This window comes from Scyliorhinus torazame, unplaced genomic scaffold, assembly GCF_047496885.1.
Source record: "Scyliorhinus torazame isolate Kashiwa2021f unplaced genomic scaffold, sScyTor2.1 scaffold_517, whole genome shotgun sequence".
In the NCBI taxonomy this organism is placed as follows: domain Eukaryota; kingdom Metazoa; phylum Chordata; class Chondrichthyes; order Carcharhiniformes; family Scyliorhinidae; genus Scyliorhinus; species Scyliorhinus torazame.
This window is the reverse complement of record NW_027308244.1, coordinates 46,948-114,384: the sequence shown is the minus strand read 5'-3', so window position 1 is coordinate 114,384 and position 67,437 is coordinate 46,948. Positions and strand designations below refer to the sequence as shown.

Sequence of the window (67,437 nt, the reverse complement as noted above, 5' to 3'; positions counted from 1 at the left end):
GCTCTCTCTGTGTCCCTCGCTCTCGCTGTGTCCCTCGCTCTCTGTGTCCCTCGCTCTCTGTGTCCCTCGCTCTCGCTGTGTCCCTCGCTCTCGCTGTGTCCCTCGCTCTCGCTGTGTCCCTCGCTCTCGCTGTCCCTCGCTCTCTGTGTCCCTCGCGCTCTCTGTGTCCCTCGCTCTCGCTGTGTTCCTCGCTCTCACTGTGTCCCTCGCTCTCTGTGTCTCTCACTCTCTGTGTCCCTCGATCTCTGTGTCCCTCGATCTCTGTGTCCCTCGCTCTCGCTGTGTCCCTCGCTCTCGCTGTGTCCCTCGCTCTCGCTGTGTCCCTCGCTCTCGCTGTGTCCCTCGCTCTCGCTGTGTCCCTCGCTCTGTGTCCCTCGCTCTGTGTCCCTCGCTCTCTGTGTCCCTCGCTCTCTGTGTCCCTCGCTCTCTGTGTCCCTCGCTCTCTGTGTCCCTCGCTCTCTGTGTCCCTCGCTCTCTGTGTCCCTCGCTCTCTGTGTCGCTCGCTCTCTGTGTTCCTCGCTCTCGCTGTGTCCCTCGCTCTCGCCGTGTCCCTCGATCTCCGTGTCCCTCGCACTCGATGTGTCCCTCGCTCTCGATGTGTCCCTCGCTCTCGCTGTGTCCCTCGCTCTGTGTCCCTCGCTCTGTGTCCCTCGCTCTCTGTGTCCCCCGCTCTCTGTGTCCCCCGCTCTCTGTGTCCCTCGCTCTCTGTGTCCCTCGCTCTCTGTGTCCCTCGCTCTCTGTGTCCCTCGCTCTCTGTGTCCCTCGCTCTCGCTGTGTTGCTTGCTCTCGCTGTGTTCCTCGCTCTCGCTGTGTCCCTCGCTCTCGCTGTGTCCCTCGCTCTCGATGTGTCCCTCGCTCTTGATGTGTCCCTCGCTCTCTGGCTCTTTCGCTGCGTCCCTCTATCTTTCGCTGCGTCCCACTCTCTCTCGCTGCGCCCCTCTCTCGCTGTGTCCCTCTCTCTCTCGCTGCGTCCCTCTCTCTCTCGGTGTCCCTCTCTCTCGCTGTGTCCCTCTCTCTCTCGCTGTGGCCCTCTCTCTCTCGCTGTGGCCCTCTCTCTCGCGCTGTGACCCTCTCTCTCTCGCTGTGTCCCTCTCTCTCTCTCGCTGTGTCCCTCGCTCTCTGTGCGTCCCTCGCTCTCTGTGCGTACCTCGCTCCCTTTGCGTCCCTCGCTTTCTGTGAGTCCCTCGCTCTCTCTGTCCCTTGCGCTCTGTGTCCCTCGCTCTCGCTGTGTCCCTCGCTCTCGCTGTGTCCCTCGCTCTCGCTGTGTCCCTCGCTCTCGCTGTGTCCCTCACTCTCGCTGTGTCCCTCGCTCTCTGTGCGTCCCTCACTCTCTCTGTCCCTCGCGCTCTGTGTCCCTCGCTCTCGCTGTGTCCCTCGCTCTCGCTGTGTCCCTCGCTCTCGCTGTGTCCCTCACTCTCGCTGTGTCCCCCTCTCTCTCGCTGTGTCCCCCTCTCTCTCGCTGTGTCCCCCTCTCTCTCGCTGTGTCCCCCTCTCACTCGTGGTGTCCCGCTCTCTCTCGCTGTGTCCCCCTCTCTCTTGCTGTGTCCCGCTCTCTCTCTCTCGCTGTGTCCCGCTCTCTCTCTCGCTGTGTCCCCCTCTCTCTCGCTGTGTTCCCCTCTCTCTCGCTGTGTCCCATTCTCTCTCGCTGTGTCCCTCGCTCTCGCTGTGTCCCTCGCTCTGTGTGTCCCTCGCTCTGTGTGTCCCTCGCTCTGTGTGTCCCTCGCTCTGTGTGTCCCTCGCTCTGTGTGTCCCTCGCTCTGTGTGTCCCTCGCTCTGTGTGTCCCTCGCTCTGTGTGTCCCTCGTTCGGTGTGTCCCTAGCTGTGTGTCCCTCGCTCTCGCTGTGTCCCTCGCTCTCGCTGTGTCCCTCGCTCTCTCTGTCCCTCTCTCTCTTTGTCCCTCGCTCTCTCTGTGTCCCTGGCTCTCTCTGTGTCCCTCGCTCTCGCTGTGTCCCTCGCTCTCTGTGTCCCTCGCTCTCTGTGTCCCTCGCTCTCGCTGTGTCCCTCGCTCTCGCTGTGTCCCTCGCTCTCGCTGTGTCCCTCGCTCTCGCTGTCCCTCGCTCTCTGTGTCCCTCGCGCTCTCTGTGTCCCTCGCTCTCGCTGTGTTCCTCGCTCTCCCTGTGTCCCTCGCTCTCTGTGTCTCTCACTCTCTGTGTCCCTCGATCTCTGTGTCCCTCGATCTCTGTGTCCCTCGCTCTCGCTGTGTCCCTCGCTCTCGCTGTGTCCCTCGCTCTCGCTGTGTCCCTCGCTCTGTGTCCCTCGCTCTGTGTCCCTCGCTCTGTGTCCCTCGCTCTGTGTCCCTCGCTCTGTGTCCCTCGCTCTGTGTCCCTCGCTCTGTGTCCCTCGCTCTCTGTGTCCCTCGCTCTCTGTGTCCCTCGCTCTCTGTGTCCCTCGCTCTCTGTGTCCCTCGCTCTCTGTGTCCCTCGCTCTCTGTGTCGCTCGCTCTCTGTGTCCCTCGCTCTCGCTGTGTTCCTCGCTCTCGCCGTGTCCCTCGCTCTCGCCGTGTCCCTCGATCTCCGTGTCCCTCGCACTCGATGTGTCCCTCGCTCTCGCTGTGTCCCTCGCTCTCGCTGTGTCCCTCGCTCTGTGTCCCTCGCTCTCTGTGTCCCTCGCTCTCTGTGTCCCCCGCTCTCTGTGTCCCTCGCTCTCTGTGTCCCTCGCTCTCTGTGTCCCTCGCTCTCTGTGTCCCTCGCTCTCTGTGTCCCTCGCTCTCTGTGTCCCTCGCTCTCTGTGTCCCTCGCTCTCGCTGTGTTGCTTGCTCTCGCTGTGTTCCTCGCTCTCGCTGTGTCCCTCGCTCTCGCTGTGTCCCTCGCTCTTGCCGTGTCCCTCGATCTCCGTGTCCATCGCTCTCGATGTGTCCCTCGCTCTCGATGTGTCCCTCGCTCTCGATGTGTCCCTCGCTCTCTGGCTCTTTCGCTGCGTCCCTCTATCTTTCGCTGCGTCCCACTCTCTCTCGCTGCGCCCCACTCTCGCTGTGTCCCTCTCTCTCTCGCTGCGTCCCTCTCTCTCTCGGTGTCCCTCTCTCTCGCTGTGTCCCTCTCTCTCTCGCTGTGACCCTCTCTCTCTCGCTGTGTCCCTCTCTCTCGCGCTGTGACCCTCTCTCTCTCGCTGTGTCCCTCTCTCTCTCTCGCTGTGTCCCTCGCTCTCTCGCTGTGTCCCTCGCTCTCTGTGCGTCCCTCGCTCTCTGTGCGTACCTCGCTCCCTTTGCGTCCCTCGCTCTCTGTGAGTCCCTCGCTCTCTCTGTCCCTTGCGCTCTTTGTCCCTCGCTCTCTCTGTGTCCCTGGCTCTCTCTGTGTCCCTCGCTCTCGCTGTGTCCCTCGCTCTCTGTGTCCCTCGCTCTCTGTGTCCCTCGCTCTCGCTGTGTCCCTCGCTCTCGCTGTGTCCCTCGCTCTCGCTGTGTCCCTCGCTCTCGCTGTGTCCCTCGCTCTCTGTGTCCCTCGCGCTCTCTGTGTCCCTCGCTCTCGCTGTGTTCCTCGCTCTCACTGTGTCCCTCGCTCTCTGTGTCTCTCACTCTCTGTGTCCCTCGATCTCTGTGTCCCTCGCTCTCTGTGTCCCTCGCTCTCTGTGTCCCTCGCTCTCTGTGTCCCTCGCTCTCTGTGTCGCTCGCTCTCTGTGTCCCTCGCTCTCGCTGTGTTCCTCGCTCTCGCTGTGTCCCTCGCTCTCGCCGTGTCCCTCGATCTCCGTGTCCCTCGCACTCGATGTGTCCCTCGCTCTCGATGTGTCCCTCGCTTTCGCTGTGTCCCTCGCTCTGTGTCCCTCGCTCTGTGTCCCTCGCTCTCTGTGTCCCTCGCTCTCTGTGTCCCTCGCTCTCTGTGTCCCCCGCTCTCTGTGTCCCTCGCTCTCTGTGTCCCTCGCTCTCTGTGTCCCTCGCTCTCTGTGTCCCTCGCTCTCTGTGTCCCTCGCTCTCTGTGTCCCTCGCTCTCGCTGTGTTGCTTGCTCTCGCTGTGTTCCTCGCTCTCGCTGTGTCCCTCGCTCTCGCTGTGTCCCTCGCTCTCGCCGTGTCCCTCGATCTCCGTGTCCCTCGCTCTCGATGTGTCCCTCGCTCTCGATGTGTCCCTCGCTCTCGATGTGTCCCTCGCTCTCTGGCTCTTTCGCTGCGTCCCTCTATCTTTCGCTGCGTCCCTCTCTCTCTCGCTGCGTCCCTCTATCTTTCGCTGCGTCCCACTCTCTCTCGCTGCGCCCCTCTCTCGCTGTGTCCCTCTCTCTCTCGCTGCGTCCCTCTCTCTCTCGGTGTCCCTCTCTCTCGCTGTGTCCCTCTCTCTCTCGCTGTGACCCTCTCTCTCTCGCTGTGTCCCTCTCTCTCGCGCTGTGACCCTCTCTCTCTCGCTGTGTCCCTCTCTCTCGCTGTGTCCCTCGCTCTCTCGCTGTGTCCCTCGCTCTCTGTGCGTCCCTCGCTCTCTGTGCGTACCTCGCTCCCTTTGCGTCCCTCGCTCTCTGTGAGTCCCTCGCTCTCTCTGTCCCTTGCGCTCTGTGTCCCTCGCTCTCGCTGTGTCCCTCGCTCTCGCTGTGTCCCTCGCTCTCGCTGTGTCCCTCGCTCTCTGTGTCCCTCGCTCTCTGTGTCGCTCGCTCTCTGTGTCCCTCGCTCTCGCTGTGTTCCTCGCTCTCGCTGTGTCCCTCGCTCTCGCCGTGTCCCTCGATCTCCGTGTCCCTCGCACTCGATGTGTCCCTCGCTCTCGATGTGTCCCTCGCTCTCGCTGTGTCCCTCGCTCTGTGTCCCTCGCTCTGTGTCCCTCGCTCTCTGTGTCCCCCGCTCTCTGTGTCCCTCGCTCTCTGTGTCCCTCGCTCTCTGTGTCCCTCGCTCTCTGTGTCCCTCGCTCTCTGTGTCCCTCGCTCTCTGTGTCCCTCGCTCTCTGTGTTCCTCGCTCTCGCTGTGTTGCTTGCTCTCGCTGTGTTCCTCGCTCTCGCTGTGTCCCTCGCTCTCGCTGTGTCCCTCGCTCTCGCCGTGTCCCTCGCTCTCGCCGTGTCCCTCGATCTCCATGTCCCTCGCTCTCGATGTGTCCCTCGCTCTCGATGTGTCCCTCGCTCTCTGGCTCTTTCGCTGCGTCCCTCTATCTTTCGCTGCGTCCCACTCTCTCTCGCTGCGCCCCTCTCTCGCTGTGTCCCTCTCTCTCTCGCTGTGTCCCTCTCTCGCTGTGTCCCTCTCTCTCTCGCTGTGTCCCTCTCTCTCTCGCTGTGTCCCTCTCTCTCTCGCTGTGTCCCTCTCTCTCTCGCTGTGTCCCTCTCTCTCTCGCTGTGTCCCTCTCTCTCTCGGTGTCCCTCTCTCTCGCTGTGTCCCTCTCACTCTCGCTGTGACCCTCTCTCTCTCGCTGTGTCCCTCTCTCTCGCGCTGTGACCCTCTCTCTCTCGCTGTGTCCCTCTGTCTCTCTCGCTGTGTCCCTCTCTCTCTCTCGCTGTGTCCCTCGCTCTCTCGCTGTGTCCCTCGCTCTCTGTGCGTCCCTCGCTCTCTGTGTGTACCTCGCTCCCTTTGCGTCCCTCGCTCTCTGTGAGTCCCTCGCTCTCTCTGTCCCTTGCGCTCTGTGTCCCTCGCTCTCGCTGTGTCCCTCGCTCTCGCTGTGTCCCTCGCTCTCGCTGTGTCCCTCGCTCTCGCTGTGTCCCTCGCTCTCGCTGTGTCCCTCGCTCTCGCTGTGTCCCTTGCTCTCGCTGTGTCCCTCGCTCTCGCTGTGTCCCTCGCTCTGTGTGCGTCCCTCGCTCTCACTGTCCCTCGCGCTCTGTGTCCCTCGCTCCCACTGTGTCCCTCGCTCCCGCTGTGTCCCTCGCTCCCGCTCTGTCCCTCGCTCTCGCTGTGTCCCTCGCTCTCGCTGTGTCCCTCGCTCTCGCTGTGTCCCTCGCTCTCTGTGCGTCCCTCTCTCTGTGTCGCTCTCTCTGTGTCGCTCTCTCTGTGTCGCTCTCTCTGTGTCGCTCTCTCTGTGTCGCTCTCTGTGTCCCTCGCTCTCTGTGTCCCTCGCTCTCTGTGTCCCTCGCTCTCTGTGTCCCTCGCTCTCTGTGCCCCTCACTCTCTGTGTCCCTCTCTCTGTGTCGCTCTCTCTGTGTCGCTCTCTCTGTGTCGCTCTCTGTGTCCCTCGCTCTCTGTGTCCCTCGCTCTCTGTGTCCCTCGCTCTCTGTGTCCCTCGCTCTCTGTGCCCCTCGCTCTCTGTGCCCCTCGCTCTGTGTGTCCCTCGCTCTCTGTGTCCTTCGCTCTCTGTGTCCCTCGCTCTCTGTGTCCCTCGCTCTCTGTGTCCCTCTCTCTCTGTGTCCCTCTCTCTCTGTGTCCCTCTCTCTCTGTGTCCCTCGCTCTGTGTCCCTCGCTCTGTGTCCCTCGCTCTGTGTCCCTCGCTCTGTGTCCCTCGCTCTGTGTCCCTCTCTCTGTGTCCCTCTCTCTGTGTCGCTCTCTCTGTGTCGCTCTCTCAGTGTCGCTCTCTCTGTGTCGCTCTCTCTGTGTCGCTCTCTGTGTCCCTCGCTCTCTGTGTCCCTCGCTCTCTGTGTCCCTCGTTCTGTGTGTCCCTCGCTGTGTGTCCCTCGCTCTCGCTGTGTCCCTCGCTCTCTCTGTCCCTCTCTCTCTTTGTCCCTCGCTCTCTCTGTGTCCCTGGCTCTCTCTGTGTCCCTCGCTCTCGCTGTGTCCCTCGCTCTCTGTGTCCCTCGCTCTCTGTGTCCCTCGCTCTCGCTGTGTCCCTCGCTCTCGCTGTGTCCCTCGCTCTCGCTGTCCCTCGCTCTCTCTGTGTCCCTCGCGCTCTCTGTGTCCCTCGCACTCGCTGTGTTCCTCGCTCTCACTGTGTCCCTCGCTCTCTGTGTCTCTCACTCTCTGTGTCCCTCGATCTCTGTGTCCCTCGATCTCTGTGTCCCTCGCTCTCGCTGTGTCCCTCGCTCTCGCTGTGTCCCTCGCTCTCGCTGTGTCCCTCGCTCTGTGTCCTTCGCTCTGTGTCCCTCGCTCTCTGTGTCCCTCGCTCTCTGTGTCCCTCGCTCTCTGTGTCCCTCGCTCTCTGTGTCCCTCGCTCTCTGTGTCCCTCGCTCTCTGTGTCCCTCGCTCTCTGTGTCCCTCGCTCTCTGTGTCCCTCGCTCTCTGTGTCGCTCGCTCTCTGTGTTCCTCGCTCTCGCCGTGTCCCTCGCTCTCGCCGTGTCCCTCGATCTCCGTGTCCCTCGCACTCGATGTGTCCCTCGCTCTCGCTGTGGCCCTCTCTCTCTCGCTGTGTCCCTCTCTCTCGCGCTGTGACCCTCTCTCTCTCGCTGTGTCCCTCTCTCTCTCTCGCTGTGTCCCTCGCTCTCTGTGCGTCCCTCGCTCTCTGTGCGTACCTCGCTCCCTTTGCGTCCCTCGCTCTCTGTGAGTCCCTCGCTCTCTCTGTCCCTTGCGCTCTGTGTCCCTCGCTCTCGCTGTGTCCCTCGCTCTCGCTGTGTCCCTCGCTCTCTGTGCGTCCCTCACTCTCTCTGTCCCTCGCGCTCTGTGTCCCTCGCTCTCGCTGTGTCCCTCGCTCTCGCTGTGTCCCTCGCTCTCGCTGTGTCCCTCGCTCTCGCTGTGTCCCTCGCTCTCGCTGTGTCCCCCTCTCTCTCGCTGTGTCCCCCTCTCTCTCGCTGTGTCCCCCTCTCTCTCGCTGTGTCCCCCTCTCACTCGTGGTGTCCCGCTCTCTCTCGCTGTGTCCCCCTCTCTCTCGCTGTGTCCCGCTCTCTCTCTCTCGCTGTGTCCCGCTCTCTCTCTCGCTGTGTCCCCCTCTCTCTCGCTGTGTTCCCCTCTCTCTCGCTGTGTCCCATTCTCTCTCGCTGTGTCCCTCGCTCTCGCTGTGTCCTTCGCTCTGTGTCCCTCGCTCTGTGTGTCCCTCGCTCTGTGTGTCCCTCGCTCTGTGTGTCCCTCGCTCTGTGTGTCCCTCGCTCTGTGTGTCCCTCGCTCTGTGTGTCCCTCGCTCTGTGTGTCCCTCGCTCTGTGTGTCCCTCGCTCTGTGTGTCCCTCGCTCTGTGTGTCCCTCGCTCTGTGTGTCCCTCGTTCGGTGTGTCCCTAGCTGTGTGTCCCTCGCTCTCGCTGTGTCCCTCTCTCTAGCGCTGTGTCCCTCTCTCTAGCGCTGTGTCCCTCTCTCTTGCGCTGTGTCCCTCTCTCTTGCGCTGTGTCCCTCTCTCTCGCGCTGTGTCCCTCTCTCTCGCGCTGTGTCCCTCTCTTCGCGCTGTGTCCCTCTCATCGCGCTGTGTCCCTCTCTTCGCGCTGTGTCCCTCTCTCTAGCGCTGTGTCCCTCTCTCTAGCGCTGTGTCACTCTCGAGCTGTGTCCCTCTCTCTCGCGCTGTGTCCCTCTCTCTCGCGCTGTGTCCCCCTCTCTCTCGCTGTGTCCCCCTCTCTCTCGCTGTGTCCCCCTCTCTCTCGCTGTGTCCCCCTCTATCTCGCTGTGTCCCCCTCTCTCGCTGTGTCCCCCTCTCTCTCGCTGTGTCCCCCTCTCTCTCGCTGTGTCCCCTATATCTCGCTGTGTCCCCCTCTCTCTCGCTGTGTCCCCCTCTCACTCGCGGTGTCCCGCTCTCTCTCGCTGTGTCCCCCTCTCTCTCGCTGTGTCCCGCTCTCTCTCTCTCGCTGTGTCCCGCTCTGTCTCTCGCTGTGTCCCCCTCTCTCTCGCTGTGTTCCCCTCTCTCTCGCTGTGTCCCATTCTCTCTCGCTGTGTCCCTCGCTCTCGCTGTGTCCTTCGCTCTGTGTCCCTCGCTCTGTGTGTCCCTCGCTCTGTGTGTCCCTCGCTCTGTGTGTCCCTCGCTCTGTGTGTCCCTCGCTCTGTGTGTCCCTCGTTCTGTGTGTCCCTCGCTGTGTGTCCCTCGCTCTCGCTGTGTCCCTCGCTCTCTCTGTCCCTCTCTCTCTTTGTCCCTCGCTCTCTCTGTGTCCCTGGCTCTCTCTGTGTCCCTCGCTCTCGCTGTGTCCCTCGCTCTCTGTGTCCCTCGCTCTCTGTGTCCCTCGCTCTCGCTGTGTCCCTCGCTCTCGCTGTGTCCCTCGCTCTCGCTGTGTCCCTCGCTCTCGCTGTCCCTCGCTCTCTGTGTCCCTCGCGCTCTCTGTGTCCCTCGCTCTCGCTGTGTTCCTCGCTCTCACTGTGTCCCTCGCTCTCTGTGTCTCTCACTCTCTGTGTCCCTCGATCTCTGTGTCCCTCGATCTCTGTGTCCCTCGCTCTCGCTGTGTCCCTCGCTCTCGCTGTGTCCCTCGCTCTCGCTGTGTCCCTCGCTCTCGCTGTGTCCCTCGCTCTGTGTCCCTCGCTCTGTGTCCCTCGCTCTCTGTGTCCCTCGCTCTCTGTGTCCCTCGCTCTCTGTGTCCCTCGCTCTCTGTGTCCCTCGCTCTCTGTGTCCCTCGCTCTCTGTGTCCCTCGCTCTCTGTGTCCCTCGCTCTCTGTGTCGCTCGCTCTCTGTGTTCCTCGCTCTCGCTGTGTCCCTCGCTCTCGCCGTGTCCCTCGATCTCCGTGTCCCTCGCACTCGATGTGTCCCTCGCTCTCGATGTGTCCCTCGCTCTCGCTGTGTCCCTCGCTCTGTGTCCCTCGCTCTGTGTCCCTCGCTCTCTGTGTCCCCCGCTCTCTGTGTCCCCCGCTCTCTGTGTCCCTCGCTCTCTGTGTCCCTCGCTCTCTGTGTCCCTCGCTCTCTGTGTCCCTCGCTCTCTGTGTCCCTCGCTCTCGCTGTGTTGCTTGCTCTCGCTGTGTTCCTCGCTCTCGCTGTGTCCCTCGCTCTCGCTGTGTCCCTCGCTCTCGATGTGTCCCTCGCTCTCGATGTGTCCCTCGCTCTCTGGCTCTTTCGCTGCGTCCCTCTATCTTTCGCTGCGTCCCACTCTCTCTCGCTGCGCCCCTCTCTCGCTGTGTCCCTCTCTCTCTCGCTGCGTCCCTCTCTCTCTCGGTGTCCCTCTCTCTCGCTGTGTCCCTCTCTCTCTCGCTGTGGCCCTCTCTCTCTCGCTGTGGCCCTCTCTCTCGCGCTGTGACCCTCTCTCTCTCGCTGTGTCCCTCTCTCTCTCTCGCTGTGTCCCTCGCTCTCTGTGCGTCCCTCGCTCTCTGTGCGTACCTCGCTCCCTTTGCGTCCCTCGCTTTCTGTGAGTCCCTCGCTCTCTCTGTCCCTTGCGCTCTGTGTCCCTCGCTCTCGCTGTGTCCCTCGCTCTCGCTGTGTCCCTCGCTCTCGCTGTGTCCCTCGCTCTCGCTGTGTCCCTCACTCTCGCTGTGTCCCTCGCTCTCTGTGCGTCCCTCACTCTCTCTGTCCCTCGCGCTCTGTGTCCCTCGCTCTCGCTGTGTCCCTCGCTCTCGCTGTGTCCCTCGCTCTCGCTGTGTCCCTCACTCTCGCTGTGTCCCCCTCTCTCTCGCTGTGTCCCCCTCTCTCTCGCTGTGTCCCCCTCTCTCTCGCTGTGTCCCCCTCTCACTCGTGGTGTCCCCCTCTCTCTCGCTGTGTCCCGCTCTCTCTCTCTCGCTGTGTCCCGCTCTCTCTCTCGCTGTGTCCCCCTCTCTCTCGCTGTGTTCCCCTCTCTCTCGCTGTGTCCCATTCTCTCTCGCTGTGTCCCTCGCTCTCGCTGTGTCCCTCGCTCTGTGTGTCCCTCGCTCTGTGTGTCCCTCGCTCTGTGTGTCCCTCGCTCTGTGTGTCCCTCGCTCTGTGTGTCCCTCGCTCTGTGTGTCCCTCGCTCTGTGTGTCCCTCGTTCGGTGTGTCCCTAGCTGTGTGTCCCTCGCTCTCGCTGTGTCCCTCGCTCTCGCTGTGTCCCTCGCTCTCTCTGTCCCTCTCTCTCTTTGTCCCTCGCTCTCTCTGTGTCCCTGGCTCTCTCTGTGTCCCTCGCTCTCGCTGTGTCCCTCGCTCTCTGTGTCCCTCGCTCTCTGTGTCCCTCGCTCTCGCTGTGTCCCTCGCTCTCGCTGTGTCCCTCGCTCTCGCTGTGTCCCTCGCTCTCGCTGTCCCTCGCTCTCTGTGTCCCTCGCGCTCTCTGTGTCCCTCGCTCTCGCTGTGTTCCTCGCTCTCCCTGTGTCCCTCGCTCTCTGTGTCTCTCACTCTCTGTGTCCCTCGATCTCTGTGTCCCTCGATCTCTGTGTCCCTCGCTCTCGCTGTGTCCCTCGCTCTCGCTGTGTCCCTCGCTCTCGCTGTGTCCCTCGCTCTGTGTCCCTCGCTCTGTGTCCCTCGCTCTGTGTCCCTCGCTCTCTGTGTCCCTCGCGCTCTCTGTGTCCCTCGCTCTCGCTGTGTTCCTCGCTCTCACTGTGTCCCTCGCTCTCTGTGTCTCTCACTCTCTGTGTCCCTCGATCTCTGTGTCCCTCGATCTCTGTGTCCCTCGCTCTCGCTGTGTCCCTCGCTCTCACTGTGTCCCTCGCTCTCGCTGTGTCCCTCGCTCTCGCTGTGTCCCTCGCTCTCGCTGTGTCCCTCGCTCTGTGTCCCTCGCTCTGTGTCCCTCGCTCTCTGTGTCCCTCGCTCTCTGTGTCCCTCGCTCTCTGTGTCCCTCGCTCTCTGTGTCCCTCGCTCTCTGTGTCCCTCGCTCTCTGTGTCCCTCGCTCTCTGTGTCCCTCGCTCTCTGTGTCGCTCGCTCTCTGTGTTCCTCGCTCTCGCTGTGTCCCTCGCTCTCGCCGTGTCCCTCGATCTCCGTGTCCCTCGCACTCGATGTGTCCCTCGCTCTCGATGTGTCCCTCGCTCTCGCTGTGTCCCTCGCTCTGTGTCCCTCGCTCTGTGTCCCTCGCTCTCTGTGTCCCCCGCTCTCTGTGTCCCCCGCTCTCTGTGTCCCTCGCTCTCTGTGTCCCTCGCTCTCTGTGTCCCTCGCTCTCTGTGTCCCTCGCTCTCTGTGTCCCTCGCTCTCTGTGTCCCTCGCTCTCGCTGTGTTGCTTGCTCTCGCTGTGTTCCTCGCTCTCGCTGTGTCCCTCGCTCTCGCTGTGTCCCTCGCTCTCGATGTGTCCCTCGCTCTCGATGTGTCCCTCGCTCTCTGGCTCTTTCGCTGCGTCCCTCTATCTTTCGCTGCGTCCCACTCTCTCTCGCTGCGCCCCTCTCTCGCTGTGTCCCTCTCTCTCTCGCTGCGTCCCTCTCTCTCTCGGTGTCCCTCTCTCTCGCTGTGTCCCTCTCTCTCTCGCTGTGGCCCTCTCTCTCTCGCTGTGGCCCTCTCTCTCGCGCTGTGACCCTCTCTCTCTCGCTGTGTCCCTCTCTCTCTCTCGCTGTGTCCCTCGCTCTCTGTGCGTCCCTCGCTCTCTGTGCGTACCTCGCTCCCTTTGCGTCCCTCGCTTTCTGTGAGTCCCTCGCTCTCTCTGTCCCTTGCGCTCTGTGTCCCTCGCTCTCGCTGTGTCCCTCGCTCTCGCTGTGTCCCTCGCTCTCGCTGTGTCCCTCGCTCTCGCTGTGTCCCTCACTCTCGCTGTGTCCCACGCTCTCTGTGCGTCCCTCACTCTCTCTGTCCCTCGCGCTCTGTGTCCCTCGCTCTCGCTGTGTCCCTCGCTCTCGCTGTGTCCCTCGCTCTCGCTGTGTCCCTCGCTCTCGCTGTGTCCCTCACTCTCGCTGTGTCCCCCTCTCTCTCGCTGTGTCCCCCTCTCTCTCGCTGTGTCCCCCTCTCTCTCGCTGTGTCCCCCTCTCACTCGTGGTGTCCCGCTCTCTCTCGCTGTGTCCCCCTCTCTCTCGCTGTGTCCCGCTCTCTCTCTCTCGCTGTGTCCCGCTCTCTCTCTCGCTGTGTCCCCCTCTCTCTCGCTGTGTTCCCCTCTCTCTCGCTGTGTCCCATTCTCTCTCGCTGTGTCCCTCGCTCTCGCTGTGTCCCTCGCTCTGTGTGTCCCTCGCTCTGTGTGTCCCTCGCTCTGTGTGTCCCTCGCTCTGTGTGTCCCTCGCTCTGTGTGTCCCTCGCTCTGTGTGTCCCTCGCTCTGTGTGTCCCTCGCTCTGTGTGTCCCTCGTTCGGTGTGTCCCTAGCTGTGTGTCCCTCGCTCTCGCTGTGTCCCTCGCTCTCGCTGTGTCCCTCGCTCTCTCTGTCCCTCTCTCTTTGTCCCTCGCTCTCTCTGTGTCCCTGGCTCTCTCTGTGTCCCTCGCTCTCGCTGTGTCCCTCGCTCTCTGTGTCCCTCGCTCTCTGTGTCCCTCGCTCTCGCTGTGTCCCTCGCTCTCGCTGTGTCCCTCGCTCTCGCTGTGTCCCTCGCTCTCGCTGTCCCTCGCTCTCTGTGTCCCTCGCGCTCTCTGTGTCCCTCGCTCTCGCTGTGTTCCTCGCTCTCCCTGTGTCCCTCGCTCTCTGTGTCTCTCACTCTCTGTGTCCCTCGATCTCTGTGTCCCTCGATCTCTGTGTCCCTCGCTCTCGCTGTGTCCCTCGCTCTCGCTGTGTCCCTCGCTCTCGCTGTGTCCCTCGCTCTGTGTCCCTCGCTCTGTGTCCCTCGCTCTGTGTCCCTCGCTCTGTGTCCCTCGCTCTGTGTCCCTCGCTCTGTGTCCCTCGCTCTGTGTCCCTCGCTCTGTGTCCCTCGCTCTCTGTGTCCCTCGCTCTCTGTGTCCCTCGCTCTCTGTGTCCCTCGCTCTCTGTGTCCCTCGCTCTCTGTGTCCCTCGCTCTCTGTGTCCCTCGCTCTCTGTGTCGCTCGCTCTCTGTGTCCCTCGCTCTCGCTGTGTTCCTCGCTCTCGCTGTGTCCCTCGCTCTCGCCGTGTCCCTCGATCTCCGTGTCCCTCGCACTCGATGTGTCCCTCGCTCTCGCTGTGTCCCTCGCTCTCGCTGTCCCTCGCTCTCTGTGTCCCTCGCGCTCTCTGTGTCCCTCGCTCTCGCTGTGTTCCTCGCTCTCACTGTGTCCCTCGCTCTCTGTGTCTCTCACTCTCTGTGTCCCTCGATCTCTGTGTCCCTCGATCTCTGTGTCCCTCGCTCTCGCTGTGTCCCTCGCTCTCGCTGTGTCCCTCGCTCTCGCTGTGTCCCTCGCTCTCGCTGTGTCCCTCGCTCTGTGTCCCTCGCTCTGTGTCCCTCGCTCTCTGTGTCCCTCGCTCTCTGTGTCCCTCGCTCTCTGTGTCCCTCGCTCTCTGTGTCCCTCGCTCTCTGTGTCCCTCGCTCTCTGTGTCCCTCGCTCTCTGTGTCCCTCGCTCTCTGTGTCGCTCGCTCTCTGTGTTCCTCGCTCTCGCTGTGTCCCTCGCTCTCGCCGTGTCCCTCGATCTCCGTGTCCCTCGCACTCGATGTGTCCCTCGCTCTCGATGTGTCCCTCGCTCTCGCTGTGTCCCTCGCTCTGTGTCCCTCGCTCTGTGTCCCTCGCTCTCTGTGTCCCCCGCTCTCTGTGTCCCCCGCTCTCTGTGTCCCTCGCTCTCTGTGTCCCTCGCTCTCTGTGTCCCTCGCTCTCTGTGTCCCTCGCTCTCTGTGTCCCTCGCTCTCGCTGTGTTGCTTGCTCTCGCTGTGTTCCTCGCTCTCGCTGTGTCCCTCGCTCTCGCTGTGTCCCTCGCTCTCGATGTGTCCCTCGCTCTCGATGTGTCCCTCGCTCTCTGGCTCTTTCGCTGCGTCCCTCTATCTTTCGCTGCGTCCCACTCTCTCTCGCTGCGCCCCTCTCTCGCTGTGTCCCTCTCTCTCTCGCTGCGTCCCTCTCTCTCTCGGTGTCCCTCTCTCTCGCTGTGTCCCTCTCTCTCTCGCTGTGGCCCTCTCTCTCTCGCTGTGGCCCTCTCTCTCGCGCTGTGACCCTCTCTCTCTCGCTGTGTCCCTCTCTCTCTCTCGCTGTGTCCCTCGCTCTCTGTGCGTCCCTCGCTCTCTGTGCGTACCTCGCTCCCTTTGCGTCCCTCGCTTTCTGTGAGTCCCTCGCTCTCTCTGTCCCTTGCGCTCTGTGTCCCTCGCTCTCGCTGTGTCCCTCGCTCTCGCTGTGTCCCTCGCTCTCGCTGTGTCCCTCGCTCTCGCTGTGTCCCTCACTCTCGCTGTGTCCCTCGCTCTCTGTGCGTCCCTCACTCTCTCTGTCCCTCGCGCTCTGTGTCCCTCGCTCTCGCTGTGTCCCTCGCTCTCGCTGTGTCCCTCGCTCTCGCTGTGTCCCTCACTCTCGCTGTGTCCCCCTCTCTCTCGCTGTGTCCCCCTCTCTCTCGCTGTGTCCCCCTCTCTCTCGCTGTGTCCCCCTCTCACTCGTGGTGTCCCCCTCTCTCTCGCTGTGTCCCGCTCTCTCTCTCTCGCTGTGTCCCGCTCTCTCTCTCGCTGTGTCCCCCTCTCTCTCGCTGTGTTCCCCTCTCTCTCGCTGTGTCCCATTCTCTCTCGCTGTGTCCCTCGCTCTCGCTGTGTCCCTCGCTCTGTGTGTCCCTCGCTCTGTGTGTCCCTCGCTCTGTGTGTCCCTCGCTCTGTGTGTCCCTCGCTCTGTGTGTCCCTCGCTCTGTGTGTCCCTCGCTCTGTGTGTCCCTCGTTCGGTGTGTCCCTAGCTGTGTGTCCCTCGCTCTCGCTGTGTCCCTCGCTCTCGCTGTGTCCCTCGCTCTCTCTGTCCCTCTCTCTCTTTGTCCCTCGCTCTCTCTGTGTCCCTGGCTCTCTCTGTGTCCCTCGCTCTCGCTGTGTCCCTCGCTCTCTGTGTCCCTCGCTCTCTGTGTCCCTCGCTCTCGCTGTGTCCCTCGCTCTCGCTGTGTCCCTCGCTCTCGCTGTGTCCCTCGCTCTCGCTGTCCCTCGCTCTCTGTGTCCCTCGCGCTCTCTGTGTCCCTCGCTCTCGCTGTGTTCCTCGCTCTCCCTGTGTCCCTCGCTCTCTGTGTCTCTCACTCTCTGTGTCCCTCGATCTCTGTGTCCCTCGATCTCTGTGTCCCTCGCTCTCGCTGTGTCCCTCGCTCTCGCTGTGTCCCTCGCTCTCGCTGTGTCCCTCGCTCTGTGTCCCTCGCTCTGTGTCCCTCGCTCTGTGTCCCTCGCTCTCTGTGTCCCTCGCGCTCTCTGTGTCCCTCGCTCTCGCTGTGTTCCTCGCTCTCACTGTGTCCCTCGCTCTCTGTGTCTCTCACTCTCTGTGTCCCTCGATCTCTGTGTCCCTCGATCTCTGTGTCCCTCGCTCTCGCTGTGTCCCTCGCTCTCACTGTGTCCCTCGCTCTCGCTGTGTCCCTCGCTCTCGCTGTGTCCCTCGCTCTCGCTGTGTCCCTCGCTCTGTGTCCCTCGCTCTGTGTCCCTCGCTCTCTGTGTCCCTCGCTCTCTGTGTCCCTCGCTCTCTGTGTCCCTCGCTCTCTGTGTCCCTCGCTCTCTGTGTCCCTCGCTCTCTGTGTCCCTCGCTCTCTGTGTCCCTCGCTCTCTGTGTCGCTCGCTCTCTGTGTTCCTCGCTCTCGCTGTGTCCCTCGCTCTCGCCGTGTCCCTCGATCTCCGTGTCCCTCGCACTCGATGTGTCCCTCGCTCTCGATGTGTCCCTCGCTCTCGCTGTGTCCCTCGCTCTGTGTCCCTCGCTCTGTGTCCCTCGCTCTCTGTGTCCCCCGCTCTCTGTGTCCCCCGCTCTCTGTGTCCCTCGCTCTCTGTGTCCCTCGCTCTCTGTGTCCCTCGCTCTCTGTGTCCCTCGCTCTCTGTGTCCCTCGCTCTCTGTGTCCCTCGCTCTCGCTGTGTTGCTTGCTCTCGCTGTGTTCCTCGCTCTCGCTGTGTCCCTCGCTCTCGCTGTGTCCCTCGCTCTCGATGTGTCCCTCGCTCTCGATGTGTCCCTCGCTCTCTGGCTCTTTCGCTGCGTCCCTCTATCTTTCGCTGCGTCCCACTCTCTCTCGCTGCGCCCCTCTCTCGCTGTGTCCCTCTCTCTCTCGCTGCGTCCCTCTCTCTCTCGGTGTCCCTCTCTCTCGCTGTGTCCCTCTCTCTCTCGCTGTGGCCCTCTCTCTCTCGCTGTGGCCCTCTCTCTCGCGCTGTGACCCTCTCTCTCTCGCTGTGTCCCTCTCTCTCTCTCGCTGTGTCCCTCGCTCTCTGTGCGTCCCTCGCTCTCTGTGCGTACCTCGCTCCCTTTGCGTCCCTCGCTTTCTGTGAGTCCCTCGCTCTCTCTGTCCCTTGCGCTCTGTGTCCCTCGCTCTCGCTGTGTCCCTCGCTCTCGCTGTGTCCCTCGCTCTCGCTGTGTCCCTCGCTCTCGCTGTGTCCCTCACTCTCGCTGTGTCCCACGCTCTCTGTGCGTCCCTCACTCTCTCTGTCCCTCGCGCTCTGTGTCCCTCGCTCTCGCTGTGTCCCTCGCTCTCGCTGTGTCCCTCGCTCTCGCTGTGTCCCTCGCTCTCGCTGTGTCCCTCACTCTCGCTGTGTCCCCCTCTCTCTCGCTGTGTCCCCCTCTCTCTCGCTGTGTCCCCCTCTCTCTCGCTGTGTCCCCCTCTCACTCGTGGTGTCCCGCTCTCTCTCGCTGTGTCCCCCTCTCTCTCGCTGTGTCCCGCTCTCTCTCTCTCGCTGTGTCCCGCTCTCTCTCTCGCTGTGTCCCCCTCTCTCTCGCTGTGTTCCCCTCTCTCTCGCTGTGTCCCATTCTCTCTCGCTGTGTCCCTCGCTCTCGCTGTGTCCCTCGCTCTGTGTGTCCCTCGCTCTGTGTGTCCCTCGCTCTGTGTGTCCCTCGCTCTGTGTGTCCCTCGCTCTGTGTGTCCCTCGCTCTGTGTGTCCCTCGCTCTGTGTGTCCCTCGCTCTGTGTGTCCCTCGTTCGGTGTGTCCCTAGCTGTGTGTCCCTCGCTCTCGCTGTGTCCCTCGCTCTCGCTGTGTCCCTCGCTCTCTCTGTCCCTCTCTCTTTGTCCCTCGCTCTCTCTGTGTCCCTGGCTCTCTCTGTGTCCCTCGCTCTCGCTGTGTCCCTCGCTCTCTGTGTCCCTCGCTCTCTGTGTCCCTCGCTCTCGCTGTGTCCCTCGCTCTCGCTGTGTCCCTCGCTCTCGCTGTGTCCCTCGCTCTCGCTGTCCCTCGCTCTCTGTGTCCCTCGCGCTCTCTGTGTCCCTCGCTCTCGCTGTGTTCCTCGCTCTCCCTGTGTCCCTCGCTCTCTGTGTCTCTCACTCTCTGTGTCCCTCGATCTCTGTGTCCCTCGATCTCTGTGTCCCTCGCTCTCGCTGTGTCCCTCGCTCTCGCTGTGTCCCTCGCTCTCGCTGTGTCCCTCGCTCTGTGTCCCTCGCTCTGTGTCCCTCGCTCTGTGTCCCTCGCTCTGTGTCCCTCGCTCTGTGTCCCTCGCTCTGTGTCCCTCGCTCTGTGTCCCTCGCTCTGTGTCCCTCGCTCTCTGTGTCCCTCGCTCTCTGTGTCCCTCGCTCTCTGTGTCCCTCGCTCTCTGTGTCCCTCGCTCTCTGTGTCCCTCGCTCTCTGTGTCCCTCGCTCTCTGTGTCGCTCGCTCTCTGTGTCCCTCGCTCTCGCTGTGTTCCTCGCTCTCGCTGTGTCCCTCGCTCTCGCCGTGTCCCTCGATCTCCGTGTCCCTCGCACTCGATGTGTCCCTCGCTCTCGCTGTGTCCCTCGCTCTCGCTGTGTCCCTCGCTCTGTGTCCCTCGCTCTCTGTGTCCCTCGCTCTCTGTGTCCCCCGCTCTCTGTGTCCCTCGCTCTCTGTGTCCCTCGCTCTCTGTGTCCCTCGCTCTCTGTGTCCCTCGCTCTCTGTGTCCCTCGCTCTCTGTGTCCCTCGCTCTCTGTGTCCCTCGCTCTCGCTGTGTTGCTTGCTCTCGCTGTGTTCCTCGCTCTCGCTGTGTCCCTCGCTCTCGCTGTGTCCCTCGCTCTTGCCGTGTCCCTCGATCTCCGTGTCCATCGCTCTCGATGTGTCCCTCGCTCTCGATGTGTCCCTCGCTCTCGATGTGTCCCTCGCTCTCTGGCTCTTTCGCTGCGTCCCTCTATCTTTCGCTGCGTCCCACTCTCTCTCGCTGCGCCCCTCTCTCGCTGTGTCCCTCTCTCTCTCGCTGCGTCCCTCTCTCTCTCGGTGTCCCTCTCTCTCGCTGTGTCCCTCTCTCTCTCGCTGTGACCCTCTCTCTCTCGCTGTGTCCCTCTCTCTCGCGCTGTGACCCTCTCTCTCTCGCTGTGTCCCTCTCTCTCTCTCGCTGTGTCCCTCGCTCTCTCGCTGTGTCCCTCGCTCTCTGTGCGTCCCTCGCTCTCTGTGCGTACCTCGCTCCCTTTGCGTCCCTCGCTCTCTGTGAGTCCCTCGCTCTCTCTGTCCCTTGCGCTCTTTGTCCCTCGCTCTCTCTGTGTCCCTGGCTCTCTCTGTGTCCCTCGCTCTCGCTGTGTCCCTCGCTCTCTGTGTCCCTCGCTCTCGCTGTGTCCCTCGCTCTCGCTGTGTCCCTCGCTCTCGCTGTGTCCCTCGCTCTCTGTGTCCCTCGCGCTCTCTGTGTCCCTCGCTCTCGCTGTGTTCCTCGCTCTCACTGTGTCCCTCGCTCTCTGTGTCTCTCACTCTCTGTGTCCCTCGATCTCTGTGTCCCTCGCTCTCTGTGTCCCTCGCTCTCTGTGTCCCTCGCTCTCTGTGTCCCTCGCTCTCTGTGTCGCTCGCTCTCTGTGTCCCTCGCTCTCGCTGTGTTCCTCGCTCTCGCTGTGTCCCTCGCTCTCGCCGTGTCCCTCGATCTCCGTGTCCCTCGCACTCGATGTGTCCCTCGCTCTCGATGTGTCCCTCGCTTTCGCTGTGTCCCTCGCTCTGTGTCCCTCGCTCTGTGTCCCTCGCTCTCTGTGTCCCTCGCTCTCTGTGTCCCTCGCTCTCTGTGTCCCCCGCTCTCTGTGTCCCTCGCTCTCTGTGTCCCTCGCTCTCTGTGTCCCTCGCTCTCTGTGTCCCTCGCTCTCTGTGTCCCTCGCTCTCTGTGTCCCTCGCTCTCGCTGTGTTGCTTGCTCTCGCTGTGTTCCTCGCTCTCGCTGTGTCCCTCGCTCTCGCTGTGTCCCTCGCTCTCGCCGTGTCCCTCGATCTCCGTGTCCCTCGCTCTCGATGTGTCCCTCGCTCTCGATGTGTCCCTCGCTCTCGATGTGTCCCTCGCTCTCTGGCTCTTTCGCTGCGTCCCTCTATCTTTCGCTGCGTCCCTCTCTCTCTCGCTGCGTCCCTCTATCTTTCGCTGCGTCCCACTCTCTCTCGCTGCGCCCCTCTCTCGCTGTGTCCCTCTCTCTCTCGCTGCGTCCCTCTCTCTCTCGGTGTCCCTCTCTCTCGCTGTGTCCCTCTCTCTCTCGCTGTGACCCTCTCTCTCTCGCTGTGTCCCTCTCTCTCGCGCTGTGACCCTCTCTCTCTCGCTGTGTCCCTCTCTCTCGCTGTGTCCCTCGCTCTCTCGCTGTGTCCCTCGCTCTCTGTGCGTCCCTCGCTCTCTGTGCGTACCTCGCTCCCTTTGCGTCCCTCGCTCTCTGTGAGTCCCTCGCTCTCTCTGTCCCTTGCGCTCTGTGTCCCTCGCTCTCGCTGTGTCCCTCGCTCTCGCTGTGTCCCTCGCTCTCGCTGTGTCCCTCGCTCTCTGTGTCCCTCGCTCTCTGTGTCGCTCGCTCTCTGTGTCCCTCGCTCTCGCTGTGTTCCTCGCTCTCGCTGTGTCCCTCGCTCTCGCCGTGTCCCTCGATCTCCGTGTCCCTCGCACTCGATGTGTCCCTCGCTCTCGATGTGTCCCTCGCTCTCGCTGTGTCCCTCGCTCTGTGTCCCTCGCTCTGTGTCCCTCGCTCTCTGTGTCCCCCGCTCTCTGTGTCCCTCGCTCTCTGTGTCCCTCGCTCTCTGTGTCCCTCGCTCTCTGTGTCCCTCGCTCTCTGTGTCCCTCGCTCTCTGTGTCCCTCGCTCTCTGTGTTCCTCGCTCTCGCTGTGTTGCTTGCTCTCGCTGTGTTCCTCGCTCTCGCTGTGTCCCTCGCTCTCGCTGTGTCCCTCGCTCTCGCCGTGTCCCTCGCTCTCGCCGTGTCCCTCGATCTCCATGTCCCTCGCTCTCGATGTGTCCCTCGCTCTCGATGTGTCCCTCGCTCTCTGGCTCTTTCGCTGCGTCCCTCTATCTTTCGCTGCGTCCCACTCTCTCTCGCTGCGCCCCTCTCTCGCTGTGTCCCTCTCTCTCTCGCTGTGTCCCTCTCTCGCTGTGTCCCTCTCTCTCTCGCTGTGTCCCTCTCTCTCTCGCTGTGTCCCTCTCTCTCTCGCTGTGTCCCTCTCTCTCTCGCTGTGTCCCTCTCTCTCTCGCTGTGTCCCTCTCTCTCTCGGTGTCCCTCTCTCTCGCTGTGTCCCTCTCACTCTCGCTGTGACCCTCTCTCTCTCGCTGTGTCCCTCTCTCTCGCGCTGTGACCCTCTCTCTCTCGCTGTGTCCCTCTGTCTCTCTCGCTGTGTCCCTCTCTCTCTCTCGCTGTGTCCCTCGCTCTCTCGCTGTGTCCCTCGCTCTCTGTGCGTCCCTCGCTCTCTGTGTGTACCTCGCTCCCTTTGCGTCCCTCGCTCTCTGTGAGTCCCTCGCTCTCTCTGTCCCTTGCGCTCTGTGTCCCTCGCTCTCGCTGTGTCCCTCGCTCTCGCTGTGTCCCTCGCTCTCGCTGTGTCCCTCGCTCTCGCTGTGTCCCTCGCTCTCGCTGTGTCCCTCGCTCTCGCTGTGTCCCTTGCTCTCGCTGTGTCCCTCGCTCTCGCTGTGTCCCTCGCTCTGTGTGCGTCCCTCGCTCTCACTGTCCCTCGCGCTCTGTGTCCCTCGCTCCCACTGTGTCCCTCGCTCCCGCTGTGTCCCTCGCTCCCGCTCTGTCCCTCGCTCTCGCTGTGTCCCTCGCTCTCGCTGTGTCCCTCGCTCTCGCTGTGTCCCTCGCTCTCTGTGCGTCCCTCTCTCTGTGTCGCTCTCTCTGTGTCGCTCTCTCTGTGTCGCTCTCTCTGTGTCGCTCTCTCTGTGTCGCTCTCTGTGTCCCTCGCTCTCTGTGTCCCTCGCTCTCTGTGTCCCTCGCTCTCTGTGTCCCTCGCTCTCTGTGCCCCTCACTCTCTGTGTCCCTCTCTCTGTGTCGCTCTCTCTGTGTCGCTCTCTCTGTGTCGCTCTCTGTGTCCCTCGCTCTCTGTGTCCCTCGCTCTCTGTGTCCCTCGCTCTCTGTGTCCCTCGCTCTCTGTGCCCCTCGCTCTCTGTGCCCCTCGCTCTCTGTGTCCCTCGCTCTCTGTGTCCTTCGCTCTCTGTGTCCCTCGCTCTCTGTGTCCCTCGCTCTCTGTGTCCCTCTCTCTCTGTGTCCCTCTCTCTCTGTGTCCCTCTCTCTCTGTGTCCCTCGCTCTGTGTCCCTCGCTCTGTGTCCCTCGCTCTGTGTCCCTCGCTCTGTGTCCCTCTCTCTGTGTCCCTCTCTCTGTGTCGCTCTCTCTGTGTCGCTCTCTCAGTGTCGCTCTCTCTGTGTCGCTCTCTCTGTGTCGCTCTCTGTGTCCCTCGCTCTCTGTGTCCCTCGCTCTCTGTGTCCCTCGTTCTGTGTGTCCCTCGCTGTGTGTCCCTCGCTCTCGCTGTGTCCCTCGCTCTCTCTGTCCCTCTCTCTCTTTGTCCCTCGCTCTCTCTGTGTCCCTGGCTCTCTCTGTGTCCCTCGCTCTCGCTGTGTCCCTCGCTCTCTGTGTCCCTCGCTCTCTGTGTCCCTCGCTCTCGCTGTGTCCCTCGCTCTCGCTGTGTCCCTCGCTCTCGCTGTCCCTCGCTCTCTCTGTGTCCCTCGCGCTCTCTGTGTCCCTCGCACTCGCTGTGTTCCTCGCTCTCACTGTGTCCCTCGCTCTCTGTGTCTCTCACTCTCTGTGTCCCTCGATCTCTGTGTCCCTCGATCTCTGTGTCCCTCGCTCTCGCTGTGTCCCTCGCTCTCGCTGTGTCCCTCGCTCTCGCTGTGTCCCTCGCTCTCGCTGTGTCCCTCGCTCTGTGTCCTTCGCTCTGTGTCCCTCGCTCTCTGTGTCCCTCGCTCTCTGTGTCCCTCGCTCTCTGTGTCCCTCGCTCTCTGTGTCCCTCGCTCTCTGTGTCCCTCGCTCTCTGTGTCCCTCGCTCTCTGTGTCCCTCGCTCTCTGTGTCGCTCGCTCTCTGTGTTCCTCGCTCTCGCCGTGTCCCTCGCTCTCGCCGTGTCCCTCGATCTCCGTGTCCCTCGCACTCGATGTGTCCCTCGCTCTCGATGTGTCCCTCGCTCTCGCTGTGTCCCTCGCTCTGTGTCCCTCGCTCTGTGTCCCTCGCTCTCTGTGTCCCCCGCTCTCTGTGTCCCCCGCTCTCTGTGTCCCCCGCTCTCTGTGTCCCTCGCTCTCTGTGTCCCTCGCTCTCTGTGTCCCTCGCTCTCTGTGTCCCTCGCTCTCTGTGTCCCTCGCTCTCGCTGTGTTGCTTGCTCTCGCTGTGTTCCTCGCTCTCGCTGTGTCCCTCGCTCTCGCTGTGTCCCTCGCTCTCGATGTGTCCCTCGCTCTCGATGTGTCCCTCGCTCTCTGGCTCTTTCGCTGCGTCCCTCTATCTTTCGCTGCGTCCCACTCTCTCTCGCTGCGCCCCTCTCTCGCTGTGTCCCTCTCTCTCTCGCTGCGTCCCTCTCTCTCGGTGTCCCTCTCTCTCGCTGTGTCCCTCTCTCTCTCGCTGTGGCCCTCTCTCTCTCGCTGTGTCCCTCTCTCTCGCGCTGTGACCCTCTCTCTCTCGCTGTGTCCCTCTCTCTCTCTCGCTGTGTCCCTCGCTCTCTGTGCGTCCCTCGCTCTCTGTGCGTACCTCGCTCCCTTTGCGTCCCTCGCTCTCTGTGAGTCCCTCGCTCTCTCTGTCCCTTGCGCTCTGTGTCCCTCGCTCTCGCTGTGTCCCTCGCTCTCGCTGTGTCCCTCGCTCTCTGTGCGTCCCTCACTCTCTCTGTCCCTCGCGCTCTGTGTCCCTCGCTCTCGCTGTGTCCCTCGCTCTCGCTGTGTCCCTCGCTCTCGCTGTGTCCCTCGCTCTCGCTGTGTCCCTCGCTCTCGCTGTGTCCCTCGCTCTCGCTGTGTCCCCCTCTCTCTCGCTGTGTCCCCCTCTCTCTCGCTGTGTCCCCCTCTCTCTCGCTGTGTCCCCCTCTCACTCGTGGTGTCCCGCTCTCTCTCGCTGTGTCCCCCTCTCTCTCGCTGTGTCCCGCTCTCTCTCTCTCGCTGTGTCCCGCTCTCTCTCTCGCTGTGTCCCCCTCTCTCTCGCTGTGTTCCCCTCTCTCTCGCTGTGTCCCATTCTCTCTCGCTGTGTCCCTCGCTCTCGCTGTGTCCTTCGCTCTGTGTCCCTCGCTCTGTGTGTCCCTCGCTCTGTGTGTCCCTCGCTCTGTGTGTCCCTCGCTCTGTGTGTCCCTCGCTCTGTGTGTCCCTCGCTCTGTGTGTCCCTCGCTCTGTGTGTCCCTCGCTCTGTGTGTCCCTCGCTCTGTGTGTCCCTCGCTCTGTGTGTCCCTCGTTCGGTGTGTCCCTAGCTGTGTGTCCCTCGCTCTCGCTGTGTCCCTCTCTCTAGCGCTGTGTCCCTCTCTCTAGCGCTGTGTCCCTCTCTCTTGCGCTGTGTCCCTCTCTCTTGCGCTGTGTCCCTCTCTCTCGCGCTGTGTCCCTCTCTCTCGCGCTGTGTCCCTCTCTTCGCGCTGTGTCCCTCTCTTCGCGCTGTGTCCCTCTCTTCGCGCTGTGTCCCTCTCTCTAGCGCTGTGTCCCTCTCTCTAGCGCTGTGTCACTCTCGAGCTGTGTCCCTCACTCTCGAGCTGTGTCCCTCTCTCTCGCGCTGTGTCCCCCTCTCTCTCGCTGTGTCCCCCTCTCTCTCGCTGTGTCCCCCTCTCTCTCGCTGTGTCCCCCTCTATCTCGCTGTGTCCCCCTCTCTCGCTGTGTCCCCCTCTCTCTCGCTGTGTCCCCCTCTCTCTCGCTGTGTCCCCTATATCTCGCTGTGTCCCCCTCTCTCTCGCTGTGTCCCCCTCTCACTCGCGGTGTCCCGCTCTCTCTCGCTGTGTCCCCCTCTCTCTCGCTGTGTCCCGCTCTCTCTCTCTCGCTGTGTCCCGCTCTGTCTCTCGCTGTGTCCCCCTCTCTCTCGCTGTGTCCCCCTCTCTCTCGCTGTGTTCCCCTCTCTCTCGCTGTGTCCCATTCTCTCTCGCTGTGTCCCTCGCTCTCGCTGTGTCCTTCGCTCTGTGTCCCTCGCTCTGTGTGTCCCTCGCTCTGTGTGTCCCTCGCTCTGTGTGTCCCTCGCTCTGTGTGTCCCTCGCTCTGTGTGTCCCTCGCTCTGTGTGTCCCTCGCTCTGTGTGTCCCTCGTTCTGTGTGTCCCTCGCTGTGTGTCCCTCGCTCTCGCTGTGTCCCTCGCTCTCTCTGTCCCTCTCTCTCTTTGTCCCTCGCTCTCTCTGTGTCCCTGGCTCTCTCTGTGTCCCTCGCTCTCGCTGTGTCCCTCGCTCTCTGTGTCCCTCGCTCTCTGTGTCCCTCGCTCTCGCTGTGTCCCTCGCTCTCGCTGTGTCCCTCGCTCTCGCTGTGTCCCTCGCTCTCGCTGTGTCCCTCGCTCTCGCTGTGTCCCTCGCTCTCGCTGTGTCCCTCGCTCTCGCTGTCCCTCGCTCTCTGTGTCCCTCGCGCTCTGTGTCCCTCGCTCTCTGTGTCCCTCGCTCTCTGTGTCCCTCGCTCTCTGTGTCCCTCGCTCTCTGTGTCCCTCGCTCTCTGTGTCCCTCGCTCTCTGTGTCCCTCGCTCTCTGTGTCGCTCGCTCTCTGTGTTCCTCGCTCTCGCTGTGTCCCTCGCTCTCGCCGTGTCCCTCGATCTCCGTGTCCCTCGCACTCGATGTGTCCCTCGCTCTCGATGTGTCCCTCGCTCTCGCTGTGTCCCTCGCTCTGTGTCCCTCGCTCTGTGTCCCTCGCTCTCTGTGTCCCCCGCTCTCTGTGTCCCCCGCTCTCTGTGTCCCCCGCTCTCTGTGTCCCTCGCTCTCTGTGTCCCTCGCTCTCTGTGTCCCTCGCTCTCTGTGTCCCTCGCTCTCTGTGTCCCTCGCTCTCTGTGTCCCTCGCTCTCTGTGTCCCTCGCTCTCGCTGTGTTGCTTGCTCTCGCTGTGTTCCTCGCTCTCGCTGTGTCCCTCGCTCTCGCTGTGTCCCTCGCTCTCGATGTGTCCCTCGCTCTCGATGTGTCCCTCGCTCTCTGGCTCTTTCGCTGCGTCCCTCTATCTTTCGCTGCGTCCCACTCTCTCTCGCTGCGCCCCTCTCTCGCTGTGTCCCTCTCTCTCTCGCTGCGTCCCTCTCTCTCTCGGTGTCCCTCTCTCTCGCTGTGTCCCTCTCTCTCTCGCTGTGGCCCTCTCTCTCTCGCTGTGTCCCTCTCTCTCGCGCTGTGACCCTCTCTCTCTCGCTGTGTCCCTCTCTCTCTCTCGCTGTGTCCCTCGCTCTCTGTGCGTTCCTCGCTCTCTGTGCGTACCTCGCTCCCTTTGCGTCCCTCGCTCTCTGTGAGTCCCTCGCTCTCTCTGTCCCTTGCGCTCTGTGTCCCTCGCTCTCGCTGTGTCCCTCGCTCTCGCTGTGTCCCTCGCTCTCTGTGCGTCCCTCACTCTCTCTGTCCCTCGCGCTCTGTGTCCCTCGCTCTCGCTGTGTCCCTCGCTCTCGCTGTGTCCCTCGCTCTCGCTGTGTCCCTCGCTCTCGCTGTGTCCCTCGCTCTCGCTGTGTCCCCCTCTCTCTCGCTGTGTCCCCCTCTCTCTCGCTGTGTCCCCCTCTCTCTCGCTGTGTCCCCCTCTCACTCGTGGTGTCCCGCTCTCTCTCGCTGTGTCCCCCTCTCTCTCGCTGTGTCCCGCTCTCTCTCTCTCGCTGTGTCCCGCTCTCTCTCTCGCTGTGTCCCCCTCTCTCTCGCTGTGTTCCCCTCTCTCTCGCTGTGTCCCATTCTCTCTCGCTGTGTCCCTCGCTCTCGCTGTGTCCTTCGCTCTGTGTCCCTCGCTCTGTGTGTCCCTCGCTCTGTGTGTCCCTCGCTCTGTGTGTCCCTCGCTCTGTGTGTCCCTCGCTCTGTGTGTCCCTCGCTCTGTGTGTCCCTCGCTCTGTGTGTCCCTCGCTCTGTGTGTCCCTCGTTCGGTGTGTCCCTAGCTGTGTGTCCCTCGCTCTCGCTGTGTCCCTCTCTCTAGCGCTGTGTCCCTCTCTCTAGCGCTGTGTCCCTCTCTCTTGCGCTGTGTCCCTCTCTCTTGCGCTGTGTCCCTCTCTCTCGCGCTGTGTCCCTCTCTCTCGCGCTGTGTCCCTCTCTTCGCGCTGTGTCCCTCTCTTCGCGCTGTGTCCCTCTCTTCGCGCTGTGTCCCTCTCTCTAGCGCTGTGTCCCTCTCTCTAGCGCTGTGTCACTCTCGAGCTGTGTCCCTCACTCTCGAGCTGTGTCCCTCTCTCTCGCGCTGTGTCCCCCTCTCTCTCGCTGTGTCCCCCTCTCTCTCGCTGTGTCCCCCTCTCTCTCGCTGTGTCCCCCTCTATCTCGCTGTGTCCCCCTCTCTCGCTGTGTCCCCCTCTCTCTCGCTGTGTCCCCCTCTCTCTCGCTGTGTCCCCTATATCTCGCTGTGTCCCCCTCTCTCTCGCTGTGTCCCCCTCTCACTCGCGGTGTCCCGCTCTCTCTCGCTGTGTCCCCCTCTCTCTCGCTGTGTCCCGCTCTCTCTCTCTCGCTGTGTCCCGCTCTGTCTCTCGCTGTGTCCCCCTCTCTCTCGCTGTGTTCCCCTCTCTCTCGCTGTGTCCCATTCTCTCTCGCTGTGTCCCTCGCTCTCGCTGTGTCCTTCGCTCTGTGTCCCTCGCTCTGTGTGTCCCTCGCTCTGTGTGTCCCTCGCTCTGTGTGTCCCTCGCTCTGTGTGTCCCTCGCTCTGTGTGTCCCTCGCTCTGTGTGTCCCTCGCTCTGTGTGTCCCTCGCTCTGTGTGTCCCTCGTTCTGTGTGTCCCTCGCTGTGTGTCCCTCGCTCTCGCTGTGTCCCTCGCTCTCTCTGTCCCTCTCTCTCTTTGTCCCTCGCTCTCTCTGTGTCCCTGGCTCTCTCTGTGTCCCTCGCTCTCGCTGTGTCCCTCGCTCTCTGTGTCCCTCGCTCTCTGTGTCCCTCGCTCTCGCTGTGTCCCTCGCTCTCGCTGTGTCCCTCGCTCTCGCTGTGTCCCTCGCTCTCGCTGTGTCCCTCGCTCTCGCTGTGTCCCTCGCTCTCGCTGTCCCTCGCTCTCTGTGTCCCTCGCGCTCTGTGTCCCTCGCTCTCTGTGTCCCTCGCTCTCTGTGTCCCTCGCTCTCTGTGTCCCTCGCTCTCTGTGTCCCTCGCTCTCTGTGTCCCTCGCTCTCTGTGTCCCTCGCTCTCTGTGTCGCTCGCTCTCTGTGTTCCTCGCTCTCGCTGTGTCCCTCGCTCTCGCCGTGTCCCTCGATCTCCGTGTCCCTCGCACTCGATGTGTCCCTCGCTCTCGATGTGTCCCTCGCTCTCGCTGTGTCCCTCGCTCTGTGTCCCTCGCTCTGTGTCCCTCGCTCTCTGTGTCCCCCGCTCTCTGTGTCCCCCGCTCTCTGTGTCCCCCGCTCTCTGTGTCCCTCGCTCTCTGTGTCCCTCGCTCTCTGTGTCCCTCGCTCTCTGTGTCCCTCGCTCTCTGTGTCCCTCGCTCTCTGTGTCCCTCGCTCTCTGTGTCCCTCGCTCTCGCTGTGTTGCTTGCTCTCGCTGTGTTCCTCGCTCTCGCTGTGTCCCTCGCTCTCGCTGTGTCCCTCGCTCTCGATGTGTCCCTCGCTCTCGATGTGTCCCTCGCTCTCGATGTGTCCCTCGCTCTCTGGCTCTTTCGCTGCGTCCCTCTATCTTTCGCTGCGTCCCACTCTCTCTCGCTGCGCCCCTCTCTCGCTGTGTCCCTCTCTCTCTCGCTGCGTCCCTCTCTCTCTCGGTGTCCCTCTCTCTCGCTGTGTCCCTCTCTCTCTCGCTGTGGCCCTCTCTCTCTCGCTGTGTCCCTCTCTCTCGCGCTGTGACCCTCTCTCTCTCGCTGTGTCCCTCTCTCTCTCTCGCTGTGTCCCTCGCTCTCTGTGCGTCCCTCGCTCTCTGTGCGTACCTCGCTCCCTTTGCGTCCCTCGCTTTCTGTGAGTCCCTCGCTCTCTCTGTCCCTTGCGCTCTGTGTCCCTCGCTCTCGCTGTGTCCCTCGCTCTCGCTGTGTCCCTCGCTCTCGCTGTGTCCCTCGCTCTCGCTGTGTCCCTCGCTCTCGCTGTGTCCCTCGCTCTCTGTGCGTCCCTCACTCTCTCTGTCCCTCGCGCTCTGTGTCCCTCGCTCTCGCTGTGTCCCTCGCTCTCGCTGTGTCCCTCGCTCTCGCTGTGTCCCTCGCTCTCGCTGTGTCCCCCTCTCTCTCGCTGTGTCCCCCTCTCTCTCGCTGTGTCCCCCTCTCTCTCGCTGTGTCCCCCTCTCACTCGTGGTGTCCCGCTCTCTCTCGCTGTGTCCCCCTCTCTCTCGCTGTGTCCCGCTCTCTCTCTCTCGCTGTGTCCCGCTCTCTCTCTCGCTGTGTCCCCCTCTCGCTGTGTTCCCCTCTCTCTCGCTGTGTCCCATTCTCTCTCGCTGTGTCCCTCGCTCTCGCTGTGTCCTTCGCTCTGTGTCCCTCGCTCTGTGTGTCCCTCGCTCTGTGTGTCCCTCGCTCTGTGTGTCCCTCGCTCTGTGTGTCCCTCGCTCTGTGTGTCCCTCGCTCTGTGTGTCCATCGTTCGGTGTGTCCCTAGCTGTGTGTCCCTCGCTCTCTCTGTCCCTCTCTCTCTTTGACCCTCGCTCTCTCTGTGTCCCTGGCTCTCTCTGTGTCCCTCGCTCTCGCTGTGTCCCTCGCTCTCTGTGTCCCTCGCTCTCTGTGTCCCTCGCTCTCGCTGTGTCCCTCGCTCTCGCTGTGTCCCTCGCTCTCGCTGTGTCCCTCGCTCTCGCTGTCCCTCGCTCTCTGTGTCCCTCGCGCTCTCTGTGTCCCTCGCTCTCGCTGTGTTCCTCGCTCTCCCTGTGTCCCTCGCTCTCTGTGTCTCTCACTCTCTGTGTCCCTCGATCTCTGTGTCCCTCGATCTCTGTGTCCCTCGCTCTCGCTGTGTCCCTCGCTCTCGCTGTGTCCCTCGCTCTGTGTCCCTCGCTCTGTGTCCCTCGCTCTGTGTCCCTCGCTCTGTGTCCCTCGCTCTGTGTCCCTCGCTCTCTGTGTCCCTCGCTCTCTGTGTCCCTCGCTCTCTGTGTCCCTCGCTCTCTGTGTCCCTCGCTCTCTGTGTCCCTCGCTCTCTGTGTCCCTCGCTCTGTGTCCCTCGCTCTCTGTGTCCCTCGCTCTCTGTGTCCCTCGCTCTCTGTGTCCCTCGCTCTCTGTGTCCCTCGCTCTCTGTGTCCCTCGCTCTCTGTGTCGCTCGCTCTCTGTGTCGCTCGCTCTCGCTGTGTTCCTCGCTCTCGCTGTGTCCCTCGCTCTCGCCGTGTCCCTCGATCTCCGTGTCCCTCGCACTCGATGTGTCCCTCGCTCTCGATGTGTCCCTCGCTCTCGCTGTGTCCCTCGCTCTGTGTCCCTCGCTCTCTGTGTCCCTCGCTCTCTGTGTCCCCCGCTCTCTGTGTCCCTCGCTCTCTGTGTCCCTCGCTCTCTGTGTCCCTCGCTCTCTGTGTCCCTCGCTCTCTGTGTCCCTCGCTCTCTGTGTCCCTCGCTCTCTGTGTCCCTCGCTCTCTGTGTCCCTCGCTCTCGCTGTGTTGCTTGCTCTCGCTGTGTTCCTCGCTCTCGCTGTGTCCCTCGCTCTCGCTGTGTCCCTCGCTCTCGCCGTGTCCCTCGATCTCCGTGTCCCTCGCTCTCGATGTGTCCCTCGCTCTCGATGTGTCCCTCGCTCTCGATGTGTCCCTCGCTCTCTGGCTCTTTCGCTGCGTCCCTCTATCTTTCGCTGCGTCCCACTCTCTCTCGCTGCGCCCCTCTCTCGCTGTGTCCCTCTCTCTCTCGCTGCGTCCCTCTCTCTCTCGGTGTCCCTCTCTCTCGCTGTGTCCCTCTCTCTCTCGCTGTGACCCTCTCTCTCTCGCTGTGTCCCTCTCTCTCGCGCTGTGACCCTCTCTCTCTCGCTGTGTCCCTCTCTCTCTCTCGCTGTGTCCCTCGCTCTCTCGCTGTGTCCCTCGCTCTCTGTGCGTCCCTCGCTCTCTGTGCGTACCTCGCTCCCTTTGCGTCCCTCGCTCTCTGTGAGTCCCTCGCTCTCTCTGTCCCTTGCGCTCTTTGTCCCTCGCTCTCTCTGTGTCCCTGGCTCTCTCTGTGTCCCTCGCTCTCGCTGTGTCCCTCGCTCTCTGTGTCCCTCGCTCTCTGTGTCCCTCGCTCTCGCTGTGTCCCTCGCTCTCGCTGTGTCCCTCGCTCTCGCTGTGTCCCTCGCTCTCGCTGTGTCCCTCGCTCTCTGTGTCCCTCGCGCTCTCTGTGTCCCTCGCTCTCGCTGTGTTCCTCGCTCTCACTGTGTCCCTCGCTCTCTGTGTCTCTCACTCTCTGTGTCCCTCGATCTCTGTGTCCCTCGCTGTCTGTGTCCCTCGCTCTCTGTGTCTCTCGCTCTCTGTGTCCCTCGCTCTCTGTGTCGCTCGCTCTCTGTGTCCCTCGCTCTCGCTGTGTTCCTCGCTCTCGCTGTGTCCCTCGCTCTCGCCGTGTCCCTCGATCTCCGTGTCCCTCGCACTCGATGTGTCCCTCGCTCTCGATGTGTCCCTCGCTCTCGCTGTGTCCCTCGCTCTGTGTCCCTCGCTCTGTGTCCCTCGCTCTGTGTCCCTCGCTCTCTGTGTCCCTCGCTCTCTGTGTCCCTCGCTCTCTGTGTCCCTCGCTCTCTGTGTCCCCCGCTCTCTGTGTCCCTCGCTCTCTGTGTCCCTCGCTCTCTGTGTCCCTCGCTCTCTGTGTCCCTCGCTCTCTGTGTCCCTCGCTCTCTGTGTCCCTCGCTCTCTGTGTCCCTCGCTCTCTGTGTCCCTCGCTCTCGCTGTGTTCCTTGCTCTCGCTGTGTTCCTCGCTCTCGCTGTGTCCCTCGCTCTCGCTGTGTCCCTCGCTCTCGCCGTGTCCCTCGATCTCCGTGTCCCTCGCTCTCGATGTGTCCCTCGCTCTCGCCGTGTCCCTCGCTCTCGATGTGTCCCTCGCTCTCGATGTGTCCCTCGCTCTCGATGTGTCCCTCGCTCTCTGGCTCTTTCGCTGCGTCCCTCTATCTTTCGCTGCGTCCCACTCTCTCTCGCTGCGCCCCTCTCTCGCTGTGTCCCTCTCTCTCGCTGTGTCCCTCTCTCTCTCGGTGTGTCCCTCTCTCTCTCGCTGTGTCCCTCTCTCTCGCTGCGCCCCTCTCTCGCTGTGTCCCTCTCTCTCTCGCTGCGTCCCTCTCTCTCTCGGTGTCCCTCTCTCTCGCTGTGTCCCTCTCTCTCTCGCTGTGACCCTCTCTCTCTCGCTGTGTCCCTCTCTCTCGCGCTGTGACCCTCTCTCTCTCGCTGTGTCCCTCTCTCTCTCTCGCTGTGTCCCTCGCTCTCTCGCTGTGTCCCTCGCTCTCTGTGCGTACCTCGCTCTCTGTGCGTACCTCGCTCCCTTTGCGTCCCTCGCTCTCTGTGAGTCCCTCGCTCTCTCTGTCCCTTGCGCTCTGTGTCCCTCGCTCTCGCTGTGTCCCTCGCTCTCGCTGTGTCCCTCGCTCTCGCTGTGTCCCTCGCTCTCGCTGTGTCCCTCGCTCTCGCTGTGTCCCTCGCTCTCTGTGTCCCTCGCTCTCTGTGTCGCTCGCTCTCTGTGTCCCTCGCTCTCGCTGTGTTCCTCGCTCTCGCTGTGTCCCTCGCTCTCGCCGTGTCCCTCGATCTCCGTGTCCCTCGCACTCGATGTGTCCCTCGCTCTCGATGTGTCCCTCGCTCTCGCTGTGTCCCTCGCTCTGTGTCCCTCGCTCTGTGTCCCTCGCTCTCTGTGTCCCCCGCTCTCTGTGTCCCTCGCTCTCTGTGTCCCTCACTCTCTGTGTCCCTCGCTCTCTGTGTCCCTCGCTCTCTGTGTCCCTCGCTCTCTGTGTTCCTCGCTCTCGCTGTGTTGCTTGCTCTCGCTGTGTTCCTCGCTCTCGCTGTGTCCCTCGCTCTCGCTGTGTCCCTCGCTCTCGCCGTGTCCCTCGCTCTCGCCGTGTCCCTCGATCTCCATGTCCCTCGCTCTCGATGTGTCCCTCGCTCTCGATGTGTCCCTCGCTCTCTGGCTCTTTCGCTGCGTCCCTCTATCTTTCGCTGCGTCCCACTCTCTCTCGCTGCGCCCCTCTCTCGCTGTGTCCCTCTCTCTCTCGCTGTGTCCCTCTCTCTCTCGGTGTCCCTCTCTCTCGCTGTGTCCCTCTCTCTCTCGCTGTGACCCTCTCTCTCTCGCTGTGTCCCTCTCTCTCGCGCTGTGACCCTCTCTCTCTCGCTGTGTCCCTCTCTCTCTCTCGCTGTGTCCCTCTCTCTCTCTCGCTGTGTCCCTCGCTCTCTCGCTGTGTCCCTCGCTCTCTGTGCGTCCCTCGCTCTCTGTGTGTACCTCGCTCCCTTTGCGTCCCTCGCTCTCTGTGAGTCCCTCGCTCTCTCTGTCCCTTGCGCTCTGTGTCCCTCGCTCTCGCTGTGTCCCTCGCTCTCGCTGTGTCCCTCGCTCTCGCTGTGTCCCTCGCTCTCGCTGTGTCCCTCGCTCTCGCTGTGTCCCTCGCTCTGTGTGCGTCCCTCGCTCTCACTGTCCCTCGCGCTCTGTGTCCCTCGCTCCCACTGTGTCCCTCGCTCCCGCTGTGTCCCTCGCTCCCGCTCTGTCCCTCGCTCTCGCTGTGTCCCTCGCTCTCGCTGTGTCCCTCGCTATCGCTGTGTCCCTCGCTCTCTGTGCGTCCCTCTCTCTGTGTCGCTCTCTCTGTGTCGCTCTCTCTGTGTCGCTCTCTGTGTCCCTCGCTCTCTGTGTCCCTCGCTCTCTGTGTCCCTCGCTCTCTGTGCCCCTCACTCTCTGTGTCCTTCTCTCTGTGTCGCTCTCTCTGTGTCGCTCTCTCTGTGTCGCTCTCTGTGTCCCTCGCTCTCTGTGTCCCTCGCTCTCTGTGTCCCTCGCTCTCTGTGCCCCTCGCTCTCTGTGTCCCTCGCTCTCTGTGTCCCTCGCTCTCTGTGTCCTTCGCTCTCTGTGTCCCTCGCTCTCTGTGTCCCTCGCTCTCTGTGTCCCTCTCTCTCTGTGTCCCTCTCTCTCTGTGTCCCTCTCTCTCTGTGTCCCTCGCTCTGTGTCCCTCGCTCTGTGTCCCTCGCTCTGTGTCCCTCGCTCTGTGTCCCTCTCTCTGTGTCCCTCTCTCTGTGTCGCTCTCTCTGTGTCGCTCTCTCAGTGTCGCTCTCTCTGTGTCGCTCTCTCTGTGTCGCTCTCTGTGTCCCTCGCTCTCTGTGTCCCTCGCTCTCTGTGTCCCTCGCTCCCTCTGTGTCCCTCGCTCCCTCTGTGTCCCTCGCTCCCTCTGTGTCCCTCGCTCCCTCTGTGTCCCTCGCTCCCTCTGTGTCCCTCGCTCCCTCTGTGTCCCTCGCTCCCTCTGTGTCCCTCGCTCCCTCTGTGTCCCTCGCTCCCTCTGTGTCCCTCGCTCCCTCTGTGTCCCTCGCTCCCGCTGTGTCCCTCGCTCCCGCTGTGTCCCTCGCTCTCGCTGTGTCCCTTGCTCTCGCTGTGTCCCTCGCTCTCGCTGTGTCCCTCGCTCTCGCTGTGTCCCTCGCTCTCGCTGTGTCCCTCGCTCTCGCTGTGACCCTCGCTCTCGCTGTGTCCCTCGCTCTCGCTGTCTCCCTCGCTCTGTGTGTCCCTCTCTCTGTGTGTCCCTCGCTCTGTGTTTCCCTCGCTCTGTGTGTCCCTCGCTCTGTGTGTCCCTCGCTCTGTGTGTCCCTCGCTCTGTGTGTCCCTCGCTCTGTGTGTCCCTCGCTCTGTGTGTCCCTCGCTCTGTGTGTCCCTCGCTCTCGCCCTGTCCCTCGCTCTCGCCCTGTCCCTCGCTCTCGCCCTGTCCCTCGCTCTCGCCCTGTCCCTCGCTCTCGCCCTGTCCCTCGCTCTCGCCCTGTCCCTCGCTCTCGCCCTGTCCCTCGCTCTCGCCCTGTCCCTCGCTCTCGCCCTGTCCCTCGCTCTCGCCCTGTCCCTCGCTCTCGCCCTGTCCCTCGCTCTCGCCCTGTCCCTCGCTCTCGCCCTGTCCCTCGCTCTCGCCCTGTCCCTCGCTCTCGCCCTGTCCCTCGCTCTCGCCCTGTCCCTCGCTCTCGCCCTGTCCCTCGCTCTCGCCCTGTCCCTCGCTCTCGCCCTGTCCCTCGCTCTCGCCCTGTCCCTCGCTCTCGCCCTGTCCCTCGCTCTCGCCCTGTCCCTCGCTCTGTGTGTCCCTCGCTCTCGCCCTGTCCCTCGCTCTCGCCCTGTCCCTCGCTTTGTGTGTCCCTCGCTCTCGCCCTGTCCCTCGCTCTCGCCGTGTCCCTCGATCTCCGTGTCCCTCGCTCTCGATGTGTCCCTCGCTCTCTGGCTCTCTCGCTGCGTCCCTCGCTCTGCACGCCTCCCTCGCTCTGTGCACCTCCCTCACTCTGTGAGTGAATGTGTAAAGCAGTGAATGAGTGTGTCATAGAGTAAGTGTAAGAGTGAGAACGAGTGTGTGTGAGTGTAAGAGTGAGAGTGAGTGAGTACGAGTGAGTGTGTGAACAGTGTGTTTGTATAAGAGTGACTGAGTGTGTAAGACTGAGCGTGTGAGTGAATGTGAATGAGTGTGAGTCTGTGGGAGTGAGTGTGGGAGTGTGTATGTGAGTGTGAGTGATTGCAAGTGTGGGTGAGTGTGCAACAGTGAGTGAGTTAATGTGTAAAAGTGAGTGAGTGTGTGTGTAAGAGTGTGTGCGTATGTAAGAATGTGTGAGTAATAGTGAGTGTGAGTGAGGGTGTGAGTATGTAAGTGTGAGTGTGTCAGATCATGTGTGTGAGTCAGTGTGTAAGAATGAGTGAGTGTTTGTGTAAGTGTGAGTGTAAGAGGAGTGTGTAAGCGTGAGTGAGTGAGTAATTGTGTGTAAATGAGTGTGAATGATTGTGTCTGTCTGAGAGAGAGTGATTGAGCATGTAAGAGTGAGTTAGCGTGTGAATGTGTAAGAGTGAGTGAGCGTGTGAGTGTGTGAGTGAGGAAGTGAGTGTCTGAGTATGTGTGAGTGAGTGTGAGTGAGAGAGTGTGTAAGAGTGAGTGAGTGTGAGTGAGAGAGTGTGTAAGAGTGAGTGAGTAATTGTGTGTAAGTTAGTGTGTAAGAGTGAGTGTGTGTGAATGTGTAAGAGTGAGTGTGTGTGAATGTGTAAGAGTGAGTGAGCGTGTGAGTGTATGAGTGAGGATGTGAGTGTCTGAGTATGTGTGAGTGAGAGAGTGTGTAAGAGTGAGTGAGTGTGAGTGAGAGAGTGTGTAAGAGTGAGTGAGTAATTGTGTGTAAGTGAGTGTGAATGAGTGAGTCAGTCTGTGTGTGAGTGAGAGTGAGTGAATTCAAACTGAATTCAAATGACCTCCTGCGAATTTAATTTCACCCTCCATATTTATGTCTTGGCCTAAAACACAGGCTTCATTCCAGAATTAAACCCGCTTCAAGTTAAGGGACTTTAATTCTGGGCAATCGAGATTACTTTACAGTCAATGGATTCATTTTAAAAGTGACCACACTATCGTTATTTCGTGAATTCTGCATTGAGTGTGTAAGAATGAGTTAAATCTAACCCCTCGATAAGATTGCACATTGTATCGCACTGCAGTGTATCTGTAAACGGCGAGTGTGTGTAAGGGTGAGTGTGTCTAAGAGTGAGCGAGTCAGTGTGTGAGTATGTCAATGTGAGTGACTGTGTAAGTGAGTTTGAGTGTGTGAGCGAGTTAGTGTGTAAGAATGAGTGAGTAGGTGAGTGAGTGTGCAAGTGTGTGTGCAAGAGTGGGTGTGAGTGATTTTGTAAGAGTGAGTGAGTGTGTGAGTGTGTGAGGGAGTGTGAGTGCGAGTGTAGGAGTGTGTGTGAGTGAATGTATAAGAATAAGTGTGCACGTGAGTGAGTGTGTAAGAGGGCGAGTGTGTGTGTGATTGAATGTGTAAGAGTGAGTGCAGGAGTGTGAGTGAGTGTGCGAGTGATGTTTAAGTGTGAGAGTGAGTGTTTAATAATGAGTGAGTGTGTAGGAATAAGTGAGTTTCAGTGTGTAAATGAGTGTGTATGAGTGAGTAACTGTATAATAGTGAGCGAGTGTGAGTCAGGGTCAGTTAGTTAGTAAGTGAGTGAGAGTGTGTTAGTGAGTGATTGTGTAAGAGTGTGAATGAGTGATTAAGTCTGTGTGAGTGTAAGAGTGTGTGTGGAAGAGTAAGTGATTTAGTGTGTGGTTGAGTATGTGAGTGGGTAAGAGAGTGAGTTTGTAAGAGGGAGACGGTGTGCATGAATGAGTGTGTGCCATTGAGTGTGTGATTGAGTGAGCATGAGGTAGTGAGTGTTCGAGTTAGTGCATGAGTGTGAGTGAATGAGTTAGTGAGTGTGTGTAAGGATGTGTGTGACAGAGTCAGTGTGTAATTGAGTGAGTGTAAGAGTGAGATTTAGTGAGTACGAGTGTGCGAGTGAGTATGTGTGTCCAAAAGTGAGAGTAGGTGAGTGTAAGAGTGAGAGTGAATGTGTGAAAATGTGTGCGTAAGAGTGAGTATAAGAGTGACTGAGTGTGGAAGTGTGTAAGTGTGAGTGTGAATTATAGTGAGTATGTGTTAGTGTGAGTGTGTGTGGAAGAGTGAGTTTGAATCAGTGAGTGAGCCTGAGTGAGTGTGTAAGAGTGAGCGAGTTAGTGTGTGAGTGGGCATGTAAGTGTGAGTAACTGAATGTGTAAGTGAGTGAGTGAATATCTGAGAGTGAGTGTGTGTTAGCGTATGGGAGTGAGTGTATCAGAGTGAGTGAATGAGTGTGTGAGTGACAGTGCATGTGAGTGAGTGTGAAGGTGAGTAAGAGTATGTAAGAGTGAGTGTGTGTGAGCGAATGTGTAAGAGTGAGTGTTTAAGTGTGAGTGAGTGTGGAAGAGTGTGAGTGAGTGGGAGACTGAGGGAGTGTAGGAATGAGTGAGTGCCTGTGTACGAGTGAGTTTCTGTGTACAGGTGAGTGTGTAAGAGTGAATGAGGGTGTGTAAGTGTGAGTGAGTGTGTGTGAGTGAGTGATTGTGTAAGAGTGAGTGAGTGCGTAAGAGTATATTTGTAAGAGTGTGAGTGAGTGTGTATGAGTGAGTTAAATCTAACCCCTCGATTAGATTCCAGTCTGTAACTCACTCCCGGGTATCTGTTATTCTATATATAAACCATCCTGAACCCCTCGATTAGATTCCAGTCTGTAACTCACTCCCGGGTATCTGTTATTCTATATATAAACCATCCTGAACACCTCGATTAGATTCCAGTCTGTAACTCACTCCCGGGTATCTGTTATTCTATATATAAACCATCCTGAACCCCTCGATTAGATTCCAGTCTGTAACTCACTCCCGGGTATCTGTTATTCTATATATAAACCATCCTGAACCCCTCAATTAGATTCCAGTCTGTTACTCACTCCCGGGTATCTGTTATTCTATATATAAACCATCCTGAACCCCTCGATTAGATTCCAGTCTGTAACTCACTCCCGGGTATCTGTTATTCTATATATAAACTATCCTGAACCCCTCGATTAGATTCCAGTCTGTAACTCACTCCCGGGTATCTGTTATTCTATATATAAACTATCCTGAATCCCTCGATTAGATTCCAGTCTGTAACTCACTCTTGGGTATCTGTTACTCTGTATATAATCTATCCCGAAGCCCTCCATTAGATTCCAGTCTGTAACTCACTCCCGGGTATCTGTTATTCTATATATAAACCATCCTGAACCCCTCGATTAGATTCCAGTCTGTAACTCACTCCCGGGTATCTGTTATTCTATATATAAACTATCCTGAACCCCTCGATTAGATTCCAGTCTGTAACTCACTCCTGGGTATCTGTTATTCTATATATAAACCATCCTGAACCCCTCGATTAGATTCCAGTCTGTAACTCACTCCCGGGTATCTGTTATTCTATATATAAACTATCCTGAACCCCTCGATTAGATTCCAGTCTGTAACTCACTCCTGGGTATCTGTTATTCTATATATAAACCATCCTGAACCCCTCGATTAGATTCCAGTCTGTAACTCACTCCCGGGTATCTGTTATTCTATATATAAACTATCCTGAACCCCTCGATTAGATTCCAGTCTGTAACTCACTCCTGGGTATCTGTTATTCTATATATAAACTATCCTGAACCCCTCGATTAGATTGCAATCTGTAACTCACTCCTGGGTATCTCTTATTCTGTATATAATCTATCCCGAAGCCCTCCATTAGATTGCAGTCTGTAATTCATTCCCAGATATAATTTAATCTGTGTATTCACCAACGATATGCCGGACTGAGATGAGGAGGAATTTTGTCACTCAGATGGTGGTGAATCCTGGGAATTCTCTATCCCAGAGGGATGTGGAGACTCCGTCATTGAACCGGCTCTAGACTGCGATTGATGGGTCAGTAAGAGGCACGGGGATAGGGCAGGAACACGGTGTTGAAATGGAAGAAGCTCCATGATCATATTGACTGGTGGAGCGAGCTGGAAGGGCTGAATGGTTCAGGCCTGCTCCTCTTCCTTGTGGTCTGTTATTGCTAATTATTTCTATGTTTATCTATTTAAGATTATCCGGAAAAGTGGGATGCGAATGAATTCTGCATCGTTTTTGATTTGGATATTGGAATAATCATCATTTGGGGTAAGTTCTGTTATGTTGATAATTCCCTATCTTCTTTAAAAATAAAACCCTTCCTTTGGAAACATTGCCTCATTCCCTCTACTTGCTGTAAATATCCTGGCAGCTTCTGTTGTGGAAATTGTAGAGGAACATTTATTCCATTTGTAACCCCACGCTGTACCTGTCCTGGGAGTGTTTGATAGGGACAGTGTAGAGGGAGCTTTACTCTGTATCTAACCCCGTGCTGTACCTGTCCTGGGAGTGTTTGATGGGGACAGTGTAGAGGGAGCTTTACTCTGTATCTCGCCCCGTGCTGTACCTGTCCTGGGAGTGTTTGATGGGGACAGTGTAGAGGGAGCTTTACTCTGTATCTAACTCCTTATTCATGGGTCACTAAACGCTAGCGTGTGGGTCCATTAAGCAATCAGGAAGGCCAATGGTACGTTAACTTTCATCGCTCGGGGTTATTAGTACAGGGTTTAAGATGACTTGCTGCAATTGTACAGAGCCTTGGTCACAACACACCTGGACCATTGTGTAGAGTTTTGTTCTCCATATCTAAGGAAGGATATACTTGCTGTAGAAGGAGTGTAACGGAGATTCACCAGACGAATCCCTGGGATGGTGAAGTTGTCTGATGAGGAGAGATTGAGGAAAATGTACCTGTGTTCCCGAGAGTGCCGAAAAATGAGAGGTGATCTTGAAACATACACAATTCACACGGGGCATCACAAGATAGATGTCGGTTGGATGATCTCCGACTGGTGAGATTAGAACCAGGGGGAGGGGGCACAGTCTCAAACCATAAGACCATAAACATAGAAGCAGAATTAGGCCACTCGGCCCATCGAGTCTGCTCCGCCATTCAATCATGGCTGATATGCCAGAATTAGGGCAGCACGGTAGCCTTGTGGATAGCACAAATGCTTCACAGCTCCAGGGTCCCAGGTTCGATTCCGGCTTGGGTCACTGTCTGTGCGGAGTCTGCACATCCTCCCGTGTGTGCGTGGGTTTCCTCCGGGTGCTCCGGTTTCCTCCCACAGTCCAAAGATGTGCAGGTTAGGTGGATTGACCATGATAAATTGCCCTTAGTGTTCAAAATTGCCCTTAGTGTTGGGTGGGGTTACTGGGTTATGGGGATAGGGTGGAGGTGTTGACCTTGGGTGTGGTGCTCTTTCCAGGAGCTGGTGCAGACTCGATGGGCCGGGTGGCCTCCTTCTGCACTGTAAATTCTATGAAATATTTTTCTAATTCCCATTCTCCTGTCTTCTCTCCATAACCCCATATCCCCTTATTGATCAAGAACCTATCTATCTCTGTCTTTGAGATACTCAGTGATTTGGCCTCCACACCCTTCTGCGGCAAAGAGTTCCACAGATTCACCATCCTCTGGCTGAAGAAATTCCTCCTCATCTCTGTTTTAAAGGATCGTCCCTTTACTCTGAGATGGTGTCCTCTGCTTCTAGTTTTTCCTACTAGTGGAAACATCCTCTCCATGTCCACTCTATCCAGGCCTTGCAGTATCCTGTAAGTTTCAATAAGATCCCCCCTCATCCTTCTTAACTCCAACGAGTACAGACCCAGTGTCCTCAACCATTCCTCATACGACAAGTTCTTCATTCCAGGGATCATTCTTGTGAACCTCCTCTGGACCCTTTCCAAGGCCAGCACATCCTTCCTTAGATACCGGGCCCAAAACTGCTCACAATACTCCAAATGGGGTCTGACCAGAGCCTTATACAGCCTCAGAAGTACATCCCCGGTCTTGTATTGTCACCCTCTTGACGCGAATGCTCAGAATCAGGAGTGGACCATTGCAGACTGAGATGAGGGGGAATTTCTTAATTCAGAGGGTGGAGAATCTTTGGAATTCTCTGATCCAGAGGGTTGTGGAAGCTCAATCGTTGAGCATGTTCCAGACACAACTCGACTGTGTATAATAAAATAGGAATGTGTGTGTGAGTGTGCGTGCGTCTGTGCGTGCCAGGATCTGTTTGAATGGTGGAGCAGACTCGATGGGCCAAATCGCCTACACCTGCTCATATTTTCCTTTGAGACTTAAATGCGTACACAGACACAAGTTCACAGATACACACACACATGCGCGTGCACACACTGACTGATACATACACGGCAACAGATACATACACACACACACACACATGCGTGCATAGACACATATATATTAGCCATTTAAGACAATTTGATAGAATGCTACACATCCTAGTTTGCCGATGACACCAAACATTAGACAGCGTTGTAAACAGCACAGCTGGAAACATCAAATTGCAGGGAAATATTATCGTTTTGGCAGTTGACTGAACTGTGGACGTGTTTCTGTGTCGGGAAATGTAAGATGATGTATTTTAGACTTAAAAAGAATAGAACCGTGATCTTTATAAATGATGAGAAGACAGAAACAGTGGAAGTTTAAACTGGACAGATATTTCACAGCTGGATTCACACAATACAGACAGCAATGTGTCGTAGATTTTGGAAGTGCCACAAATGTTGTCCAGTGCAGTGCAAGGCGTACCTCAATGTTTCAGTCTTACTGAGAAACTGTCAGCCCACAGGACAACATTTCTGTATAATAGGATTGAAGCATAAGTTCAAATAGTTTTGTTTCAAAGTTTAAAATAACCTGTCATTTTTCTGTGCAGCTTTTGGAATCTGTCAGTGGAATTTAGGTTATACAGGCAAGTGTTAACAAGAGTATTGGGAACTGATTAGAAGTTTTGATGGAGATAATCCTGCATTATGGAAATGTGTGAGGTCTATTTAGGGTTGGGGAATGGATTGATGATCAAAGCATGTCGTTTTTTGTTATCTTCATCAGACTGACAGCCTTGAAGATTCACAACTTCCATGTGCTGAGAAAAAGGATTGATTAACCAAGGCCTATTATTCAAATACTTCAGTCAAGTAACAAAACAACAGTAACAGAGAATATACAAACAGAGACAAGCAGACACCTGTAATCGGAGCTTAAACTTCATGTTTAAATGTGAAGGGCTGAAATAAACATGAGTCCACCCTGGGATTCGGTGCAATTTGAGTTCTGTTTTTCCAAAAAATAAAAATAACTATCTGCAATGAAAAATTCCTTGGACAGGACAGAGGGATTTTGACTCTGTATTTAAGCCCAGACAGTATTTGGGTTGTGAGTGTTTGATGGACAGTATAGAAGAAGCTTCACTCTGAAACACTGGAATTTAGTTTAAGGGGTGATTTAATCACATGCTTCAGAACAATAATTGATATTGTACGTCTCGTGTGTGTCTCAGTGTCAGCTGTGAAACATGCACAGCACAATCTCATCCTGTTTCTGTGTGTCTCTCTCTCTCTGAAATTAGCTGGTCCATTTCCTAAATAACCACTGACTAGATTTCAAAAGGGTTCCATTGCCTGTGTAGCAGTTTGTGATACCCAAAGGTTATGAAAAGTGCTTTAGAAAAGTCTGTCCGCAAGCTGTTGTGAGGATGTTCAGAGTCAGCGTGTGACTTGGGTCACACACAGGCCAGATACACCTCTCCAAGTTAAAGGTGGAGAATGGATCTCGCTCCATTTCATAGATCATCATCGAATTTGAAAAATGAAAATGAAAAAATGAAATGAAAATCACTTATTGTCACAAGTAGGCTTCAAATGAAGTTACTGTGAAAAGCCCCTAGTCGCCACATTCCGGCGCCTGTTCGGGGAGGCTGTTACCGTGCAGAAGGAGGCCATTCGGCCCATTAAGTTGCACCGGCTCTTGGAAAGAGCACCCTACCCAAGGTCAACACCTCCACCCTATCCCCATAACCCAGTAACCCCACCCAACACCAAGGGCAATTTTGAACACTAAGGGCAATTTATCATGGCCAATCCACCTAACCCGCACATCTTTGGACTGTGGGACGAAACCGGAGCACCCAGAGGAAACCCATGCAGACACGGGGAGGATGTGCAGACTCCGCACAGACAGTGACCCAAGCCGGAATCGAACCTGGGACCCTGGAGCTGTGAAGCAATTGTGCTATCCACAATGCTACCGTGCTGCCCTGAAAGATGTATTTGAAAGATGTATTGACCCAGCCTGTCTGAGTTTGTGTCTGTGTGTGAGTTTGTGTTTGTCTGTATACGTGTTTGTGTGTCTGGGGTGGGGGGGGGGTTGTTTGTGTGACTCTTTGTGCGGCACGATAGCACAGTGGGTAGCACTGTGGCTTCGCAGCTCCAGGGTCCCGGGTTCGATTCCTGGCACGTTCTCCCTGTGTCTGCGTGGGTTTCCTCCGGGAGCTCCGGTTTGCTCCCACAAGTCTGAACGACGTGCTGTTGGGTAATTTGGGCATTCTGAATTCTCCCTCCGTGTACCCGAACAGGCGGCGGAATGTGGCGACTAGGGGCTTTTCACAGTAACCTCATTGCAGTGTTAATGTAAGCCTACTTGTGACAATAAAGCTTATTATACATGGTAGTCCCACAGGCTCTTACCCTGGCTACATGGTAGTCAGCTCTCCAAAAGGGTTAATTGTAGTGTCCACAGCAGTATGGTGTAATGTAGTATTAACTGGGACAAGAGCTTATAGTATAAACAGTGACTGGGTTAACTGCAGTGATCACTGGGAAAGGAGCTAATGTGTTTAAATAGAGATGAGAACGGTTATATATTACAAGATAATATTCACAATGACATTCTCTAATGCAATAATATTTCAGACATAGTGTAGAGCAGCATTTACAGCAACTGATGCTGCCAGGAAATAAATTGATCCAGGGCTTTGTATCGGATTATTAAAATAGGTTATTGATTAAGGTGGTCTAGTCGCTAAGGCAGGCTCGATCAGCTGAATGGCCCATTACTGTTCCTATGTACCTCTCCTGGGAGTGGTTGATGGGGCAGTGTAGAGGGAGCTTTACTCTGTATCTAACCCCGTGCTGTACCTGTCCTGGGAGTGTTTGATGGGGAGAGTATACAGGGAGCTTTACTCTGTATCTAACCCTGTGCTGTACCTGTCCTGGGAGTGTTTGCCAGGGACAGTGTAGAGGAATCTGTGTCTAACCCCATGATGTACCTTTGCTGGTCGTGTTTGACGGAATTTCAAAATCTCAAATAAATGTCTTCTATTAGTTTCTCCATCTCTCTGTTTCTGCTTCTCTCTCTGTCTGCCTGGGAATATTGTCAAAACAAAATCCACGATCAGCAGTCAGCCATTTTAAGTTACTTAATGGTGGCCATTTTAGGTGAGCACAGCACAGTCATTTCTGACATTTGTACACATTGGTATAACAAAATACTGATGGAAAGTGTCTGATTTAAACAGTGATTTGTTGGGGAATGTGGATATAGAAAGGGAGCTGGTTGTCCTTGTACACCAGTCACTGAAAGTGGAGAGGGGGGTGCAGCAAGCAGTTAAGAAGGCCAATGATATGTTGGCCTTCATTGAAAGAGGGATTTGAGTTCATAAGTGGAGATGTCTTACTGCAGTTACACAAGGCCTTGGTGAGAGCATACCTGGAGTATTGCGTACAGTTTCGGTCGCCCTAACTAAGAAAGGATATAGTTGCCAGAGAGGGAGTGCAGCGGAGGGTCAATCGGCTGATAGGGAGGTTGCCGGACTGTCCTACAAGGAGAGATTGGTTTGACTGTGGCACAGTGGTTAGCACTGCTGCCTCACAGTGACCCGGGTTAAATTCCGGCCTTGTGTGACTGATTATGTGGAGTTGGCAGTTTCTCCCCGTGTGTGCGTGGGTTTCCTCCGGGTGCTCCGGTTTCCTTCCACAGTCCAAAGATGTGCAGGCCAGGTGGAATGGTCCTGCTAAATTACCCCTTAGTGTCCAAGAAAGATTGTTTAGATTAGGTTAAGGAGTTATTGGGATAGGGCGGGTGACTGAGTTTACATAGAATGCTGTGTCAGAGGGTTGGTGTAGATTCGATGGGCAGAATGGCCTCCCTCTGCATTGTAGGGATTCTATGATTGTGCCTGTATTCACTAGAGCCGAGAAGGATGAGAGGAGATGTTGGCCGTGCTAAATTGCCCCTTAGTGACCCAAAGGTTAGGTGGTGTTACTGGGGTTATTTGGAGAGGCTGGAGGCGTGGGCTTGGGTAGGGTGCTCTCTCCGAGGGCCAGTGCAGACTCGATGGGCCAAATGGCCTACTCCTGCAATGTATATTCTATGATTCTGTGAGCTCTGATTGAAATGTATTACATTCCGACAGCGCTGTTCAGACTATACACAGGGATGGTGATTTCCACGTTGTACTGCCTCTGCCATGTCTTGGGAGTGATCATGGAGACAGTGTAGAGGAAACTTTACCCAGTATCTAACCCCGTGTTGTACCTGTACTGGGAGTGTTTGATGGGGACAGTGTAGAGGGAGCTTTACTCTGTATACATCATCGTACTGTAGCTGCCCTGGGAATGGGGACAGTGTAGAGGGATGTGTAATCTGTATCTAACCCCATGATGTACTTTTGCTAACAGTGTTTGATGGAGATTCTGAATCTTGAATTAATGTATTCTGTATTCTCCCCATCTTCTCTGTCTCTGCATCTCTCTATCTCTCTCTCTGGGAATCTGTCTAAACAAATCCACGATCAGCAGTCAGCCATTTTAAGTTACTTAATGGTGGCCATTTTATGTGAGCACAACACTGAGACAATTCGGACAGTTGTCCAAGTTAGTGTCAAACAAAAACTGAAGGAAAGAGTCAAATTTAAATGGTGATATGTTGGGCAATGTGGATGTACAAAGGGAGCTTGTACACCAGTCACTGAAAGTGGAGAGGGGGGTGCAGCGGAGGGTCAATTGGCTGATAGTGAGATTGCCGGACTGTCCTAGGAGGAGATATTGGTTCAATAGGGCCTGAACGAGCCCTGTTTCTCCAACCTAACCCTGGAGATCAAATCCCACATTCCTGGTGATTTCTCCACTCTCAAAGATGGAAAGATATTGACCAAGTTTAAAGCAGAGATTGACTGATTTCTAAATCCCAAGACATAAAGGGACATGGGGATAGTGTTGGGGAAAAGACATTGAAGTGAAGATATTTCACAGCTGGATTCACAGAATAGAGACAGCAAAGTATCTTAAATGTTGGAAGAGCCACAAATGTCAAACGTTTGGGAAATGATTGGAAACAGTTTGGACTGAGATCTCCTCAGTGACCTGTGTGCAGACCCTACCCCCGACTTTCTGTCAGGAATGTCCCCCTCGGTGTGGTTCCTGTGTCTGCTAAGGAAGACACTTGTCCTGTCTATGGTTATGTTAATTCAGCAGTCAACAAGAGATTCAGCAATGTCCTGTCATTATTTCTGTCTTTGTTTGACAGATGTTTCCCTCTGAGTTTCTGACATGTTTGGAATGACCATTCGTCTGTCGCCTTAGGAAGGCTTTCCATAGAATGAGTAAAAACCAGCAAGAAATCACAGAATGTGAGTTAAACACAACTTCATTTCTGCCTCCATTTTACGAGAAGATTCCTTTTAAAAAAAAATACATTTTACTAAAGTTTTTCGATCAAAAAGAATTTTCCATTTTTACAACTTAGTAACAAAATGTACATTGACCGTTATTTAAACAATATATTAAACTAACAACAAGTGCAGAAAAAGAACAAGAAAAAAGCAATAATAATACTGAAAAAATAAATATAAACAACTAGCATAGAAAGAAAAAAACAAAAAACCCCAAATACAGAATACACCCCCCCCCCCTCCACCCTGGGTTGCTGCTGCTGTCTTTCCTGTTTTCCCTTATCGCATTGCGAGATAGTCAAGGAACGGTTGCCACCGCCTGGTGAACCCCTGAGCCGAACCTCTTGGTGCGTATTTGATTCGCTCCAATTTTATAAACCCTGCTATGTCGTTTATCCAGGCCTCCACGCCCGGGGGTTTAGCTTCTTTCCACATAAGTAGAATCCTTCGCCGGACTACTCGGGACGCAAAGGCCAAAACATCGGCCTCTCTCGCCTCCTGCACTCCCGGCTCTTCTGCAACCCCAAATATAGCTAACCCCCAGCTTGGTTCGACCCGGACCCCCACCACCTTTGAGATCACTCTTGCCACACCCACCCAGAACCCATGCAATACCGGGCATGACCAAAACATGTGGGTGTGGTTCGCCGGGCTTCCCGCGCACCTATCCTCCACTCCAAAAAATCTACTCAGCCTTGCTCCCGTCATATGCGCCCTGTGTAGAACCTTGAATTGGATCAGGCTAAGCCTGGCACACGAGGACGAGGAATTTACCCTGCTTAGGGCATCTGCCCACAGCCCCTCCTCAATCTCTTCCCCCAGCTCTTCCTCCCATTTACCCTTCAGCTCCTCTACCATCGTCTCCCCCTCGTCTCTCATTTCCCTGTATATATCGGTGCCTTTACCTTCACCGACCCATGCTCCCGAAATCACTCTGGCCTTGGTCCCTTCCGCCGGGAGCTGCGGAAATTCCCTCACCTGTTGCCTCGCAAATGCCCTCACTTGCATATATCGGAAGGCATTCCCAGGTGGCAACTCGTATTTTTCTACCAATGCTCCCAGACTCGCGAATGTCCCGTCTAAGAACAAGTCCTTCAACTTCCCAATTCCTGCTCGCTGCCAAGATTGAAATCCCCCATTTTTCCTCCCCGGGACGAACCTGTGATTGTTCCTTATCGGGGACCACACCGAGGCACCCGTCACTCCCCTATGTCGTCTCCACTGCCCCCAAATCTTCAAAGTCGCCACCACCAATGGGTTTGTGGTGTATTTTTTCGGGGAGAACGGTAACGGCGCCGTCGCCAGTGCTTTTAAACTTGTTCCCTTACAGGACGCCATCTCCAGCCTTTTCCACGCCGTCCCTTCTTCTTCCCTCATCCACTTACATATCATAGACACGTTGGCGGCCCAATAATAGTCACTCAGACTCGGCAGTGCCAATCCCCCTCTGTCCCTACTGCGCTGCAGGAACCCCCTCTTTACCCTCGGGGGCTTTCCAGCCCACACAAAGCTCATAATGCTCCTGTCCACTTTCTTGAAAAAGGCCTTTGTAATCAGTATGGGGAGGCACTGAAACACAAAAAGAAACCTCGGGAGGACCACCATTTTAACCGCCTGTACTCTACCCGCCAATGACAGGGGCACCATGTCCCACCTCTTAAAGTCCTCCTCCATCTGCTCTACCAGTCGCGTCAAGTTAAGTTTATGCAAGGTTCCCCAGTTCCTGGCCACCTGGATCCCTAGATATCGAAAATCCTTTGCTACTCTCCTCAGTGGCAGATCGTCTATCCCCCTGCCCTGTTCCCCGGGGTGCATCAGAAAAAGTTCACTCTTTCCCATATTCAATTTGTATCCCGAGAACTCCCCAAACTCCCTGAGTGTCTGCATTACCTCTGGCATCCCCTCCACTGGGTCCGCCACATGTAGCAGCAAATCGTCCGCATATAATGACACCCGATGTTCCTCTCCTCCTCTGAGCACCCCCCTCCACTTCTTAGAGCCCCTCAGCGCTATGGCCAATGGCTCGATTGCCAACGTGAACAGTAACGGGGACAGGGGGCACCCCTGTCTTGTGCCCCTATGTAATCGGAAATAGTCGGATCGTTGCCTATTTGTAACCACGCTTGCCACCGGGGCCCCGTACAGGAGCTGAACCCATCTGATGAACCCCTCTCCAAATCCAAATCTCTTCAGTACCTCCCACAGGTAGTCCCACTCCACTCTATCAAATGCCTTCTCTGCATCCATCGCCACCACTATCTCCGCCTCCCCCTCCGGTGGGGGCATCATCATCACCCCCAGCAACCTTCGTATATTGGCATTCAATTGCCTCCCTTTAACAAATCCTGTCTGGTCGTCATGTACTACCCCTGGGACACAGTCCTCTATCCTTGTCGCCATCACTTTGGCCAGTAACTTGGCATCTACATTTAGGAGGGAGATGGGCCTGTATGACCCGCACTGCAGCGGATCTTTGTCTTGTTTCAGGATCAACGATATTGTCGCCTCCGACATTGTCGGGGGTAGTGTCCCCCTTTCCTTAGCCTCATTGAAGGTTCTCGTCAGGAGTGGGGCCAGTAGGTCCACATATTTCCTGTAAAATTCCACCGGGAACCCATCTGGTCCCGGGGCCTTTCCTGCCTGCATGTTCCCGATTCCTTTAACCACCTCCTCCACCTCAATCTGCGCTCCCAGACCTGCCACCTCCTGCTCCTCAACCCTCGGGAACTCCAGCTGGTCCAGGAAGTGTATCATTCCCTCTTTCCCCTCCGGGGGTTGGGACTTATACAGCCTCTCATAAAATGACTTAAACACCCCGTTCACCCTCACCGCTCTCTGCTCCATCCTTCCCTCCCCGTCCCTAACACCTCCGATCTCTCTCGCCGCCCCCCTCTTCCTAAGTTGTTGGGCCAACAATCGGCTCGCCTTTTCCCCATATTCGTGTTGTATTCCCTGTGCCTTCCTCCACTGCGTCTCCGCCTTACCCGTGGTCAGCAGGTCAAACTCCGTCTGTAGTCTCCGTCTTTCCCTGTATAGCTCTTCATCCGGGGCCTCCGCATACTGCCTATCCACCCTCAGAATCTCCCCAATCAGTCTCTCCCTTTCTTTACCCTCTTGTTTCCCCTTGTGGGCTCTTATGGAAATCAGCTCCCCCCTAACCACTGCCTTCAGCGCCTCCCATACTACTCCCACCTGGACCTCTCCATCATCATTGACCTCTAGGTATCTTTCAATACATCCCCTCACCCTTCCACATAGCCCCTCGTCCTCCAACAGTCCCATGTCGAATCTCCAAAGTGGGCGCTGCTCCTTCTCCTCTCCTAGATCCAGATCCACCCAATGTGGGGCGTGATCTGAAACGGCTATAGCCGAGTATTCCGTTCCTGCCACTTTCGGGATCAGCGCCCTTCCTAGGACAAAAAGGTCTATCCGGGAGTATACTTTATGGACGTGGGGGAAGAAGGAAAACTCTTTACTCCTCGGTCTAGCAAATCTCCAGGGATCCACTCCTCCCATCTGCTCCATAAATCCCTTAAGCACTTTGGCCGCTGCCGGCCTTCTCACGGTCCTTGATCTGGACCGGTCCAGCTCTGGGTCCAGCACCGTGTTGAAGTGCCCCCCCCATTACCAAATTACCATCTCTAGGTCCGGGATGCGCCCCAACATACGCTTCATAAAACCCGCGTCATCCCAGTTCGGGGCATATACGTTCACCAGCACCACCGCCTCACCTTGCAATCTGCCACTCACCATCACGTACCTGCCCCCACTGTCCACCACTATGGTCTTAGCCTCAAACGATACCCGTTTCCCCACCAGTATTGCCACCCCTCTATTTTTCGCATCTAAGCCTGAGTGGAATATGTGTCCCACCCATCCTTTCCTTAATCTGACCTGATCCGCCAATTTCAGGTGCGTCTCCTGAAGCATAACCACATCCGCCTTCAGTCTCTTTAGGTGCACAAACACCCTTGCCCTCTTAATCGGCCCGTTCAACCCTCTCACGTTCCACGTGATCAATCGCGTTGGGGGGCCCTTCACCCCCCGCCCCCCCCATCGTCAACTAGCCATCCCCTTTTTAAACCAGCTCCTCACCCGGGTCCCACGCACCCGTTTGTCCCCCAGACGGCGCCCTCCCGCCCCGACCATCCCATCCCGTATCAGCTCCCCCTTACCCTCAGCAGCAGCAACCCAGTTAATTCTCCCCCCCCCCCCCCCCCCCCGCTAGATTCCCTTCTAGCTTGATTGCTCCCCCCATATTGCTTCCGGGAGTCAGCAAACTCTGGCTGACCTCGGCTACCCCCGTTTACCCTTGGCCTCCCTGCGTGTGAGGCCCCCTTCCTTCCTGCACCCACATTTCCCGCCGCAATTTCCATAGCGCGGGAAAAAACCCACGCTTCCCTCTCGGCCCCGCCCCTAGTGGCGCAGCTCCCTCTCCCCTTCCCTGTCCCCTTCCCCACCGGCGCCCACATTTCTTCGTGTCTCCCGTCTAACATTTTTACAGATAAGCCCTCCCCCTCTCCCCCCTTTACATTTCTTTGCCACCACCTCGCTACTTCTTTCCAAACATCAATTCCTCAAATCTAGTCCAACTTCTCTTCTTGAATAAATGTCCACGCCTCCTCTGCTGTCTCGAAGTAGTGGTGTTTGCCCTGGTGTGTAACCCACAGTCTTGCCGGCTGCAGCATTCCAAATTTTACTTTCTTCCTGTGGAGCACCGCCTTGGCCCGATTGAAACTCGCCCTCCTTCTCGCCACCTCCGCACTTCAATCCTGATACACGCGGATCACCGCGTTCTCCCACCTGCTACTCCGTGTCTTCTTAGCCCATCTCAGGACCATCTCCCTGTCCTTGTAGCGGTGGAACCTCACCACTATTGCTCGCGGTATTTCCCCTGCCTTTGGTCTTCTCACGAGGACCCGGTATGCTCCCTCCACTTCCAGGGGGCCCGTCGGGGCCTCAGCTCCCATTAAAGTATGGAGCATCGTACTCACATACGCCCCAACATCAGCTCCCTCTGTCCCTTCGGGGAGACCCAAAATGTAGTGCCTCGTGCGTCTCCGTCTTCACCACCAAGCCCTGTATCTCGTCTTCATTCTCGGCTGCCTTTGCCTTCACTCCACGGAGCTCCATCGCCTGGGTCTTTTGCGTCTCCTTCAATCCCTCGATTGCCAGCAACATCGGCGCAGAACCTCTTTCTTGAGCTCCTCCACACATCGTCGGAGGAACTCCTGCTGTTCCGGGCCCCATACCATCTGGGCTCCCTCAGCCGCCATCTTGCTTCTCCCTTCTCTTCTCTGCCGCTGCTCCAGAGGATCCTCCGCAATCTGGCCACTACTATCGCTTCTTTCCATCCACACCCGGGGGGACTCCTTCCTTTGTCGCCTCACACTGGGTTTGGCCGTAAATAATTTCCGTTGGGGCTCCCGATAAGAGCCCAAAAGTCCGTTAAAACGGGAGGTGCCGAAACGTGCGACTTAGCTGGTCATCGCCACAACCGGAAGTCTTACGAGAAGATTCCTGGCCTCAAGATCAAAGCTCATTGCAAAGTTTCACTTCATATTTTACGTGTTGTTCACAGACAGATTTCTTTAATGAGCTGCGCTATAAATTTGGATTCGATTTGATTTCTCACTGTGAGATGTAAAGTTTATTCCTGAATCAATACACGGTCACCGGCAACAACATCATTTTATTAGACAAGGGGGTTCAATCCTCTGATGCCAATTCCTGAGATTGGAATTAATAATGAATCAATTTGGATTCAGTGAAAACGGTTAGTTTGGTAACCCCAACTGCTTTCTGTTAACTCGCCCCTCACTCTCCTCACCTTGTTTTTAATTTGGGGAATTCTGCAGGCAGCTTGTGCACAGGAAGAGCCCAGAAATGGGGCACTTTCAAAATTCAGTTCAGAGTCTCTGAAGATGGATTTCTTTCTCTCTTTCTAGTTGAACATGTACAAACTGACAGCGGGCATATTGATTGCACAGTAAGATTCCACAATCTGGGGCGCGTTTCTCCGACCCCCCACCGACCGGCATGAATCCCGCCCCCGCCGTGTCGCGGATTCTCCGCCACCAGAGATTCGGCGGGGGTGGGAATCGCACCGCGCCGTTCGGCAGGAACCCCCCCGGCGATTCTCCGGTCCGCGATGGGCCGAAGTCCCGCTGCTGTCAACCCATGCCAGCCGGCGTGGATTGAACCACCTTTGGGACGGCGGGACACGGCGGCGCAGGCAGGCTCCGGGGGGGGGGCGCGGGGCGATCTGGCCCCGCAGGGTGCCCCCACGGTGGCCTGGCCCGCGATCGGGGCCCACCGATCAGGATGGTCTCCACCATGGCGGAGGCGGAAGAGACCCCCTCCACTGCGCATGCGCGGGGATGCCGTGAGCGGCCGCTGACATTCCCGCGCATGCGCCGCCCGGCAAAGTCATTTCCACGCCAGCTGGCGGGGCACCAAAGGCCTTTCCCGCCAGCTGGCGGGGTAGAAATCAATCCGGCGCGGGCCTAGCCCCTCAAGCTGTGGGCTCGGCCCCTCACGATGCGGAGACTTCCGCACCTTTGGGGCAGCGCGATGCTGGACTGATTCGCGCCGTTTTTGGCGCCGGTCGGCGGACATCGCGCCGATATCGGAGAATCCCGCCCCAGAAATGTGATCATGGTGGAAAATTCCCCCACGTCCCCTGTGGAAAGGATGAATTAACTCCCTCATTCCCACGTTTAAGTTTAAGACTTTTAACTCGTGACCTTCAAACCCATTCTGTAGTCAGAGAGCTACTTTTTAAAAAGTGTGGTCACTGTTGCTGTGTTTTTTGAAAATATTTTCATTCCGATGAGAACGGACTTAACAACATACAAACATTCAGTCAGTCACAACACAAACAAAATACTATTCTCCTCATTTGAGATTTATTCCTTTATTTCCATTAAACCTTTCCTCTCTTCCCTCCCCTTGCCCACTGGTAACAAACAGATCTGCAAATAGAGACAAGAACAGCTTCCATCTCGTCCAGAAACCCCCATCTGAGCCACAAAGGGCTAACTTTACTTTCTCAAGTTTAAGGAATTCCGCAATATCCCTCAACCATGTCGATATTTTTGGCGGATCTTCTGACTTCCCTTCCAATAAAATTAGCCTCCGGGCGATCAATGTGGCAAAGGCCACCACATCGGCCCCGTCCCCATCTATTAGTCCCGGTACTTCCGACACCCCAGAAATTGCCTCATGTGGTCCCAGTAATATTTCCACCTCCACAACTTTTGTTTGTGTTTTAAATAGCGAGAGCCAGAAGCCCACTAATCGTGGACGTGACCAGACGATGTGGACATGGTTAACTGGTCCTCCTTTACACTCTCACATTTATCTTCTTCCTCTGTGAGGAATCTGCTCATTCGTTCCTGTGTCATATGGGCCCCTGTGTACATCCTTGAATTGTATCAAGCCCATCCGAGCACATGAAGATGTCGCATTGACCCTGTGTATAATCTCACCCCATAGTCCTCATTCCAACTCCACATCCAACTCTTCCTTCCACTTTTGTTTCATCTCTTCAATCGCTGCTTTCTTTCTGTCCATCAGCCACCTGTAAATGTTAGTAATTCTCCCATCACCAACTCAGCTGGGAGGAGCAATTTCTCCAGCAGCTTGTTCTCTGGTAGGCAAACGAAAGAGGACAACTCCTTTTTCACCAAGTTTCATCATTGAAGATAATTAAACTTCACCTCCCTCTGCATTTTATGTTTCTCCCTCAATTCTTCAAATCTACTTTCCAACAACAAGTCTTTAACCTGTCTCAACCCAGCTTTATGCCACTGTGATAATATTGTATCAAACTTGCCGCCAGGGTGAATCGGTGGTTTCCATAAATAGGGGCTCGCACCGTCAAGTTTACCAAAGCAAAATGGCGTCTCCGCTTGCTCCAGATGCTGAAGGAAGATGCCAGCACCGGGCTTTCTGTAAACCTCCCCGGGGGAAATGGGAGTGGAGCCGCAGCGGAAGTCTGCAAACTAGCACCTTACACGATGCTTCCTCCACCTGTACCCATTCCGCTTCTTCCTCTCCCCACCATTGCCCAATCTTCTCCAAATTCACAGCCCAGTACAAAAGATTGGGAAGCACCAACTCTCCCACCCACCCATTCTTTTAAAATTGTGCTGGACCTTTTGAAGAGAAATCCAATTAATCTCCTTCCATTGACTGATGGAGAAGTGATCTGCCGTATTTTCTATCTGTTTAGAGCAGGGTGTCTGTGTGAGGGTAAGTGTGTTACTGTGTGTGTGGACTTTTCTCTATCTGTCTATCTGCCAGTTGCCCTGGTCCAAGATTCTGTTTCTCTCTCCACAGATGCTGCCTGACCTGCTCAGTATTTTCCCGCATTGGTACAAGAGCGAGGAGGTAATGCTGAACTTATACAAGACACTAGTTAGACCTCAGCTGGAATATTGTGGACAGTTCTGGGCACCACACTATAGGAAGGATGTGAACACACTGGAGCGAGTGCAGAGGAGGTTCACAAGAATGGTTCAGGGATGAGAAACTTCAGTGATGAGGTTAGATTGGAGAGGTTGGGTCTGTTCTCCACGCAGAGAACTGTCCAAGAGGAGATTAGATAGAGGTGTTCAAATTCATGGGGGTGCTGGACAGAGTAGACAGGGAGAAACTGTTCCCACTATTAAGAAGCTCAAGAACGAGAAGACACAGAATTAAAGTGAATTGGCAAAGAAGCAAATATGATGAGAGAAAATGGAAACCGTATAGTGTAGAGAGAGCCCTGCTCGATATCTGACCCCGTGATGTACCTGTCCGGGAGTGTTTGATGGGGACAGTGTAGAGGGAGCTTTACTCTGCATCATCGTACTGTAGCTGCCCTGGGAATGGGGACAGTGTAGAGGGAGCTTTACTCTGTATCTGACCCCGTGATGTACCTGTCCGGGAGTTTTTGATGGGGTCAGTGTAGAGGGAGCTTTACTCTGTATCTAACCCCGTGATGTACCTGTCCGGGAGTTTTTGTTGGGGCAGTGTAGAGGGAGCTTTACTCTGTATCTAACCCAGTGCTGTACCTGTCCTGGGAGTGTTTGATGGGGACAGTGTAGAGGGAGCTTTACTCTGCATCATCGTACTGTAGCTGCCCTGGGAATGTTTGATGGGGACAGTGTAGAGGGATGTGTAACCTGAATCTAACCCCATGATGTACTTTTGCTAACAGTGTTTGATGGAGATTCTGGGGCGTCATTCTCCGACCACCCGCCGGGTCGGAGAATGGCCGTTGGCCGCCGTGAATCCCGCCCCCGCCCCCGCCGAAGTCTCCGCTCCCGGAGATTGGGCGGGGGCGGGAATCCAGCCGCGCCGGTTGGCGGGACCCCCCGCTGGATTCTCCGGCCCGGATGGGCCGAAGTCCCGCCCAGGAATTGCCTGTCCCGCCGACGTAAATCAAACCTGGTATTTACCGGCGGGACCAGGCAGCGTGGGCGGGCTCCGGGGTCCTGGGGGGGGCGCGGGGCGATCTGACCCCGGGGGGTGCCCCCACGGTGGCCTGGCCCGCGATCGGGGCCCACCGATCCGCGGGCGGGCCTGTGCCGTGGGGGCACTCTTTCCCTTCCGCCTCCGCTACGGCCTCCACCATGGCGGAGGCGGAAGAGACTCTCCCCACTGCGCATGCGCGGGAAACTTTCGGCGGCCGCTGACGCTCCCGCGCATGCGCGGGGAAACTGACAGCGGCCGCTGACGCTCCCGCGCATGCGCCGCATTTCCGCGCCAGCTGGCGGGGCAACAAACGCCATTTCCGCCAGCTGGCGGGGCGGAAATCCCTCCGGCGTCGGCCTAGCCCCTCAATGTTGGGGCTAGGCCGCCAAAGATGCGGAGACTTCCGCACCTTTTTGCCGGCGCGATGCCCGTCTGATTTGCGCCGGCTTTGGCGCCAGTCGGCGGGCATCCCGCCGTTGGGGGAGAATTTCGCCCCAGAATCTTGAATTAATGTATTCTGTATTCTCCCCATCTTCTCTGTCTGCATCTCTCTCTCTCTCTCTCAGGGAATCTGTCTAAACAAATCCACGATCAGCAGTCAGCCATTTTAAGTTACTTAATGGTGGCCATTTTATGTGAGCACAACACTGAGACAATTCGGACAGTTGTCCAAGTTAGTGTCAAACAAAAACTGAAGGAAAGAGTCAAATTTAAATGGTGGTATGTTGGGCAATGTGGATGTACAAAGGGAGCTTGTACACCAGTCACTGAAAGTGGAGAAGGAGGTGCAACAAGCAGTTAAGAAGACCAATGACATGTTGGCCTTCATTGCAAGAGGGATTTGAGTTCAGAAGTGGAGATGTCTTACTGCAGTTACACTGGGCCTTGGTGAGACCACACCTGGAGTACTGTGTACAGTTTCGGTCTCCCTAACATAGAAAGGATATAGTTGCCAGAGAGGGAGTGCAGCGGAGGGTCAATTGGCTGATAGTGAGATTGCCGGACTGTCCTAGGAGGAGATATTGGTTCAATAGGGCCTGAACGAGCCCTGTTTCTCCAACCTAACCCTGGAGATCAAATCCCACATTCCTGGTGATTTCTCCACTCTCAAAGATGGAAAGATATTGACCAAGTTTAAAGCAGAGATTGACTGATTTCTAAATCCCATTGACATAAAGGGACATGGGGATAGTGTTGGGGAAAAGACATTGAAGTGAAGATATTTCACAGCTGGATTCACAGAATAGAGACAGCAAAGTATCTTAAATTTTGGAAGAGCAACAAACGTCAAACGTTTGGGAAATGATTGGAAACAATTTGGACTGAGATCTCCTCAGTGACCTGTGTGCCGACCCCACCCCCGACTTTCTGTCAGGAATGTCCCCCTCGGTGTGGTTCCTGTGTCTGCTAAGGAAGACACTTGTCCTGTCTATGGTTATGTTAATTCAGCAGTCAACAAGAGATTCAGCAATGTCCTGTCATTATTTCTGTCTTTGTTTGACAAATGTTTCCCTCTGAGTTTCTGACCTGTTTGGAATAACCATTCGTCTGTCGCCTTAGGAAGGCTTTCCATAGAATGAGTAAAAACCAGCAAGAAATCACAGAATGTGAGTTAAACACAACTTCATTTCTGCCTCCATTTTAAGAGAAGATTCCTGGCCACATAAACAAAGCTCATTGCAAAGTTTCACTTCATATTTTACGTGTTGTTCACAGACAGATTTCTTCAATGAGCTGCTCTATAAATTTGGATTCAATTTGACTTTTTCACACTGTGAGATGTAAAGTTTATTCCTGAATCAATACACGGTCATTGGCAACAACATCATTTTATTAGACAAGGGGGTTCAATGGGATTTTTCACTGAAATCCTCTGATGTCAATTCCTGAGATTGGAATTTATAAAGAAACAATTTGGATTCAATGAAAACGGTCATTTTGATAACCCCAATGTCCTGACTGCCTCACGTCCTGGCACCCTCACACCATCACACCCTCATGTCCCCTAACCCTCACATCCTGACCCACTCACGTCCCCGAAACCTCTGATCCAGACCCGCTGTGTACCTCTTTCTGTGTGTGTCCCTCTCTCTCTCCGTGTGCCCGCCTCTCTCTGTTCCTCTCTGTATCCCTCTCTCCCCCTGTGTCCCGCTCTCTCGCTGAGTCCTCCTATCTCACTCTATCCCTCTCTTTCACTGCGTACCTCTTTCTATCGGTGTCACTCGCTCTGTGTCCCTCTCCCACTATGTGTCCCTCTCTCTGGCTGTGTCCCTCGCTCTCGCTGTATCCCTCTCTCTGCCTCTCTCGCCGTGTCCCTCTCTCGCTGTGTCCCTCTCTCGCTGTGTCCCTCCCTCGCTCTGTGCGCCTCCCTCGCTCTGTGCGCCTCCCTCGCTCTGTGCGCCTCCCTCGCTCTGTGCGCCTGCCTCGCTCTGTGCGCCTGCCTCGCTCTGTGCGCCTCCCTCGCTCTGTGCGCCTCCCTCGCTCTGTGCGCCTCCCTCGCTCTGTGCGCCTCCCTCGCTCTGTGCGCCTCCCTCGCTCTGTGCGCCTCCCTCGTTCTGTGCGCCTCCCTCGTTCTGTGCGCCTCCCTCGTTCTGTGCGCCTCCCTCGCTCTGTGCCCCTCCCTCGCTCTGTGCGCCTCCCTCGCTCTGTGCGCCTCCCTCGCTCTGTGAGCCTCCCTCGCTCTGCGGGCCTCCCTCGCTCTGCGGCCTCCCTCGTTCTGCGTGTGTCCCTCGCTCTCGTTGTGTCCCTCGCTCTCGCTGTGTCCCTCGCTCTCGCTGTGTCCCTCGCTCTCGCTGTGTCCCTCGCTCTCGCTGTGTCCCTCGCTCTCGCTGTGTCCCTCGCTCTCGCCGTGTCCCTCGATCTCCGTGTCCCTCGCTCTCGATGTGTCCCTCGCTCTCGATGTGTCCCTCGCTCTCGATGTGTCCCTCGCTCTCGATGTGTCCCTCGCTCTCTGGCTCTCTGGCTGCGTCCCTCTATCTCTCGCTGCGTCCCTCTCTCTCTCGCTGCGTCCCTCTCTCTCTCGCTGCGTCCCTCTATCTTTCGCTGTGTCCCTCTCTCACTGCGTCCCTCTCTCTCTCACTGTGTCCCTCTCTCTCTCGCTGTGACCCTCTCTCTCTCGCTGTGTCCCTCTCTCTCTCACTGTGACCCTCTCTCTCGCTGTGTCCCTCACTCTCTCGCTGTGTCGCTCTCTCTCTCGCTGTGTCCCTCTCTCTCTCGCTGTGTCCCTCTCTCTCTCGCTGTGTCCCTCTCTCTCGCTGTGTCCCTCTCTCTCTCGCTGTGTCCCTCTCTCTCTCGCTGTGTCCCTCTCTCTCTCGCTGTGTCCCTCTCTCTCTCGCTGTGTCCCTCTCTCTCTCGCTGTGTCCCTCTCTCTCTCGCAGTGTCCCTCTCTCTCTCGCTGTCTCCCCGTCTCTCTCGCTGTGTCCCCTCTCTCTCGCTGTGGCCCTCTCTCTCTCGCTGTGTCCCTCTCTCTCTCGTTGTGTCCCTCTCTCACATGCTGTGTCCCTCTCTCTCTCTGTGCGTCCCTCGCTCTCTCGCTGTGACCCTCTCTCTCTCGCTGTGTCCCTCTCTCTCTCTCTGTGTCGCTCTCTCTGTGTCGCTCTCTCTGTGTCGCTCTCTGTGTCCCTCGCTCTCTGTGTCCCTCGCTCTCTGTGTCCCTCGCTCTCTGTGTCCCTCGCTCTCTGTGTCCCTCGCTCTCTGTGTCCCTCGCTCTCTGTGTCCCTCGCTCTCTGTGTCCTTCACTCTCTGTGTCCCTCGCTCTCTGTGTCCCTCGCTCTCTGTGTCCCTCGATCTCTGTGTCCCTCGCTCTGTGTCCCTCTCTCTGTGTCCCTCTCTCTGTGTCGCTCTCTCTGTGTCGCTCTCTCTGTGTCGCTCTCTCTGTGTCGCTCTCTGTGTCCCTCGCTCTCTGTGTCCCTCGCTCTCTGTGTCCCTCGCTCTCTGTGTCCCTCGCTCTCTGTCCCCCTCGCTCTCTGTGTCCCTCGCTCTCTGTGTCCTTCGCTCTCTGTGTCCCTCGCTCTCTGTGTCCCTCTCTCTCTGTGTCCCTCGCTCTGTGTCCCTCGCTCTGTGTCCCTCTCTCTGTGTCGCTCTCTCTGTGTCGCTCTCTCTGTGTCGCTCTCTCTGTGTCGCTCTCTGTGTCCCTCGCTCTCTGTGTCCCTCGCTCTCTGTGTCCCTCGCTCCCTCTGTGTCCCTTGCTCCCTCTGTGTCCCTCGCTCCCTCTGTGTCCCTCGCTCCCTCTGTGTCCCTCGCTCCCTCTGTGTCCCTCGCTCCCTCTGTGTCCCTCGCTCCCTCTGTGTCCCTCGCTCCCTCTGTGTCCCTCGCTCCCTCTGTGTCCCTCGCTCCCTCTGTGTCCCTCGCTCCCTCTGTCCCTCGCTCTCGCTGTGTCCCTCGCTCTCGCTGTGTCCCTCGCTCTCGCTGTGTCCCTCGCTCTCGCTGTGACCCTCGCTCTCGCTGTGTCCCTCGCTCTCGCTGTGTCCCTCGCTCTGTGTGTCCCTCGCTCTGTGTGTCCCTCGCTCTGTGTGTCCCTCGCTCTGTGTGTCCCTCGCTCTGTGTTTCCCTCGCTCTGTGTGTCCCTCGCTCTGTGTGTCCCTCGCTCTGTGTGTCCCTCGCTCTGTGTGTCCCTCGCTCTGTGTGTCCCTCGCTCTGTGTTTCCCTCGCTCTGTGTGTCCCTCGCTCTGTGTGTCCCTCGCTCTGTGTGTCCCTCGCTCTGTGTGTCCCTCGCTCTGTGTGTCCCTCGCTCTCGCCCTGTCCCTCGCTCTCGCCCTGTCCCTCGCTCTCGCCCTGTCCCTCGCTCTCGCCCTGTCCCTCGCTCTCGCCCTGTCCCTCGCTCTCGCCCTGTCCCTCGCTCTCGCCCTGTCCCTCGCTCTCGCCCTGTCCCTCGCTCTCGCCCTGTCCCTCGCTCTCGCCCTGTCCCTCGCTCTCGCCCTGTCCCTCGCTCTCGCCCTGTCCCTCGCTCTCGCCCTGTCCCTCGCTCTCGCCCTGTCCCTCGCTCTCGCCCTGTCCCTCGCTCTGTGTGTCCCTCGCTCTCGCCCTGTCCCTCGCTCTGTGTGTCCCTCGCTCTCGCCCTGTCCCTCGCTCTCGCCCTGTCCCTCGCTTTGTGTGTCCCTCGCTCTCGCCCTGTCCCTCGCTCTCGCCGTGTCCCTCGATCTCCGTGTCCCTCGCTCTCGATGTGTCCCTCGCTCTCTGGCTCTCTCGCTGCGTCCCTCGCTCTGCACGCCTCCCTCGCTCTGTGCACCTCCCTCACTCTGTGAGTGAATGTGTAAAGCAGTGAATGAGTGTGTCATAGAGTAAGTGTAAGAGTGAGAACGAGTGTGTGTGAGTGTAAGAGTGAGAGTGAGTGAGTATGAGTGAGTGTGTGAACAGTGTGTTTGTATAAGAGTGACTGAGTGTGTAAGACTGAGCGTGTGAGTGAATGTGAATGATTGTGAGTCTGTGGGAGTGAGTGTGGGAGTGTGTATGTGAGTGTGAGTGATTGCAAGTGTGGGTGAGTGTGCAACAGTGAGTGAGTTAATGTGTAAAAGTGAGTGAGTGTGTGTGTAAGAGTGTGTGCGTATGTAAGAATGTGTGAGTAATAGTGAGTGTGAGTGAGGGTGTGAGTATGTAAGAGTGAGTGTGAGTGTGTCAGATCATGTGTGTGAGTCAGTGTGTAAGAATGAGTGAGTGTTTGTGTAAGTGTGAGTGTAAGAGGAGTGTGTAAGCGTGAGTGAGTGAGTAATTGTGTGTAAATGAGTGTGAATGACTGTGTCTGTCTGAGAGAGAGTGATTGAGCGTGTAAGAGTGAGTTAGTGTGTGAATGTGTAAGAATGAGTGAGCGTGTGAGCGTATGAGTGAGGAAGTGAGTGTCTGAGTATGTGTGAGTGAGTGTGAGTGAGAGAGTGTGTAAGAGTGAGTGAGTGTGAGTGAGAGAGTGTGTAAGAGTGAGTGAGTAATTGTGTGTAAGTTAGTGTGTAAGAGTGAGTGTGTGTGAATGTGTAAGAGTGAGTGTGTGTGAATGTGTAAGAGTGAGTGAGCGTGTGAGTGTATGAGTGAGGATGTGAGTGTCTGAGTATGTGTGAGTGAGTGTGAGTGAGAGAGTGTGTAAGAGTGAGTGAGTGTGAGTGAGAGAGTGTGTAAGAGTGAGTGAGTAATTGTGTGTAAGTGAGTGTGAATGAGTGAGTCAGTCTGTGTGTGAGTGAGAGTGAGTGAATTCAAACTGAATTCAAATGACCTCCTGCGAATTTAATTTCACCCTCCATATTTATGTCTTGGCCTAAAACACAGGCTTCATTCCAGAATTAAACCCGCTTCAAGTTAAGGGACTTTAATTCTGGGCAATCGAGATTACTTTACAGTCAATGGATTCATTTTAAAAGTGACCACACTATCGTTAATTTTGTGAATTCTGCAGTGAGTGTGTAAGAATGAGTTAAATCTAACCCCTCGATAAGATTGCACATTGTATCGCACTGCAGTGTATCTGTAAACGGCGAGTGTGTGTAAGGGTGAGTGTCTCTAAGAGTGAGCGAGTCAGTGTGTGAGTATGTCAATGTGAGTGACTGTGTAAGTGAGTTTGAGTGTGTGAGCGAGTTAGTGTGTAAGAATGAGTGAGTAGGTGAGTGAGTGTGCAAGTGTGTGTGCAAGAGTGGGTGTGAGTGATTTTGTAAGAGTGAGTGTGTGTGTGTGAGGGAGTGTGAGTGCGAGTGTAGGAGTGTGTGTGAGTGAATGTATAAGAATAAGTGTGCACGTGAGTGAGTGTGTAAGAGGGCGAGTGTGTGTGTGATTGAATGTGTAAGAGTGAGTGCAGGAGTGTGAGTGAGTGTGCGAGTGAGTGTTTAAGTGTGAGAGTGAGTGTTTAATAATGAGTGAGTGTGTAGGAATAAGTGAGTTTCAGTGTGTAAATGAGTGTGTATGAGTGAGTAACTGTATAATAGTGAGCGAGTGTGAGTCAGGGTCAGTTAGTTAGTAAGTGAGTGAGAGTGTGTTAGTGAGTGATTGTGTAAGAGTGTGAATGAGTGATTAAGTCTGTGAGAGTGTAAGAGTGAGTATGGAAGAGTAAGTGATTTAGTGTGTGGTTGAGTATGTGAGTGGGTAAGAGAGTGAGTTTGTAAGAGGGAGACGGTGTGCATGAATGAGTGTGTGCCATTGAGTGTGTGATTGAGTGAGCATGAGGTAGTGAGTGTTCGAGTTAGTGCATGAGTGTGAGTGAATGAGTTAGTGAGTGTGTGTAAGGATGTGTGTGTGTGTGACAGAGTCAGTGTGTAATTGAGTGAGTGTAAGAGTGAGATTTAGTGAGTACGAGTGTGCGAGTGAGTATGTGTGTCCAAAAGTGAGAGTAGGTGAGTGTAAGAGTGAGAGTGAATGTGTGAAAATGTGTGCGTAAGAGTGAGTATAAGAGTGACTGAATGTGGAAGTGTGTAAGAGTGAGTGTGAATGATAGTGAGTATGTGTTAGTGTGCGTGTGTGTGGAAGAGTGAGTTTGAATCAGTGAGTGAGCCTGAGTGAGTGTGTAAGAGTGAGCGAGTTAGTGTGTGAGTGGGCATGTAAGTGTGAGTAACTGAATGTGTAAGTGAGTGAGTGAATATCTGAGAGTAAGTGTGTGTTAGCGTATGGGAGTGAGTGTATCAGAGTGAGTGAATGAGTGTGTGAGTGACAGTGCATGTGAGTGAGTGTGAAGGTGAGTAAGAGTATGTAAGAGTGAGTGTGTGTGAGCGAATGTGTAAGAGTGAGTGTTTAAGTGTGAGTGAGTGTGGAAGAGTGTGAGTGAGTGGGAGACTGAGGGAGTGTAGGAATGAGTGAGTGCCTGTGTACGAGTGAGTTTCTGTGTACAGGTGAGTGTGGAAGAGTGAATGAGGGTGTGTAAGTGTGAGTGAGTGTGTGTGAGTGAGTGATTGTGTAAGAGTGAGTGAGTGCGTAAGAGTATATTTGTAAGAGTGTGAGTGAGTGTGTATGAGTGAGTTAAATCTAACCCCTCGATTAGATTCCAGTCTGTAACTCACTCCCGGGTATCTGTTATTCTATATATAAACCATCCTGAACCCCTCGATTAGATTCCAGTCTGTAACTCACTCCCGGGTATCTGTTATTCTATATATAAACTACCCTGAACCCCTCGATTAGATTCCAGTCTGTAACTCACTCTTGGTATCTGTTATTCTATATATAAACCATCCTGAACCCCTCGATTAGATTCCAGTCTGTAACTCACTCCCGGGTATCTGTTATTCTATATATAAACCATCCTGAACCCCTCGATTAGATTCCAGTCTGTAACTCACTCCCGGGTATCTGTTACTCTATATATAAACCATCCTGAACCCCTCCATTAGATTCCAGTCTGTAACTCACTCCCGGGTATCTGTTATTCTATATATAAACCATCCTGAACCCCTCGATTAGATTCCAGTCTGTAACTCACTCCCGGGTATCTGTTATTCTATATATAAACTATCCTGAATCCCTCGATTAGATTCCAGTCTGTAACTCACTCTTGGGTATCTGTTACTCTGTATATAATCTATCCCGAAGCCCTCCATTAGATTCCAGTCTGTAACTCACTCCCGGGTATCTGTTATTCTATATATAAACCATCCTGAACCCCTCGATTAGATTCCAGTCTGTAACTCACTCCCGGGTATCTGTTATTCTATATATAAACTATCCTGAACCCCTCGATTAGATTCCAGTCTGTAACTCACTCCTGGGTATCTGTTATTCTATATATAAACCATCCTGAACCCCTCGATTAGATTCCAGTCTGTAACTCACTCCCGGGTATCTGTTATTCTATATATAAACTATCCTGAACCCCTCGACTAGATTCCAGTCTGTAACTCACTCCTGGGTATCTGTTATTCTATATATAAACCATCCTGAACCCCTCGATTAGATTCCAGTCTGTAACTCACTCCCGGGTATCTGTTATTCTATATATAAACTATCCTGAACCCCTCGATTAGATTCCAGTCTGTAACTCACTCCTGGGTATCTGTTATTCTATATATAAACTATCCTGAACCCCTCGATTAGATTGCAATCTGTAACTCACTCCTGGGTATCTCTTATTCTGTATATAATCTATCCCGAATTAGATTGCAGTCTATAATTCATTCCCAGATATAATTTAATCTGTGTATTCACCAACGATATGCCGGACTGAGATGAGGAGGAATTTTGTCACTCAGATGGTGGTGAATCCTGGGAATTCTCTATCCCAGAGGGATGTGGAGACTCCGTCATTGAACCGGCTCTAGACTGCGATTGATGGGTCAGTAAGAGGCACGGGGATAGGGCAGGAACACGGTGTTGAAATGGAAGAAGCTCCATGATCATATTGACTGGTGGAGCGAGCTGGAAGGGCTGAATGGTTCAGGCCTGCTCCTCTTCCTTGTGGTCTGTTATTGCTAATTATTTCTATGTTTATCTATTTAAGATTATCCGGAAAAGTGGGATGCGAATGAATTCTGCATCGTTTTTGATTTGGATATTGGAATAATCATCATTTGGGGTAAGTTCTGTTATGTTGATAATTCCCTATCTTCTTTAAAAATTAAACCCTTCCTTTGGAAACATTGCCTCATTCCCTCTACTTGCTGTAAATATCCTGGCAGCTTCTGTTGTGGAAATTGTAGAGGAACATTTATTCCATTTGTAACCCCACGCTGTACCTGTCCTGGGAGTGTTTGATAGGGACAGTGTAGAGGGAGCTTTACTCTGTATCTAACCCCGTGCTGTACCTGTCCTGGGAGTGTTTGCTGGGGACAGTGTAGAGGGAGCTTTACTCTGTATCTAACTCCTTATTCATGGGTCACTAAACGCTAGCGTGTGGGTCCATTAAGCAATCAGGAAGGCCAATGGTACGTTAACTTTCATCGCTCGGGGTTATTAGTACAGGGTTTAAGATGACTTGCTGCAATTGTACAGAGCCTTGGTCACAACACACCTGGACCATTGTGTAGAGTTTTGTTCTCCATATCTAAGGAAGGATATACTTGCTGTAGAAGGAGTGTAATGGAGATTCACCAGACGAATCCCTGGGATGGTGAAGTTGTCTGATGAGGAGAGATTGAGGAAAATGTACCTGTGTTCCCGAGAGTGCCGAAAAATGAGAGGTGATCTTGAAACATACACAATTCACACGGGGCATCACAAGATAGATGTCGGTTGGATGATCTCCGACTGGTGAGATTAGAACCAGGGGGAGGGGGCACAGTCTCAAACCATAAGACCATAAACATAGAAGCAGAATTAGGCCACTCGGCCCATCGAGTCTGCTCCGCCATTCAATCATGGCTGATATGCCAGAATTAGGGCAGCACGGTAGCCTTGTGGATAGCACAAATGCTTCACAGCTCCAGGGTCCCAGGTTCGATTCCGGCTTGGGTCACTGTCTGTGCGGAGTCTGCACATCCTCCCGTGTGTGCGTGGGTTTCCTCCGGGTGCTCTGGTTTCCTCCCACAGTCCAAAGATGTGCAGGTTAGGTGGATTGGCCATGATAAATTGCCCTTAGTGTTCAAAATTGCCCTTAGTGTTGGGTGGGGTTACTGGGTTATGGGGATAGGGTGGAGGTGTTGACCTTGGGTAGGGTGCTCTTCCCAAGAGCCGGTGCAGACTCGATGGGCCGGGTGGCCTCCTTCTGCACTGTAAATTCTATGAAATATTTTTCTAATTCCCATTCTCCTGTCTTCTCTCCATAACCCCATATCCCCTTATTGATCAAGAACCTATCTATCTCTGTCTTTGAGATACTCAGTGATTTGGCCTCCACACCCTTCTGCGGCAAAGAGTTCCACAGATTCACCATCCTCTGGCTGAAGAAATTCCTCCTCATCTCTGTTTTAAAGGATCGTCCCTTTACTCTGAGATGGTGTCCTCTGCTTCTAGTTTTTCCTACTAGTGGAAACATCCTCTCCATGTCCACTCTATCCAGGCCTTGCAGTATCCTGTAAGTTTCAATAAGATCCCCCCCTCATCCTTCTAAACTCCAACGAGTACAGACCCAGTGTCCTCAACCATTCCTCATACGACAAGTTCTTCATTCCAGGGATCATTCTTGTGAACCTCCTCTGGACCCTTTCCAAGGCCAGCACATCCTTCCTTAGATACCGGGCCCAAAACTGCTCACAATACTCCAAATGGGGTCTGACCAGAGCCTTATACAGCCTCAGAAGTACATCCCCGGTCTTGTATTGTCGCCCTCTTGACGCGAATGCTCAGAATCAGGAGTGGACCATTGCAGACTGAGATGAGGGGGAATTTCTTAATTCAGAGGGTGGAGAATCTTTGGAATTCTCTGATCCAGAGGGTTGTGGAAGCTCAATCGTTGAGCATGTTCCAGACACAACTCGACTGTGTATAATAAAATAGGAATGTGTGTGTGAGTGTGCGTGCGTCTGTGCGTGCCAGGATCTGTTTGAATGGTGGAGCAGACTCGATGGGCCA

The 67,437-nt window shown here is 56.3% G+C and overlaps 1 long non-coding RNA gene across 1 annotated transcript; it reads left to right on the top strand.

Moving 5' to 3' along the window:
- Positions 1–38,954: 38,954 nt before the first annotated feature.
- LOC140406376 (uncharacterized) lies at positions 38,955–42,152 on the top strand. The gene is made up of 2 exons (XR_011939147.1): positions 38,955–39,130; positions 41,949–42,152. It is a non-coding gene; the product is annotated as an uncharacterized lncRNA (long non-coding RNA).
- Positions 42,153–67,437: the final 25,285 nt, after the last annotated feature.